The following is a 71651-nucleotide window of genomic DNA, read 5'->3' as shown; positions in this document are numbered from 1 at the left end:
TAATGCTGCAGCTGCTGAGCTGGAGGAAGCCACACTCACTGCAGATAAAGCAATCACAGCAATCACAGCAAAGACTCCCAGCATATGAGAGCATGTGTTGTAGCTTGGGTCAGCCAGTGGGGCTGACTGTAAATCCTGGCTTCATCCACTGCTTTCTGTGTATCTAAACGCAAATTGCTAGGGGTGTGTCTCTGCTAAGGGGTAGATAACAGACTTCAGGTAACCACCTGAAGTGGTTATACATGACAAACTTCATGACCCTTAACTTTTTATCTGTTTTGCTGGCTCTCACTTGGTTTCAAAGTATCTGTTGTCTGTTTAGGGTGTGCTGAGCTCAAAATATCTCCTGGATGTGCTCAGCTAATTTAGATGATGTGACTTGAAGTTCAGGTTTGCCTTAAAGGAGTGAGATCCCTTCCACCCACCTCCATTTGTAGTCATCAAGGGGAGAGGTCTGGAGCTGTGTCCCTGTAACATTTTCAGCAGTGGGATATACCTCCCTTGAGGTCTCAAGCAAAATTCAGGCTATATGATGCATTGGCTTTGCTTGGACCAGAAAAACTAGTTGCTTTCTTCCCACTGGGGGTGATGGTGGGGAAAGGAGTGGAGGCAATCTCTGTGGTTCTGCAAAAGCAAAGTACAGCAATCTGTGACCATCCTCTCTCACTCTAGGAGACATTGTAGGATGCCTTTGCAGGCTATGGGTGCTAGGGACAAAAGGACCCAGCAAGCAATGTGTGTCAAACACAAACCATCACTGCTGGGTGTCAAATGCAGAGGAAGGAGTATTGTTACTCTTAACTTCTCCCTACAAACTGTAGATGTCCATGTACAAGAAAGAAAAATTTTGTGGTACACCAGTCCTGGGAGGGTGGCGGTCAGCATGGTCATGGATCCTTTACTGGAACAGCTGGAGCAGTTGTTCCCTCAGTGCCCATCATGTCAGCAATCCTGGCACTGAGCATTCCCAAAGCTCAGTAGTTTGCACCTTTCCACCTATAAACTCTGGCATCGCTGCAAGGCACGTTTCAATTCAATCTGCAAGATCTCAGCCAAAAGGACAGCTGAGATTGTGTACCATCAGAGCATGGCATCTTCCAACCAGGTACAAAGGAGGCAGGTAAGGCCACCTAAGCCAGCCAAACATATAAAAGCAATAAAATACTAAGCCACAGGATTCCTTCAGATTCTAGCCATTTTTATGTGTATGGTTGGCACTGCTCTGTTATTCCTGCCAAGCACTCAATTAGCACTTGAGTTAATAAGATGTTTTAATGGCTGTTAAATTAATCTCTTACATTAAACAGAAATCTCTGAAATTAAACTCTGACACTGCTTTCCAGTGTTTTCCAAGGGAAAGATATTCTTTCAGCCCAATTCCTATGTTATCGTTGCCACTAATTATTTGTGTTTATTCTCTTTACTATGCTTATTTGATTTCATTTGAAATCAGATGCAGTGATAGGGGATGTAATTTGGTATTTTTCTCCAATGTGCTGAATAGATGAGGATTAGAGCTCCAGAGCTATGAGAAAATGAGTCTTCATAAGCATTTGTTCAAACAGAAATCACAGAGCCTTTTTGAGGACTGTCACAGCCCCTTTGATTTTCTCTTCATCAGTGCTTTTGCGAGTTTGTTCACAGAAAGCTTTGCCAAAGTGAAAGTATTGCTAAGAGACATGGAAGCATGTACTAGCCCAGGAATACCTGTGAAAATGTTTGGACTGGCCTGCACCATGGCTGATTTTTTTCTGGTGGTCTGACAGTGACCCAGGCAGGAAAAAAACCCAATATTTTGGGTGTTAGCTCATCAGTTATTTAAAATAGCTGATGTACTATAAATAGAAGGACAACATCAAGTAAAAGCAACAGGCAAGATGTCCCAAACCCCAGGGATTTAGAATTGTTTCATCCAGAAAAATTAATTGAACAGAAGAACATACTGACCTGTAGTCAGTTCATAGTTCTGCCTCAGCTGGGATACCGGGAATGACAGTGTCCCAACCTGGCTGGGAGTGGGGTTGGTGCAGGATTGGGTAGTCACAGGTCTCGATCTGCAGTATCTCCCTGGCTTCACTCAAACTGATGATTCTGCTGTGAGTGGAATAGCCTAGGGCTGGAGCTGTGCTGAGAGAAATGAAAAGCTTTCATAAAATTATGTCATGTGCTGAATGTGCCAGCCTGTCATGTAATAATAGCTAAAACTTTCTGTAATTAAAACAAGTAGCTAGTTATGGTGTCTGACTACGATCAAAGCTCTTTTGTCTGCTTTGGCAGTTGGCACATGTGAAAGATTTTGGCTTACATGGAAAATACTGTTGTGGTTTTTCTCTTGGTTTTAAATGGCAAGAAACATACATCTTGGATTATCCCTAAACTGAAAGAAAACAGTAACGGGAAACTGAAAACAAGAATGTCCATGATGTAAAATGTCTACGATTTCTGGCAGAGGCAGCTCCTCTAGCCAGCCATCGTGCCTTTGGAGCACTTGACCAGTTGCTGTGATGCAAATGGTTGAATCATATAATTTTATATTTTCTGCAGAGATGGGAATACAGCTCTTGAGAACATTCCCAAATATCCCACACTGCCTTTTAAAATAGGAATTGCTTTTGCATAACAAATATTTGTCTGAATAGTGACAAACCAGTTGTCTCCCATTAGAGGATTTTTTCATTACTTGGATTGTAATTGTTTTGAAAGATTTTATGGATGAAAGATACCTTTTTGTTCATGAGAGAAACCATCATTATTTTTCCATATTCAGGTCTGGTATTTGTATTATAAAATAAAGGCCTTGGTGAGTAAATATAAACTGCTTTTGCTCTCAAATTTCTGTATATCTTAAAAAAAAACCTCAACCAAACTAATCCAGAATTCCTTTTGCATCTCTGAAAACATCTACTACTGTTTAGAAAGTCTCTGGGAGGATAAATATGAAGTAGGTTTACCAAAAAACCCAGATATCAACTGATTGGTTGAGGAACAATAGCCAATAATACAATGTTTTAAACATTATATTAAGCAACAAAACATAACTGAGGGATGTGTCCATTAGAGAGTATTTCTGAGCATCTGGATTTTTCCACCTCTTCCCCTGAAGTTCTGAGGAACATTGTGTAAAGATTTGCTTCTCCCACACCATGTGTGCAATCATGTCTTTTTGTGTTTCCTGTAGTTGAAAATTCTGTTCTGTAAACGCAGGGGGCACAAGATGAATATTCCCCCAAATTCAGCTATGTTTGATGTGGGTTGTCTTCTTACTTGGTCATGGCTGGAAGAATGGGTTCTATTTTCGAGTGTCCCTCTGCATGTCAGTGTGCCTACACCCTGCTGCTTCTGACCAGAGGTTTTTCCACCTTTGCAGCTTATCAGAGATGACTGGAAGGCTTCATTCCTTCTTATTTGGATATCTGGCCAATGTACTGATCTTCAGTAATCTTGAGCCAGTTCTGCTTCAGAGGGCAGGACTTCACTGTGAAGGGTCAGAGGCCACCTCTTCAGTCTGTGCAGTCCTTGGAGCAACTCCAACTCCATGGCTGGTGTTTTTGGGCCAGATTGCAGAGCATGCAGGACCCACTGGTCCCTGGAGGTTTAGCCAACAACTATTGCCAAATCCTGCTGACCTCTGTGAGGATCTCCAGATGTTTGTATTTTGGTAATGTCCCATGTCAGACTGCACCTTCTCCGATTGTAATCTTCGTTCCATATAGTGCTGTCTACAAAATGACCCATTCTCATTTCCTCTTGGGTGTGTGACAATCGCTCTTCTGGTATATGAGGAGGAGATGCTTCCCAAGCATAGAGACAGCCATCCAGGATGCTCATGTGGGCATTTCAGTAGCACAAGATCTTTGGTCGGTACAGATGCAAACCTTCAGCTCAAACATGATGAACCACAGCACCGTGCAGGCTGCAGGCAAAGGTGTCATTAACATATCCAGGGACATTGCCTCCAGGTGACTACGGACAGTATTGCCATCATGTGCAATCACAAGCAATGTGCTGTGACATTCTCCCATCCGTGACTGGAAGCTGTTGACCTATGGAGCTTTCCTATTAGATTAATTTATCCACAGCTCACCTTCAGTGAGTGCTTTTAATAGACAACCTGGCTGATCTACCTTTCACAGAAAATGAGCACTGGCATCTTGTAGACTCGTTTCTTGAACTGAAGACGTTTGGAAAGAAACATTTACTGCAGATGCCAATGCAGAAGAGTTGAACCTGCCATCCTCAAAAAGGGCATCAAAGGTCATGGCTGGACTTGGTTTTGCTCCTGTGCTCAGTCTGATTGCCTGAATGTGGCCACCTTGTTCCTATTACTGGGATTTCAGTTGCCTGTTTCAAAGACCCCTGTGGAATGCCACCTCCCTTTGCTGCTTTTCCTGTTCAGAGCTCTTGAGCCAGGCTTATCCCTGGCTCCTCATGGCATTCACACCATCCAGCTCTCTCCGTTAGGACATGCCTATTCCTGGCCACAAAGGAGCTTTTCACCAGTAGCAGAAAGGGACAAGAACCATTTACCTGGCACGATACACTTGACTTTCAGTTGGTGATCTTGCATGCTGAAGGTGAAAGACTTCACACTCTGCTGTAGCTCAGTCAGGGTCCACATACAGCCTGAAATGGATGGAGCACTGATATTTTTACATCCCTCCTTCCTGAGATCTCATAAATTGTGATGGATATTATCCCTTTGTCTGTGGTACAGGCAAGAAGGAAGGCTCCCTCACCAAAATTCCCATCATATTGGGTTTTGTCTACTCATTGTGTGAACGTGCATGTTGACTATTCACATACCTCTAACCTTGCTTACCATAACCAGCCTCTTTTTGCATACATCAGGCTTCTGTGGAGTTCTTTTGAGTCCTCAGGGATTCATTCCACTTAACGATAAAACAAAAGATCTGCATTACTACTATTGTAGCTTGAAGTGTTTCTCAATATTGTATTGTCTCACACAGGGATATGGTTAAGTAGGATGGGAGCTGTATTTCGAGCTGGGCATGGGAAAACTAGATGGTAATTTGCATGGCTGCACAAGGTACAGGAATCCACTGTGCAGTTTAGTACTTTCTCAAGCTGAGAAACTCTAGAGGAGAAAAGTTCCCTGAAAACCAAAGGCTGAAAAAATGTTGCTATTTTACACCATTTAAATTCTAATGCATAGTTAAGGGTTACACAGTTCTAGTGGGCAGAACTAGGAAGATGGTACTGCTTTCTATATTGACACTTTTCTTGCTGGAATGCAGCATACATTTTTTTCATTTATATTTGTATATGTGTGTAAATGCAGACATAGGTAAGTACATACATATGTGTTTATATACACACACGCATGGCGTGGTGGACCTGCCTAGGTCTGCACAAGTTCTATTTGAATTCTTCTATTAACTTTAGCTTTCTGTGCTGATAAATGGCCCTTTTACAGTAGAAGCTTCAACTCAAGACATCAAGGACCATCAGCTGTCCTCAGAGCCCTTGAGTTTTCATGCAAAACTTCTACTTAAAAAAAAAAAAAGAGCAAAAATCTCCAAAACTGGAAGACATAAACAGACAAGATCCTACTGCAGAAAGGACAGACAGCACCCCAGAATCTGAAAAACTTTGTCTAGAACCAGAAGATTGTGTGGAGATGTGTGGGCCAGAGCTATGTGCTGTTTCTTGAAAGACATCAGCTCAAATCTCAAAGGACTCAAGAAGCACTAAATACTCCCAGAAAATGTAAGGTATTTATTGTTTTTCAGAGATGTTTTTATTACTTTATGGACTTCTGGAGTATAAAGCAAAGGAGACTTTAAGATGTTCTCTGTAAAACCTTCATGTACATTGATCCACCACACACAAATTCCCAGGAGGTTGAAACTGGAAGAGTCCTATCTTTCAAAGCACACTGGCTCAGGTGGAGCTGCTGGTAACATCCACAGCCTGAGAGTTAGATGGACCAGTAGTAAACGACCCAGAAAACAAAGGATTTCTAAAACAAGTTTAAGCAAAACCAGATGTGTAACATTAGAGGAATATATATTTAAATTAAAGCTTAATCTTTAAACCTCAAGAGCATATTCCCCTGGCAGTCACTGAAGTGAATGCAATATAAACCCCCCAGATAATACAATAAACATGAACAATTCCTGCAGGGAGGGATCCTGAGGTGCTTTGCAAGTGTAAATTGATACATAGAAGACTAATAATTATCAGTTTGCTGTGAACTGGGGTCTTACCCTCTGGAAATCCCTGCAGAGAGGAATGGAGTAGGTTTCCCAGATGAACACGAAGTACTGCTGGTTTGATATGCCCTTCCTCCTGGGCATTAATAGTTTGGGAATCTTCTACCAGCTTTCTCAGTAAATCCTTCCTCTACTACACATGTATTTTCATCTCTTCTGCTCCTTAGCTGAGCATGGTCCTATTTGCCTGCAAAATCACTGAGTCCTGAAGGTGGCTCAGCAGGCATTAGTTATGCTTCAAGGGTTTCTTTTTTAAAATTATTTTTCAAAATATACATACTTTGCTCAGATAAAATGGTGGGTCAGTGGTATAAGCACCTGTAGTGAACACGACAAATGCTAAGCAGGTGCTGTGGTCTGTGTTACCTCCTTATAGAAAAAGCAGAGTAAAGGGGACTGGTAATGTCCTTCCACCTCTGCCATCCACAGCCAGCTGCACTGTGGCATCTCTCCAGCTTCTGGCAAAACAACTCCCACTTGGAATATATTTCATGTGGTCGGAGAGTGCTGGAGAGACAGGCCAGAAATTCAGCCTGTTACACTAAATTCAACAAATAGGAAATTATCTGCATATGAACATAGTTTATGCTTTTCCACTTGAAAGGAAATCCCCTTATCAGTTCAGTCTCAGTTGAAAACAACCATGGACACTGTGGGCCAAGCCAAGTGGCCTTGATGAGAGGAAATCAGTGGCCTTCCCTGGCAACTGAATCCATGGCTTTACAGCCCTTTGGGGAAGGAGTTTTACCATATTGTGTAAAATAAATTGCCAGACAGAGCTGTTGAAGGGCAAAGTGGAGCATGGAAATAGCACATGGCTGCTCTGCTCAGCCTGATACTCAGAACTGATGCAAAAACAGGGAAGGAGATGTGAGGTTGGAACAGATTTTTTGGGTTAAATGCCAATTTTTTCCCTTTTAAGTAGACTGCCATCCTGCTGCCACTGAAGTCAATGAAAATGTTGCTATTGCATTTCAAGAAAGTAAGAATCATTGAAAATTTTTCCTTGTTGTCTGAATCTTCAAATCATAGTCCTTCCTCTGTTCTCCCCTTCTATGTGTTTTTGTCTCAAAATGCACTGGGTCAAACTCATGGAGTCCTATACAGCTGAAGACTATGCAGTTACAGGTGGGATAAAACATTTTATCTATTAAAAGAAACCCCAACCAAAAAAATCAAACTGAAGTTCCCAGCTGCAATAACACAAAGCTACCTTAAAAGTTAAAACAAACACACAAACAAACAACAAAACCTCCAAAACCAGTTTGAAGGAGTACAAGGTGGTATGAAGCCCTGGTCAAATACAGTGCTCATAAAGTAGCACAGCCACAAACAGAAGTAGAGAGTTCTCTGCATGTTCGTCAGGAAGCACAGCAACCTGTTTAAATTATCCAAAGTAACTGCCAGGAAAGAAACATTTTTCCATGTCATCTGATGTCCAGAAAAGTGGGGGGTGTTTTTAGCCCAGAAGTGGCTGATACAGATAATTTAGTAACACACTAAGTTAGTGGGCTCTGTGCACGTCTCATACAGGGCTTGAAATGTAACTTTTCTCTGCAGCCAGCCTGACCCAACAGACTCAATGCAGGAATAACAAGTGGGACCTTGGTCTCCTGGAGTTGTTCTGCACTGCTGAACCACCTTCTCCTTGCCAAGGCTGTGCTCTCTGAGGGCTGGACAGGTGCAGGCGAAGAGCAAGACTTGCTACTCGTACAAATTCCCACTAGCCCTCTCAGGATGGTTTTTACAAGCAGCCATGGTGAGTTCCTCTCTTTCTTTAGGGTGATTCCCATGCTTCATAGTGATCCCAAAGACTGTGCACTGGGCAGAGCAGCCCTGCACCAAGAGCAGCTGAGGAGGGAAGGAGCAGGAACTAAATGGGACTGGAAGGAAAAATGAACTGCTAGCATGGTGAAGTTTCCCTTCAGCCTATGGTGGAGTTATAAGCAGCATCAATAGAACTAAAACGTGCCTTTCCCAAGAGAGGGGAGCTGATTTCCAGCTCCCCAGGGGATTCCAGTGGGAACCACGGCCCAAAAACACCACCTGCCTCAGGCAACAACCTGCCTCCAGGTAAGAATAAGGCTTGCATGGCATTCTCAGCATCCCTGGTCCCTGTCAAATCCTCTAGGTTGGCAGAGCATTGCTCTCTCACCCCTATCCTGCCCCAACAACCAGAATTTGTTTTCCCCAGTTGCAGGGGGGAGCATCCCACCGCGTGAGCCCAAAGAATCAACTTTTATATCTGTTCTCCCCTGAAACAGCATCATTTTCCTGGTCGCACGGGGTCAGTTAAAGTTCCCGAGCTGTGTTGTGGAGGTTTTCTCCACAAAAGCGGGGGTGTTAACCATGGTGGCATGGCACAGCTCCAGCTCCGCTCGCACCACTCTGCTCTCCCGCTGCTCTGGCAGCCGGGGCAGCGCACCCCGCGCTGTTTAAACAGCTGCCTTGTTTCATCTGGGAGGTGGCTGCCCTTCAGTCCTGGGAGAAGAGCTCATCTTCTGGATAGTTTGCATAACAATTAACATTTGTCAGCTGAGATCTGCCTGGTGAAAGATCACTATTTGCAAGTAGGCGGTGAGTCTTTTCGAGGCTTCAATACATTTTGAACCAAAAAAAAAATTAAGCTGAGAGTGGGAGAGAGCCTGAAGGTGGGCTGGTTTCACACGGCAGGTTTAGGAGGAGTTTCTTTTGCGTTCGGCTCAGAGGTAGAAGTGCGGAGCTGCCGTGAAAGGGGGGATTTTTTAGGTCTTACAGATTTCATTCAGTTGTTCCAATGGAATAAATACATCCGCCTAAAACAATTGAAAGAGGTATTTACTGCCTGTGGTTTAACAACTGTACTAAGTCAAAGGGACCAGTCAACTAGAGCCTTATAATTCTTTTCCAAAGAGAGGATGAGAGAAAAGAATTGAGACGACAATGCAGTATTTATAATAAAGATGAAATGAGTGGAACTCAATGGCGCCAGCAGCCCCAGAGCTCCTGCTGCTTGGGCTAATGCATTTTACATTAGCACGTCTGGATATCTGGCACTGGAAGGTCCTGAAAATGCTTTTACAAAATAGCAGCATTCTCATAGAAGCAGCATTTCTTCCAAGCACCACCACTGACTGGTGCGCTGGGACGGGCAGCCCCTGCAGCTCGGTGAATCAGCAGGAAGGTTTCAGGTGACTGAGACCTGTTTTCCACTTGCCCTCTCACAGCCATGTTGCTTTTTTACCTGCTCATCTCTGCATGTTGACAAGTGGCAGTACCATGACACCCTGATGGGGCACCTGCTCGAGCAGGGGTGGGTATAAGGGGCAGCCATCCCTGCCTGGGAGCTGGGGGCCCACAAAGGCAGCACCCCTGACTTCTCAGGTTATGTGGGGGGCTACTGGGCAGATAGATAACATGTTGAACATACAAAATTACATCTGTAAGTAGCTCTGCTCTGCACAGGCTAAATAAATAACATCTGTGTTACAAGAACCTCTATGTGATCTGTATCCCATGCTACTCCATTACTCCATCAGCTAATCTTATATTTGCCTTGGAAGCAATACAAAATCCTCAAAGGAATTAATAGCCAGCAACTGCATATCACCAGAACAATTTATTTTTCATTCTTTCCCCCAACAGACTGGAGAGATACATGTCTCTCATTTCTTTCTGAAACCTGGATTTGAAAAGCTTTGTGCTGCTGCATCTTCCCATAACCCTGCAGAATGACAGCATTAGCAGTAATGAGCAAAGCACAGCAGCACCCCAGGACAAACTCTGGGACAAGTGGAAAGACCACCTGGGCGTAGTGTCAGCAGAAGCAGATGGCAAATGGTTCCTTCTTTTAATAACTATGGTGATAGAAAGGGAAAATTCAACACTTCAGGGTTTTCTTTAGGTTTTTGACACATACAAATGATTTCTTGTTCTAAGAAATAAGTGATACCAGAATATATTTCAATAATTCTTAAAATATGGACCTTGGCTTTTTGTTTTTCTTTCTGCCTAAGGCTCTCTTACACGAGCTTATCTCTGCACAGAAGCAGCACAGCAATCTGTGGGGAAAATGAAAATGGTGCTAGAGGCTGCCAAAAAGTGTGGGAACAAGTCAATGATGAGTGAGGCTGGGAGAAGGAAATAAATTTATGAAGCTGTTGTCCAGATTGCTGTATGCTTGAATCCAACTAAGAACAGGACTTCTCCTTTCCAAAAATACAGCCGATCTCAGCTTCTGACCCCCAAATGCCAGAGCAGCAGGGCTGGTGTAGCAGTTGTGAGCCCTGGCACTCTGATACCAGCACTGAACCTCTTGTTAATGGACAAATTACTTTTTACTTGATTTTTTCAGCAAATGCTTTTGTTCTCAGTAGGACATGTTGGTATTGCTCTCTACAATATCTGCTCTTAATATCTTGACCTCATATATGGGAAATACTTATGAGACCCATAGGATGTGGGCAGGGTTGTTCAGTTACCACAGCACAGTGCCCAGAAGCCATTCAGCAGTGGTAAGTCCAAGCCACACTGCTGTTCACTGCTAACCTGCTCACATACCAAAGGAAAATGGGCATGATGACTTCACCCAAACTGGAAGGTGAAAAGAAACTGACACTTACCTATGTTTTAAGACAACTCTGATGAGATGTGTCTTGCAATGAGTTACTTAAACCAAAGCAGGCAGAGATTTATGGAGAGAAGGACAGCACCCCAATAGAAGCCCCAGCTGTGGAGATAAATTAGAAAAAAGGCTTTTAAATACCACAGATGGGCAGTAGCTCAACACCTGGGATATAGAGCCAAAGGGTTGGTCTCCAGAACAGGTTATGACTCCTCACATTTAGGCTGTTGAGGCTGGTTGGGATATGGCTTGGATTTGGAGTTGAGGTCTGGACTGAGGTTTTGACTTGTTGCTATTTCGAACAGTTCCCTGCGGCAAATGTCTTACGCTGAGTAACCTCCGTGTCAGGTTTCCAGTGCATCTTCCAGTCTGGATTAGTGTCCTGGAGGAATGTGAAGTATTTAGCAGCACAGTTGCCTGCTTCAAGGAGGATGTGCTGCTGGCCTCGCTCCACAGGTCCCCTGGGGATGGGCTGAGCTTTAACTGAAAGCTGTTGTAAGTTTTGCAGAGTTTTAGAAGAAGACTCGACACCCTGGGGCTGCAGAACGTGCATGTTGGGGCAGAGTCCTCCACTTCTTCATACAAAAAAGCCAAAATCTTAACTCTGAAATTGATGCTAAAGAAAGCAGCTCTTGGAACCAGTTCTGCATTCTCCGGAAGCAGGAAAGCCCCTCATATTCCTGCCCTAACACATCCTCAGCACTACTTTCTAGTGGGATGCATTTCAACCTTTTTTTCAGGCATCACTGCTTTTTTACCACCTCCCCATCTCCTGCATTGCCATTTCTTTGCTTTCTTTCTAGTCTCGCTGTCTCAGAGAGTCTGAGCTGCTGCTCAGCTGGGACTGGAGAAATGGCCATGGAGACATACAATTTGTGACAGATAATTCTGATTTATGCCACTTGGTGCTATTGCACAGGGCTTTGAAAACAACATGTCTCAATGAAGCCACATGTATTTTGCTGTTTGCTGCTCTGTGAAGACTGGAACAGCTTAAGGCTTCGTATGTATCCTCCTCTGCCTGGTGCAGAGAGTATCCTGCTATTGCTAAAAGGCATTTTGACAACGTGCATTCAGTATTATCCTTCCTGTAGGGGATCTCAGCAGCAAAACTGTTGGAGTTGCTGGTCCAGGCTGAGTAGATATGGCTTCAGGCTGTGCTGAGGGAGTTGTATTTTTCCACCTTTGCTGTTCATGGTTTACTGGGTGAGTTGGGACAGCTGGTTTTCCCTTCAGGTGGTGCCTGGGGCAGAAGCAACAGATCTGGGAGTGAAAGGTCTAAGATGTCACTTGCTGTTCCCTCAGCCTGAAGAACAGTAAATCATTACTGTAGTAAAGCACCAGTCCTAAATAACCCCCTATGATTAAACTGGCCTCAAGATGGGACAGCAGAGCCAATGGTGTGATGGATCTGTCACTGTCCCCAGAAATGGCCCAAGTGGATCCCACCAGGGAATGGACATTGTGCAGGAAGGGAAATCTCTGAAATGCAGCTCCCTCAGGAGATGAAGGAATCACCCAAGGCAGTGTTTTGAAGATAGCCTGGAAGAGCAAGAATGGTGGGAACTCTGCATGGCCAAGATCTTGGGGATGGGGCAAAGGGAGGGGAAAGGAGGGGTGCAATATGATCCCATGGGGATGTGCAGTCCTGCAAAGGAGACCCAAAATGAGGCTTCTGTGTCCCCCGACTTGCTGCACGACTTGACTGTAAGCAGATGTACCCCAGGAGCAGAGGAGCACCACGCTGACTCCAGGCCCTGCTGTGCTCTTGGGGTGGTGCCCACTCCATGAAGTGGCTTTGGCAGGCCAATAGATCCTGTGTCCTGAATCTCAAGTGTGGAAGCAGGGACTCTGCCTGAGCATGCTGCACGTGATGTGATCCAACCATCAGAGGACACAGGCAGCTGTGGAGAGGTGCCAGCTGTGAGGGCAGCCCCAGCCTGATGGTTGCCTGCTTTAGGGTAGGTCACTTATATCTTTTTATGGTTTTGATGGTTTTGCACATATTTTCATTGTGCTGCGCTTTGCTTTTGCAATCACATGTAAAAAACAGTCAGGATACATAAAAACAGGAAAGCTCTTTAATCTTAAGGTCATGAGAATGACACTTGACCTAGCAAAGCTACTTGTCCAGTTGCTTTGCTTCTAATACACTTGATTTTTTTCTTCAGTACTGACAGTGCTTCAAGCCTCTGGATTTCAGCTGTGGCTCCAACTATGAAGTTTTAGACAAGTGATGAGTCAAGGTACCTCTTGAGGGGACTATGGTAAACTAACAAATGATACCATCTCAGAAGAGCTCTTGTTCTCTTTCCACCAATTTCTTCTTTTCTTGAAATATCTTCAATAGTCTCGTAAGCAAATTGGTGGGTTTTGTTCATTGCATGACCTTCTTCAGCTAGTGAATATTATTTCTCCTATTGGGTGAAATAATTAGAATAATGCAAACAGACCCAAGCAAGAGTTGCAAATTAAATGATGCTCTGATTACTTGAAAATAAACAAAGCAAGAAAAATACATTGACTTTAACACCTAAATTCATTGTATAAGCAGAATCAAGAGGCTGAAGACCAGAAGGAATGTTAAAAGTTCCAGTGACCCTAAATCTTGGGTCATGCAATTTGAGCTTTGCCATTGGAAAACTGTTGCACATATATGCTGTGTTTTAAAAACAACACTGATGACCCTGCAAGAACACTCAATGGAATCAAATTCCCAAAATCACTCAAGTCTGTGTTCAAACTATTCGACGTCAGAGCATGGCTACAAGGCACAGATATCACTTGTGGAAGTTTCCAAACCTAGACTGAACTTTGCAATGGTGCCTATCCTTTACAAATGCTTTCACTACAATTTATAGGAGGGGATCACCCTTGTACAGGGCAGCTCATCCCAGTTTGGCAGTGGACCAGGCCAGCTTGCATTTGGCATGAGCAGGGAATGGCCCTGTCCCACCAAGAGTGCCACTTGGCAGCATCAGACCACATGGAGCTTTTCTACAGCTGCATTGCAGGTGAAGAGCAGAAACCCCTTGTTTCAAACTCCTGCATTATCAGAAAACTTCTAGAGTTTCTCAGGCATTCAGCACAAACCCACAGTCTGTCTGACTGAGGGAGAATGTCTTGCAGCAGGATCGAGTTTTATCCGGCACCAGGTACACTGATAACCCTCCCTAATCAGTCGCTGATCTCTGCTTGGTGAAAGCACTCCCTGTGGTATTTTTACTGAAGCTATTTTTAAATGACAGTGTGATATTTTGTTTTCTTTTGCTCGTTTGTCAACGAAGAACTGGCTGTGCTGTGCGTCTGCTCTGACAAGAAACTTCCAGTTATTTTTCAGCCCATTCCAGCTGGGATGGAGGCAGGGCTGGAGAAAGTGCTGGCTGCAGGCAGGGTGAGCCCTCCAGAGAGCAGCAACCCTGCAGACCTCTGCCTGGCGGGGTCCCCGGCTGTGGGAAAAGCCTTCTAGGTTTCTTCTGACAGTGGTGCTCATTGTGTTTTGGGCTGGTTTCCACAATTGTGTTGTTTTATGTTTAGCTGAGCTGCTGTTTGCATGAATGTTGGAGTTTTGTTTTGTTGTGGGTTTTTTGTTTGGGTTTTTTTGTGTCACTTGAATTGCACTAGGTTTTCAAGGAATTACATTTTTAGGTTTAGGTTCGTGCTGCTCTCAAAGCGTGAACATCTAAAAATTGAAAATTAAAACCTGTTATGTCCAAATGGCATCACTGCATGGACAATTTGTGTTTCACCTTGTCAAACAGCTTTCCCAAATAGAGATGGAACAGGTTCCACCGCTTCATCCAAGCGCCTGGACATCGCTGCATGTTTCACAAAGGGCTGCATGTTTTACATGTCATTTCTCTCAAAAATTCATTACAGAGTGGCACTAGCCACTTTCTATCCCTCTATGTTTCTTCTGCATGAAGGAAATATAAAATTCTTGCTGGAATTTTGCTGATTCCCAAGCCCTCCACCCTTAAGCACTATTGGATGACAGTTGTCCCACAGTTGCATACCAAGATTTTCTGCCCCATAAAATTCAGACATGAATGGCTCACAGAAGATAAAACTCTACTGGGAAATATGGATTGTCTATGAGTGAAGGGCTATTGGACACAAAACATGTCTAACTAAATCCTGGAAAATTACATTCTCTGGTTTTAAGTCCTCTGTTGGTACACGGGCCCAAGATTCCTGTTTTATCCCAGGATTTGTTCCACCACCTTCCCTCACATATGACATGTACAATACTGCTTCCCTACAGAGCTAATCCCACAGACTTGATCAAGATTACTGCTCAGGCTGCTTGATTACCATTCCATCTAAGAAACAGTGTTGGACCCAGTCTCAGGAGAGGATCAGTCTTCGCGGTCAGTCCTAGAAGCAGAACTAGATCTTTACTAAAATTTGCTGCCCTGATCCAGCAGATCCAGCAGTTGGAACAAGAAGGAGAATTGCATCCCTTCTTAGCCTTAGCTCTGCCAATTCCCACCAGTTACTGAAGCTGGTTTTTACAGTGCAGAATCCAGCAGAACTAGATTGAAACCAACATGCTTTTTTCCCATTGAGGATCTGACTTGTATTCTAAAATATCTTCAATTTTCCAGTTCCTAACACAAAAGCCATCAGGAAGACCAGATATAGCCTGACGGGTTAGATTTTAAAGATATGTTGGACACTAATAATTTCTGCTGCCTTTGGTTAAGATCCTCAAGGCAATAATAATGGAAGCTTTAAAAATATGTCCCTTATTCATCATGGCTTTACGTCAGAAGTTTACTGCTCTAATCATTAACTAGCCTGCTGCATTATCTATGAAAATTGCTTGGTAATATTTATGAAATGTGACCTTTGTTAATTCAACGTTACAAAGTGTTGGATTCATTCTGTTTGCAAGTGGAACAGATTTCCAAATCACTCTGCAATTAGTACAGTTTGATCTAACCAGCCTATCTCTGCATGGGGTAGCCTTCTACTGAAACAGCAGGATTGCTGTCAGAAATGGAATGTATTTTCCGTATGGCTGAAAGTATGGCTGTGACACCTGCTTGCACTACATCATCTTTGGCAAAGGTAATTGCTGAATGAATATTCTCAATAAGGGAAAACAGTAACCAGACTAAGAAAGATTTTTGTTATGAGAAGTACCTCAGTTAACAAAAATAAAAATATCCGTGACCAAAAATGATTGCTATGTTTAATATCGTCAGCAGAAACCAAGAGGAAACAGGACAATGTTAGGCTGAAATGGGCACAATTAGCCATTCCACAATGGATACAGGTAAAGGAATTGCAAGTGACAACAGGAAGATTCAGGAGACCAGGGGAGTCGAGATCCTTTGGTGTGAAATTCTCCAAATCACTCCCAAGGCCACCAATAGAAGGGGATGGTAAGGTCCTTCCCCATCTAAAAAGTCCATCTTCCTGATCCACCTAATGCTACCACGGATTTCTGATTCTCACAGGACAACCTGTACAGCTTCAGCATATGTGGTGTTTTGGAGGAACCAAGTTTCACTGGAGCAACAAATGTGTTGGACAAGCATCACGCAGTGAAGCCATGTGGCACCATTCAGCAGCAGATCACTAGCAATGTGCAGGGTCTGCCGCATTATTATCATATTTTTCCATTCCCAGAGCTCTGCATGGTCAGTGTCAGCACTCCCATTTTCAATACGGGATAACCAATGCTCACTCCAACTGGGACTGCCTCATGTGACACACCACACTGGGAACAAACTGAGGATCTACCTGTCCCTGCGTTAGTCCCCTGAGTTTGTCCACTAGCAATGGACAAAATCAGAGCTTGGTTTGACAAGCCAGGTTAAGCTCTGATGAAATCTCTACGTAGACTCGTAAAAGACACCAGTCTGGCCCTGTGTTTGATTTTCCTCTAGCGTGACATCTGACTGTGCTTTCCTCTGCAGGAAACAAACAATCCTCTTGGATAAAGCAGGGACTGGAAAGCCACAGAGACATCCACTCTCATGTTCTGCTCCCGATGTGGGAACAGAGAAGGAGGCTGAGGCAGAGTTGGAATGGGATGGGCAGCAGGTCCTCATCCAGGACAAGCTGGTGCAGCTGCCCTGCAGACAGCAGAGCTCTAACAGGCCAAGGGTAGTTTGATGTGGAGGCAGCAGCACAGGCTGCAGGAAGCCCTGCCCATGCTCTGCTGCCAGTCAGTCCTCTGTGGTTCATGATTTGGTCCTAAAATTTGAAGCTGCCTGCAAGCCTGGGCAGCTGCCTGCAGTGCCTGATGAACCTCTCCTCTCCCTGTGTCCTTGACAATGTGCCGGAAAACAGAAGAGCTGCTAAGGAAACAAATGTGAGTTGTGCCTGTGAATTACCTGGGTTTCTTGGTATCTGGCTGAAAACTGTGGCACTCATTTCCAGAACTCACCACAATCAGGGAATCCTCCTTCCTCCACGTCACTCTGCTGTCTCCCAAGGGAAAGGAAAAAATACAGACGTTTGAACAAGGAAATAGCAAGTGAGAATACAGAGACATGTACAGGCTTTTATGATATGGGAACTGGGGAAAAAACAGGCTCCACAAGTACTGGTACCATGAGCTGCAGCATTACCTGCTAGTGGCAGTCGGGAGAGGGACCCTCTGACAGGCTGCATTCAGCACAGCCCACTTACCCTCCAGGTGCATTTATTTGGATACCTATCCCATTTCCCAAAATTGTTACCTAACGTGGAAAAATTTGGAAGGGGTTAAATCACGTGCTGTGAACCAACTGTCAAGAAGGAGAAGATTTGAGAGTGAACATGTGAAACCAGGGAGAAGGGGAACAAGCAGCTGCTCTGATGGGATGAACTCAGCCCCTCCAGGTGTCCCAGGAACACAAACACGTTCTCTGGCAGCCACGGTGAAGGCAATGGGACTGGCAGTGACTGCATCACTCAGAAGTGGGGCAGCAACAGCACAGGCATAGCTGCCCTCTGGCTTCTTGCTGGGGCTCCATCACATGCATTTATTGCAGTTGCATGTGCCCACACTGGTGCAGAATGGGTGAAGTCCTGAGGGGATCTGGCTGTCCCACAGTTCTGAGGCAGGCACAGATCCAGGGAAAGAGGGAGGCTGGGAGAGAAGAAATGGTCTGGCCAAAAACATGTCTAGAAATCCCCAGGGTCCTGCTGGAGAGCAGTGCTAGAGCCAGGTTCCTCCCCACTGAGCTGAGCAAGTTCCCCTCAGCAGCAATCAACGCAATGTTTTCTCTTCTCAGAATCAAGGATTGCTCCATCAGACAAAAGATTTTCCTCCTACTGGGTCCTTCCTCAAAGATGGGGCTCTATCTACCATCCACTGCTGTTCTCTTTCAGGAAACACATGTATGAGTGAGTGTGGTGTGAGAGCACCCTCACATCTTTGTAATGTCTACGACATCCCAGCATCCACAGTGTGAAATCCCCATTCGGTTTCACGTCTTCTCTTTGCCTTTTTTTCCAACCACTTCAGCATTTTTGAGCTTCTGAAAGTGTAGGAGTTTCTACTTTTTTGCATAACTAGGAAATTGAGAGCTGTGGTTTATCTACTTGTTTCCTGTGAAACAAAAAGGGCTGAGAGATTGGGGGAGTGTGTGGGGTGGGGTGGGGTGTTTAGATAAGGCTGCCTAGAGAGTACAAGGATGAGCATGCAGTATCATGAGGAGAGATTTTTCCCTGGGTCCCACTGGCATAAAGAGAAGACTGCAACCACTTTTGTCTGTGGAACTAGTGGACTGTGTGGATTTGGCTGTGGACTTGACTTCTGAGAAGTATCCCTCACTCCCAAAGGGATGTGCTGCCGCTTGCTGTCCCTGTACCTCTCAGGCTGTGGTTCAATGGCCACGGCAGCCCTCCTCTCTTGCCAAGGGGCCCTGCAGTGCTGGCCAAGCACCCTCTTCTTCACCAACGTTAGTGACATTTTCTGCTGTGAAAATCCTTTCCCACATGGCAGTGTTTGCCACAGAAAAGTTCTGTTGACTAGGAGGTGTTTTGAACAACTTGACAAGGAAGGGGCATGGAGGGTGAGGGATGGTCCATCCATGAAGATAGGGGCAGCACTGATGGAGAGCTTGGTGCTCCCCATCAGGCTGCCCTTTCCCATCCAAGCCTCAGCCCTGAGATGGGCTGGGACTGCCAGGATGGGGAAATGGCTCAGGGAAAGCAGGAGGAAGGCATGCCATGATTCAGCAGCACTCCTTTTTGCAGTCAGCATTCCAGCTGCCAGAAGAAGGCAAAGTTTCTGTTTGAAAATGTTTTCAGTTGAATATATCATAAAAAGTAATAACAGATATTTCAAGATGTAAACAGTAGCTCTTTTCCTCTAGCAAGAAAAAAAAAAGGCAATAAAGCAATTACAGCCTTTGTGTGTTGCTAGCTGTTTACTAACATGTAACATAACTCTAGGGATCAAAAGTGGGGGAAAGAAACTGGATTAAAGGAAATGTGGGCTTTTTTTAACTGAAAGTGTGCACCATAAAACCATTATGCTGAGAGGATGACTAATGTAACCAGTGTGTGTTTTGAAGCGTGTCATGAACACTTTTTATGCTTTCTGAACACACAAAGAGAAACCCCAGGAGAGAATTAATTTACAAATCTGATTAAGCATAGTGCCTAAGTGGCAAAAAGCATCATACAATAAATAGTAGACTCCACAGGTGAGCAAAGCTTTAAAAAAATAAAACAAACATACTCTACAAAGAGCCCAGATGTTTGCATTTTGGATAGTTTAATGTGTTTGATTAGATGTCAGAGGTACAGACAATGAAAACAGAGGTCACGTGGAAGTAATAATACTGACCTCTTCTTCATTAAGCCATCATACTGCCTGCTAGTGTAAAGCACATATCTGAATTTGGAAAGCAAAGGCAAGGCTGTAAACACAAGAATGAGTCCTAGGATAAGGATTTTCTGCTTGAGTCAAGGAAGACTTTAAGAGTATTGTTTGGCCAGTCATAGAGGAATAAGCAGGGGTGGACCAAGAGCCTGCCACCTCCTGGGGGTTTTTTCCCCTCACCAGAGACAACCTGTTCCCCCACCACTGACCCACAGAGTAGAGTCAATCTACCCCAGCACCAAGTCTTTCCCCTTGGGTGCAAGACCTGTGCTGCTTCACACAAGGTCATAACAAGGTCCTGCTCCAGCCACTTTTGGCACCAATCCTGGCTCCTTGAGTCTCAACAAAAGCTACCTTTTGTAGCTGGTTGTGTCAGCCTTTGTTCATTCACAGTTATTGGGTAGTTTATGATAATGTTTCAGAACTGAGCAGTACTACTGCTCAGCAATCAGGGGTTACCTCTCTTGAGGGACTTCCTGAGTTCACAGGAGTTTGGATGCTAATTACAATACCTTGTAGCCATAGATCAGGGGCGCCTTCAAACTCCAGACATGTTTATTAGAAGTCAAAGCTTTAAGTCTAACCAGTGCACTTCTGAATATTACACCTATCTTTTTATACAAAGGGAATATACTTTTACTAATCTTCTCACCCCCCTGGCATAACTGACAGCATACATAACTCTTAAACAACCTTCGTTATTTAATTCAGAAACAGAGAGGTGACAGAGTGACCTGGCATGACTTAACACTTTCCCATGTGAGTGAGTGGTGAAATGCCCTTTCCTAATACTGTCATGGCAGTTGTCTGATATAGGTCTACCTTTCACCATCCTTAGCACATCCAAATGGGAGGCAAAAGTGAAAGTCCATCCCTGTGTTACACTGGTCCCAGTGAACAGAAGAAGGACCATTTTGTAGTGAAAGCCCTGAACTGGACTTGAGGTATCCAAGTTACTACAAGTTACTACAGGTATCCCATTCCTCTAGTAAAGAGATCCAGGGATTTTTCTGGTTTTCTACTTCCCCTTTCATAGGGAAGATTTATTTGTAACTACTTTCTCCTACCTTTGTCTGTTTTCTCTGTGTTGACTGTCAGGTCTTCACATTAGAAAAAGCTCTCTCACTGTGTGTAGGTCATCTAGACTAGTCTCCTGTAGATACCAAGAGACCAGCAACAATGAAGAAGAGCTGAAGAGCTGCCAGTGTCCTGAGAAGGTGGAAAAAGGAGAATCCATTAAGTAATGCCCTGAAACTTCTTTTCTGCGGGCTGGTAAAACACACATTCACTTACACAATGCAGGCACTGTCAGTGAGGCAGGAAGTTGTGTCCTCGGTATCAGGTCTCTGTGCTGTAACTGCAGGGAGTCCAACACCTTGGACGTGGCTCAGGCAGAGAATCTGTGTCACACGAAAGAGAGGAATGGAAACAGCGTGAAGCCATCGGCAACAAAGGAAGGCGAACAAAAACAGGACAGAAGGGATCAGAGACACAGAGCCAAGTACAAGGCAAAAAAACAAACCTGTGGAAAGCTGGTAGGAAAACAAATAAAGTAAGTTTAAATTCTCCATCCTGCCTCCCAGTTTCTTCCACCTCACTAGCTCCTTGTTACTGAAATTTTCTCCCAGTGCTAAAATCAACACAAAGGACATGGCATCCCACATGACACTTGCAGGGTAAAACATCTGCTTGAGGATGAATCATAGAATCACAGAATATCCTGAGATGGAAGGCACCCACAAGGATCATCAAGTCCAACTTCTGGCCCTGCACAGGACACCCCCAAGAACCCCCATGTGCCTGAGAGTGTTGTCTAAACACTCCTTAAACTCTGTCAGGCTTGGTGCTTTAACCACTTCCCTGGGGAGCTTGTTCCAGTGCCCAACCACCCTCTGGGTGAAGAACCTTTTCCTAGTATCTAACCCATCCTGACACAATTTCAGGCCATTCCCTTGGGTCTTGTCACTGGTCACCACAGAGAAGACATTAGTGCCTGCCTCTCCTCTTCCCCTCCCAAGGAAGTTGTAACTTCAGTGAGGTCTCCCCTCAGTCTCCTTTTCTCCAGGCTGAACAGACCAAGGACCTCAGCCACACCCCATACAGCTTCTCCTCAAGGCCCTTCTCCATCTTCATTGCTCTCCTTTGGACTCTCTCTAATGGCTTAATATCTTATATTGCAGTGCCCCAGATTGCCTCAATGTTCACAGTGAGGCTGCTCCAGTGCAGAGCAGAGCAGGACAATCCCCTCCCTGGACTGGCTGGCGATGCTTTGCCTGATGCCCCCCAGGTTGGCCCTCCTGGCTGCCAGGGCACTGCTGACTCATAGAAAGGTTTGCATTTTGCATACATCGCATTTAGCAGATACAGTGCTGTGTGGGTTACGTAAGGCTGGGTCATAACCCCCACATGCTACAGCATCTTAGATTCTAGTCCCCAAACAGACAGAGCAGTTTAAGTGGTATTTTTTTGCACGCAAAATTGCTTTTGGCAAGTTGTCCCTTTTGGAGGCCATTCCTTTTTACCTCCATGATGTCAAAGAAGTGTTTTGGGGTTGTTGAGCAAAGATCTTTCCTTTGCTGGGATTTAGTGACTCAGGCAAAGCCCTGAACCCAACACTCATCTTGAAGGTTTAGCTGGGAAGAATTATAGGGAAGCTGCACATAGGATAATTGTTTGGCCAGACCTATGCATCCCACCTATGAGCCCTAAAAAAAGTAATCACTAAATCAGTCCTATCTACACAGCTATAGTAGGAGTCTGACAACAGTTAGATACTCATTAACATGATTGATTTCCCATTATCTAATTAATTACTGCAGATTTCACATTTTTATGTTACTTGCTTTGCCATTTGTCCAAGAACAGCAAATGGCTCATCACCACAAAGTGATGGCACTGAATTTGTACCTTGCATTTTTCCCCAAATTGGTGCAAAACTCCAATCAGGCACTGGCAAGAGTGGCCCAGGAGGTCCCTGGGTGCTCCATCCCCTGCCCAAGGCTGGAGCCAAGCCTCTTGCCAGCTTCTCATGCTGGAGGTGCCAAAGGTTCCCCAGGTAGCCTAGCCCAGTGCCTCGCTGTCCTCATCAACAGAACATTTTGCTGATATCTGACCTCCTTGTTGCAGCTTCTTCCTCTCTTGGATGCTGAAAGCTGATGATTTCCTGCTTGCACGAGCTTTTTTGTTGCATAAGGAAGGGAGCTTGTTACAGTCATCCCACCTGATACTTCACTGTTTCCTTATGTATACCACGAAAAGAGAGTTGGCCATTTTCCTTGCTTTAGGTGGAATAAGAGACTGCAAGACAGTGTGAAATCAAGCCCATAATTTTTTATTCTAAACCATACGTTACAGATACAGTTCCTACAGAGTGCTCATCTAACATTCAGTTTCATTTCTCCATAGGAGTAATTAGCTTGCAATGAGGAAAATCATTTAATTAGGCCCACAACTGATTAGAGCCTGGTGCATAGCCTATTGAAATAAAGGAGAAGACACAAATTGATTTCAACATGTTTTGGGTCAGACCCAATCTTCCAAAGCAAATAGAGAGATAAGACAGCATCTGCTGAGTATTCACCTGCCAAGTCTTTGTGCTGATCTCTAATTTTAGGTCCTACAGGCAATTGTCCAGGTTATTTACCACCTGGGATGTTTTGATCTTCTCTCAAACGTGTGTATTGATGTACGAGCTCTCTTATCTCTAGCACGATAACACTGGCCCAACTATACCAGCAGTATGAGGCTCAAGATCAATACTGATTCCTCCATCATTCAGCTGAACAGCATTTTATTTACCTAATTACTAATATCTATTAAGGTCCTGGACTGGAAAATCTTGACTAAGCAGTCTAAAATGTGTGAGTTGGACATGCTATAGAAATGCAGAGTATTATCATCACTGCACAATATGGGATGTAACTACAATCTTCCCATCACAGATTCACTTAGTTCCCTTACAGCTTACACAAATAAGTGACAGAATCCTATGGCTGGCAGTAGATTTTCATCAGCCACATTAGGTATTATTTTTTCCCTACTGGGAATAGAACTCAGCAATTTGCTTACATAATTACTGCAGGCCTATAAATATGTTACAGATATCTGTCCTCTGATAAAAACCTGTTCTCCCATATAGGTATGCAGACACTTGGCTCCTGGAGAATGGCTGTATGGAAAGACATCACGGGTCCACCTCTAATTTCCTTCTCATCTCAAAAGCTGATTCACCCAGATTACAACTCAGTAGATTTTGCATGTCCAAGCACCCAGGTGAGCAATTTCCATGCTTGAATTTGTAAATATAACTTATTCTTTCTTGGTTCCTCCTCCATAATAAATATTCTATAAACTAACAGCCTCTATCTATTTTATTGGTCTCCATAGGACACATGAACTCATTCTTCCATATGCAGACGGATTTTCAGACAAAAGTGCAATACAAATTCATTGGAGCTTCTTCTTATAAACTCAGCAGACATTACTGACAGATACCCAGGATGCCGGTTCCTCGGGTAGAGAAATGCTATGTTTTTTACTTTACAGAATCACAGAATCAATTAGGTTGGAAAAGACCTCTGAGACCATCGAGTTCAACCTATGACCGAACCATGTCAACCAGACCATGGCAGTAAGTGAATGCCATGTTCTAAGCATAGATGTCATTGAGACTTTGTTACTGACAGATTTTGTTCATAAAGCCCAATTGGCTCCCTCCTGAAGGGGACATTCTGTTTGCCAAAGGCAGGCTGGCTTCAGCTCCCTTTGCTAGCACATGTGCACAACCGTGCTCTGTTTCTCTCTCTGTCCTGGACTGCAGCAGGGTGCTAAGCATTAAGGCTGAATATTCTTTTACTGCTATATGATGGGCTTTTGTCAAAGTTACCTAACAAGAAGGCCACTCTAACAAAGTGTGTCTGAGCCATGATTTCTTCAAAGCCTCTTTGCATTGCACTAGTCTATATATTGTGGAAGCTTAATGCAACAGAAGTGTACACAAAGCCCCTTGTGGAAGCTTAATGCAATACAAGCATACACAAGGACCCTTTCCTACACCAAGGGAATGTAATAAGACCATGACATGCCTGAGATTCAGATCTGAAATCGTGTAACAAATCCTTACTCTGCAGTATATCTTAATGCCAAACATGCCAGACTGGGGACTGGGACACCCAGCCCTCCTCCCAGCCCTTCTCCTGCCTTTGCTGAGTGACGCTGGCCAATTCTTTCACCACTGCCTTGTTTCTTTTTTGTCTTTTAAAATGAAAGCAGTGACAACACTGCCTTCTGTGAAGTGCTTCCAGTGTGGCAGCCTCAGTGAGGATTTTTAGGATGATGCTGTTCAAAATCTCCAGGCATGGTTTAGGCAGAGCAGGATGATGGGAGTAAATCAGCGTCTCTCAAGCTTTTCAATCTATTCCTCACTTCAATCAGTTAAGAATAATTTCATGCCTGATCACAGAAATGGCTGCAGGGCCTGGCGGCAGGGTACTGCACGTCTCGCTGCTCGGGGAGTGCTGGCGGAGAGGGGCAATCGAGGTCCCTGCAGCCAAACTCTCAAGGACGCTAAGATACAAATGTTGTCTTTCATAATAACAGCAATTAACAAGAAATGAACGTTACAAGGGACTGGCATTCAGTTTGAAGTACCTTTTTTTTTTTTTTTTTAGATTTGACTTTTAAGCGTACGTGTACTACAATGTTACATAAATCCTTGCTAAATCCCAAACAAAACCAGGAAAAATTCAATTGTTTTGGGAAAGCCAGTGACTCAAACGGTGCAGCAAACAACTGGACAAGGCCAGGCAGCAAGCTGGGCTAGTGAGCATCACGTAGAGAGCCCACCAACTCAAATGTGTGGGAGTCATTCGGGTCCATAGGACCCCACAGTATCCATAGTACTTGCTGCTGTGATCCTGGACCAAGCTACTCTCCAAGCCTATGCCTGGGTACAATTCAAGGGGTGTGACAGGTCAAGGACCAACCCAGGAAGCACATGGGGTGAGATTGCACAGACATGACCCCTCCACACCACACAGTCCCTCAACACTGCAGCAGCAACTCGTTAACCCTGATACCCCACATACCTTCATGTCACGTAACCTCAGCTTTAAGGTCTGAAAGCAGCTCCCTAATGGGCTGCCACACATCTTCAGGCACTTTGAACTTAAAAAACTTACCCCAAACTAAAAGCAAACCACACATAAAATAGAGTGATGACTAAAAGCCACATGTGCACCAGTAGCAGTCCAGAGGAGACAGAGGGCCAAGCCCTGCCCTCTGAGATCAGGGATGGAGAACGGTCTTTGATCTCGCTTTACTTGGCAGAGTAAATAGAATCAGTGTTTCCAATTGGGCTTGGGCACTGACAAAACTGTTACTTCTGAAACTTCTTTCTATTCAGCTTTCAGGTGTTTTGGCTTCTGCACCTAGGAAACAGAGTTCATGATCTCAATCACAGGTAAAATGAGAAATTAAATGGGATTTGAGATGCTGAGTCAGGGAGCTGAAATTTGTCAGTGGCAGCCCTGAGTGCAGATCCCCTCCTGTGTGGGAAGTCAACTAACTCTTTGCTGATTACTTAAACCTTGCAACACTCAAGGAAACAGGGGGATGGACTCCAAGGCACAGTGTAGGGGGTTATCTTTGAACACAGGGATAAGATGCAGTAGGGAATTTAAAAAGATAGAAGAAAGATACATTCAATAGCTGCAATGAGCCAAATGTGAAAAGCAGCATAGGCCTAATTATTCCTTTAAGGTCATAGGTGGGGAATAGTGAATGAAGTTGCTCGAATTATTGATTGTCAGCTTCAGACCTCTGCCCTCACCACAGCTCACGGCAGTGAGCTGTTCTGATGTCACTGATCTCACATGCTATGTCATGCCACAGGACGGATTTTGGAAAAGAAAGGCACTGTAACATTTAAAATTGTAAATACTGCCACTCCAAGCACCAAGTGCAGGCTGCAAAGAAACCGCAAACAGTTCAGGTTTTGGGGTGTGGCTGCTGATGGCTGTCCCTTCTGCTTCTAAATATAAAGTTTTTCAAACTTCACCATGAAGTGACAGCTACCCCTTATCACTGAAGGCCAGCTGTTTCTCTAGCACTCAGCTGTTCCTGCTGCTTGCTCATAGAAATGGAAAAAAGCTATTTAGAGACGCAAATCTGCAAAGCCTTTGAGCACATGTATCTTAGAGCCCATCCTTCAGATCTTAGAGTAATTCGGTTGATCTTTCACACCCATTTTACACCTCTGCACCCACACTGAGACCACCAAGGCTAGTCCTGGTTCCCTGGCACCAATAAAACCACATCCAGAACTATTCCTTCTAGGTATTTTAAAAGTTTTTATAGTGCCTCCTGAGATGGACTCAGTTGAGTTCACTCCCTGGGAGATGCACCTACAGGTCAATGTGTGTCACTGCTTGTTTGGAATAAGCCGGCCCATGCATTGTCCTTCCCAAATGCGTGTGGGTTTACTCTGGATTTCATCAGCAGGGGCTCTGTGTGTGTGTGTGGGGGGGGTTTACACAGATTCTTACAGTTCAAGCAGACTAAAACAGTTTATGACTCCTGGGGCCAAGAGCCACCATGAACAAAGATCAACTGGCTTTTGTGATTGCACTGGTCCACATTTTGCAGTCCTCAGCACCACTGCATGACACTTACTCATGCATAGTTCAGCTGGCTCCAGTGGCTCCTCTCTTCCCAAAGCAGCCTTTCTATGCAGGGAAGGCTAGAAGGACAGGGCCCTGGAAAGTAACAATATCAATGTGAAATTGTGCTCAATGACCTTAAAGCAACTATCTTCAAAATACTTCTGCCCACATTGAACAGCAGAGAGAGCAATCACACTGAGTCTGATGTTTTTTACCCCAGGAGCGGCTAGAAGTTCTGGGTTTGGGTCCCAGGGAGTGCAGTGGAGGCTGAGGCAGCTTCAGTCCAGCAGTCAGAGCTCTGAGGAGTGTTTGGTCATTGCTCATTGTCACCAATGGCCAGTGGGGTGCTCAGCACAGGCCATGCACCCTCCTGAAGCACTGCCCTGTGCAATGCTGTGCTTCTTTGGACTCCTGTGTGTTTCCAGAGGCAAACAGTGTGTGCTCATAGCGTGGTGGAGAGAAGCTTCAGACCTTCAGAGCCTCAGTAAATCCACACCTGAATCCTGGGCTTTCATACAAGCATATACCACTTTCACCAAGGTGCATTTATATACCCAGAACATTCATCTTCCTTTCTGGACATATGACTGATTCCACAGCGCATGTACAAAACAGTTTAAGATACATTTAGACACGTATACAAAGAAATATAGGTGTTCTGAAGATCTGAGGTCCTGCTGGATTGCTGTGGCTGCAGAAGAGAACAACAGTGCCTTATCTATACCTCTTTGCATCTTTTTCACTAAGCGCCCTATGCATGTGGTCAGGTAAAGGGAACTTTCTTTCCTGTGTGGACAACGCAGACCTATGCATATATGGTTTCATGCTGTTTCCTAACAGAAAGCAATGTCAAATAGTGTCTAAACCTACTTCCAGTTAACAGCAAAACTGCCATAAGTTTCAATGTGTTTACAGTGAAAACTGCACTGTCTCACCCATATGCAGCAGAATTTCAACAGTTCAAGCAGCGAGTGGAAAACGCTGCAGCAATTTCTTTTTTACCTTCGTAATCTATGCACCAAATTCCCTTCCACCTTGTAATTCACGGAGTCAGACTTTTTCCAAACAGATATAAAATTCTCTTAAATTACAATCACAATGCTGCTTTCTTCACTGTCTTGTATTTTCTCTTATCCCTTGTGCCTGGACTAAATGGCAGTAAAATGTGATCTGTGTTTCAGCAATGTTCAAGAGCCGCATTACAGTTGTGCATCTGAGGCAACAAGATACAGATTTAATACAAAATCAGGTGTAATGTATATGTGGCTTTACCTCAATGCTGCAAAAACAGTAAAGCATAATCCTTCTTTTGATCTGAATTGCTATTATCCTCTTAAAGGGAAACTGGCTGACATCTTTTGCCAAGGAAAAAACACACAGGACAAATATTCTGCATCTCTCCTATATGCTGAATAACTCTTACCCAAACAGCTCTATAAGAACCAACGGGACCACTTGTGTGCCTAAGTGCTATCCTGCAGGAGGGCTGATTACAGGCTTCGGCAGTTCTGGCCTGAAGATGTACCAACGTGTGATCACAGCACAGCTTAAAATATGCCTATTTTAAAACTACTTGCTCGTGTTAAAACCAGCCAGTTTCAGGCAGCAGCTGTGCAGGAGCCATCCGAGATAAGGATGCAGAGCTAGCAGCGCAAATAGGGTGGTGTGGACAGGAAAGGTGCCGGGCTCCTTCCTGCTTAGCCTGCGCGCCAGGAGCCGGGCTATTCTGGTAGATGGATTCTGTGTACCCAGATCACGACAGGCAGCTCCATGTGCTGGCAAGGGCTGGAAAGCCGGCAGCAACTCTGCCCGCATTTCTGAGAGCTTCCCATTCCTCCTTTTATTCCAGCAGGCCGGACTATTGCGTAGAGTTCAGCAATTCCTTTAAAACCTCCGTGCGCGTTTTTGCAGCACCGCTTGTCTTCCTCTCCCGCCCGCGCACTGTGAGGGGGGTCACGGGGTGCTCGTGCCGGACGCCTTTTTACAGCATCTCTGCGCATCCCATTTGTATCGCCTTTTCCGTTCCGACTTATTTCTTGCCGTACTCCCCACCACGGAGTACCCCACCCCCGTCCCGGTCCCTCTTTCCCCCTTCCCTCCCGTTTCCCGATCCGTGCCCGCCCTGCCGCGTCCCCTCACGGCTCCGCGCGAGGGGAGGAGCGGAACCTCATCCGGGCCCCGCCCCTCCGCCTGCCTCTTCCTCACGGCAACGCCACGCCCCCGCCCGCCCATTGGCTGCCCCCGCCCCGCTCCCCGCCCCCCCCGCCGCGCGGCACGCGCCTCCCGCCCCATTGGCCCCTTCCCCGCCCTTCATTTGCATGACGGCGCAGCCACCAATGGGCGGCCGCTGCCTGCTTAACATGCAAGGAGGCGACCAATCAGCGGGCGCGGGGGCCGGGCCACCACGTGCTGTTGCTAAGCTTCGGCTTCTAAATTGTTACTACACGGGCGGCCAATGGGCGCGGGCGGCGGGGATCTGTCAACATCCCCGGCCCCGCCGGGGGGGGCGCTCTGCCCGCCGATTGGCCCGGCCGCCGCCCCGCGTCCCGCCCCCGCGCCCGTCCGCGGTCCCCGATTGGCCAGGCTGGCTGCCCGTCGGCCGTGTGTCAAATGTAGGTTGAGCGAGGTGCCTTAAAACCGGGGGCTCGGGAGTCCCCGCGCGTGAACTCGGCGCGGGGGGCTCGGGACGGGCAGCCATGGAATTGAACTCCCTGTTAATCCTCCTGGAAGCGGCCGAGTACCTGGAGCGGAGAGACCGAGGTACAGGGCGCAGGCGGGCAGTCGGTCAGGCACCCGCAGGCGCTCCCCGCCGCTCTCGGCCTTTGTTGTGCGGCGGCCGGGCCGGGGCAGCGGCCCCGCGCCCGCACCTGCCCGGGGGGGACCCGGGCTGCGCCGGCGGCACCGCGCTGGGGGAGCACCGCTGCTCGGAGCCTGGCTTGTTTTTTATATATAGAGAGATATAATTCTCCAAACAAACCAGAGGCGGGTGTTCTGTGCCGCCCTGGATGGGGACGGTGCGTGTGCAGCGCTCAGGATCCCTCTCGCTGCTCCGTGTGTGGCAGTCGGTGATTGTATGGCAGCTCCCCTCCCCCAGCGCAGCGTGACAAGGGTTTGCATGATCCGCCTCGTTTTTAGTGTGCACTCCAATAATCCTCCTAATTTCGGCACTTCGGTGGTGGTTTTTTGGTTTGGTTTGGGTTTTTTTCCCCCTTTTGGTTTACTGAGTTATGGGGTTTTTTTGTGTGTGTCTCGCTTCTTTAAGAGATGCCAGAATAAAATGCAAACAAATCAACCGGAAAAAATTCTGTTCTTTACCCTAGCGTTCCTGCAAAGGAGGAAAAAATTGCATGGAAAAAATATATTGCCACTAATGCTGACTTTGTCCCTAGAAGCAGAACATGGCTATGCATCAGTGTTACCCTTCGATAGTGACTATTCCAGAAAGAAAACAAAGGCAGGCACCATGGCCAGAAAATCCCAGAATAACAGGTAATAGACGCACCGCTTTTTCAGAATGAATCGGCAGCTTTTCCAACGTGTCTATCTTATGTGCAGTGCATACATTTATGAAAAATAATAACTAATCCAGTGTCTCAGTTTTCCCCATCCCGGTAGTCGCCATTTTTCCCCTGGATGGGCTTGGCTCTGTTTTGATCTCTCATATAAACACTGCCACGCGTACACCATCTCCTTAGTACTCACTGCACTTCTGAGCCATCCGCCCTCATCGCTCCTTCTGCTCCGCGCTCACCGACAGCGGCTTTCGCTGCAGACCCAAACACCATCATCGCCACCCAGATTTCTCTTTGCATGGCACTAATTTCCCCCCCCCCCCCCCGCCCCCCGGCATTTATTTATAAACCACAGGCAGCGATCCGGCCGCCTCCCCCCCCTCGCAGCCCGAGCAGATGCAGCCTCCGGTTGCGGCGGCGCTGGGCTGCGGGCGGGGGAGCGGCGTGTGCGGGGCGGGGGGGCACCCACCGCAAACTCCAACTTATCCCGCCGGCCCGAGGTGAGGAGATGCCGGCGCGAACCTGACCTCGCCGTGCGTTCTGCCGCGCCGCCGGGTCGCCAGCCCCTCCTGCCCGCCCGCCGCATGCGGATCTGCCACAGCGCACGGCTCGGTCGCTCCTGGTGCCGGCGATGGCCCGCCCGCCGCTCCGCCGCGCTGGCGGCGGGTCTGTTGTTCCCCCGCAGCCGCCGCTACCTGCGCTGCGATGGCAGGGGCCGAGCGCTGCTGTGCGCAGGCTCTGCAGCTTTGTTTGCTGCTTGGGCAGCGGCTGTGTACGTGCAGGAGACTTCCCTGTCTTGCAGGGACACTGCCGGCCCCTGCCTAGAGCGAACCCAGCCCCGTGCTCTGCCTGCTCTGCTTTGCTCTTCCAGGGCTGCCCCGGAGAGGACCGAGGACCGTGCCCAGCTTGGGCCTGCTTCGTCCCGGAGCAGCGATGCTCTGCCCCAGCGCAGGCTCCGCTCTGCATGGTCATGCTGAATGGTGGCTCCTGTAGAATAGCCTAAAATGAACTTGGCTTGCACGTGACTTGTTTTCCAAAGGAGCAGAGAGTCTCGGCAGGCCCGCTCGGCTCTTGCTGCTCCGGTGGGCATCCTGCACAGCGACGGGGCAGCCGGGCCGAGTGGTGCTGGGGAGGTGCTGGGCAGATGGCCAGGAGCTGCTCGTGGGGCACCGGAGGTGCAAACCGAAATCAAAAGCTGACTAGCTCCCTCCTCGAGAAAAACACGAGCTGGTGAGCGCCCTGTTCGTGCCTGCCGTGGCCGAGCAGTGTGTCTTGAGGATGAACTGAGGGGGAGCAAATTGTTCCCCCACGCCCCTGCTCTGAGAAAGGCCACCATTTTGGGGGATATTGATTGCAGTACTCCTACTTTTTTCAGTTTTAGTTGAATTCTTTGTCTCATCTTGGAGCACAGAGAAGACGTCAGTGCATTTTGAAAAAGAAAGTCATCAGGAGTGGGAGGCGTGTCTTGTGTCCTGAGACACTTCGCTCCTGGAGATTTTTAATTATTTTCTTATAAAGTATGCTCGCTGCCTTTAAAAAAAATTCAAAACAGGTTTCATAGGATTTCTAGCTGTAAACTGCTCCTCGATTTGTACAGATTTCTTGTCAGTTTCTTGCATTCAGGAATTCTGTGTTACTTACAGAGCTATTATTCCATCATTTTCCGTTCTTAGGGCTCTTGTCATCCACTGTAAAATAGTTATTTGTCTGAACTGTAAGCTGCTTTCAGGAGTTTTTAGGAGAGGATTTGTAATCTATCAAATACAGCAGAATTAAAAGATTTTTGGTTACAGATTTGCTGGTGTTATTAAAGCTGAGGCAGACACATCTACTTGCAGTTACCCTCCTGCTTTTTTTTCCACCTGCAGACTTATGTTTATTTACCTGTTCAGAGTTTTGCTCTGATTCTCACTCCGTAGCAGTGGCAACCTTCAGAAATGCCATCCTGCAGTGTGCAGCAGGATGTTTACTTACACTTTCTTCTAGCTGCAGTGGTCAGATGAGGAATGGGTCGTCTGTGTAACAGGACAAGAGGATGCTCGTTGAGGAATTGTTTCCAGTGTTGTCACCGCTGGGACAGTGGTTGCCCTGGTTCAGCACGGGCACTGGCATGGGAAGCAGGGGCACATTGCTGTAATGCAGCTCACTGTTCCTTCAGGGACAGGGCGGCAGCAGCAGGGCGCTGTGGGCACCTCTCCATTGTCCTTATGGGCTCTGTGCCTGTGTCCAGCAGTCGCTGCTCACATTTGCCTGAGTGCTTAGATTTATGGGGGAGAAATTACCCTTACATTTGAACATGCAGTTGAAAATCCATGAGGTGCACCAGCATCACTGTTTTATTTTTACTTGGAGCTTAGAGGCTATAGGCACCAAGCCCCAGACTAGAGTCTGAATTTTTTATAAGACAGTTAATTCTTCCTAAGCAATTCAAAGACTAACAGAGAGAGACAACTGCCCAAAGTTCCTAGGATCTGGAGTGGTCGTGGATGATGTGAACCACTGGGCAAAGCGTTTGTCCGTATTGTTCCACCTTAACCATTTTGCAGAGGTGCTGGGTTCGGAGCATCAGAGGCAGGCAGGTATGACTGCATACATGCCTGAAATACATGCCTTATTATTGCATTATTTTTCTGGATATAAAAATATATACTTAAGGTCGGAGGAGTAGGAAAGGAGCAGATAACCACACATTCCAAATCTGCAGGGGCATTGTTGTTTTCATCATCTGTTTTTGTATCCTGCTGCTTGCAGCATCTGATCAGATTAAAAAGTGAGATACACATATATATGTGTATATATTTTTTTCATGCTTTATGAGCTTTACATATATAAAAGCATGAAAAACATCTTCCTTATTCTTGGAAAATGAGAAAAGAGGGAAAGAGGAGGAGAACTGTCAGATGTGAGGAAGCTTGGTGTGCTGTACCCTTCTTCTTTGTTCTGTATTTTCTTTATATTTCAAAACATGTTGCCTGCCTGTGGGGAGAAAAATGTACCCCATGTAGCACAGGTGTGCTGGGCAGCCCCCGTGGGCAGGGGGACATGGATGGATTCCAGCTGCCCTGTTGTTCAGCAGGGGCACTGATCGACACTTCCTTCCTCCGCTGAGGAGGGGGTGATGTTCATGTAAGAAATCACATCCTGAGAGCTCCGTCCCCTGTCGATGGCTGGCAAGGCCCAGACCCACAGGAGAAGGGGGAGAAAGGCTCCCTGTCCTTTGAACGGGATGCTTGGCTCTGGGCTAAAAGCTTGCTGGCCTCTTGACTGCGACTAAGTGAGAAGTAATTTTGACAGGTCCGGATTCATGCAGGGGAAAACACCTGCAGAATTACATTTAATTAACCAAAATCTGTAAGCCTTCTGTTCACTGTAGGAATTTAACATTTTTGCTTTGTCCACCGCTAGCTTTAAATGAAAATTGAAAGCAGGTGTTAGCAGTTTGTTGATAAACAATATTCTCAGGGGTTATTGGTAGCAATCAGACACAATTTTTAGCCATTTCTTTTTCATTTGTACATTAAAATAGTTGATGTTACGTGTTTTCTTCTCAGCTTCCTGCGATGTGCCCTTTCCCATGTCACACAAACCAAACTGCTTTGTTTTCTCTCTGGCTTGCCATTCGTACTGTGTCCTCAGCTGAGATTCAGACTTGTTTCCCCCCAGTAATTTTGACCAAAATCCTCTGGCAAATGAAACTGGATTCTTATGTTGTGAAGAGGACAGGAGATTAGAGAAAGCCACAATATTATTTTTTGCAGGGAGGTAAACCTAGGTCACATCTTCTTGTTACAATAATACTTACCAGGTACTTGACTACTGTATAATAAACGTCTCCTCTTCACAGAGCAGTAGCTGTATGTGGCTCCTAAAGCAGTGCCATGCAGTTTAATAATTCTTCTTAAGGTGTCGTTGGAATTGAAAAGAGGCATAAAACAAACAGCTGGATTTAGTGAATAACAAATATCCTAAAGTCAAACTTGCTGTTTGTTCCAAGGAAACGGATAGGTTACACGTGTGCGATGTGCCGAGGAGGAATGCGACACAAATGTGAAATTTGGTGACGTTTGCTCACAAGGCAGGGCAGTCTGACAGAGAAACACGCAAGCCTGCAGAAAATTGGGCTGCTTCTGCCCTGGCTGTAATGACACTCACTAGGTGTGGGGTACCTTGAGCTGCATGTGGGTGTGAGGTGCATATGTGCCCACGCACAGGGGAGCTCGGGCAGCTGCTTTGCCATGAAAGGGTCAGAAATAAGGTAAAATGAAAACTAAAATCTTAGTGTTAGATGCCAGTCTACTGAGGTCACGGTTAAATTTACTTGCAGAGAAAGGAACTGGATGTCGGTGGTGCAGTGTGTTTGGCCTGTTAATTTAGGAGCTGGTTTACTGAGGGAGAGGGAGCAAAATAAATGCCGGCTAATAAATATATCTTCTTTATCAATTAATATTTTTGTTCATATGTTATATAAATAGACTTGTACTTTGTGTTGTGTTTTGGCGAAGGGTTATGTGTAGAAAAAGATGAAAGCTGCATTTGGTGTTTCAAATAAAAACACAGCTTCATGTCCGAATTCCTCTGTTGCTGTTGGCTCATGGCGAGGGTGAACCTGTGGCCCACGAAACAAGCCCCTTGCTCTCTGCAGATGTTATTATGTGCCCATACAGAGCAGCTTAGGGATTGCAGCCTGATTTTTATTTTATTTTTGCTTATTTTTTTTCTTTTTTTTTTTTTGTGGGAGGCCAGGAATAAAACACTGCAAAGCAGACTGTGCAGGCACAGCTCCTCTGATTTTTTTTGCCTGGATTTCTGAATTCGATAGATCCTTCTGGGTTTGCTTTCCTAAAGCTGGCAGCACAGGGACAGCAACTGATGTCACCGCGCATGGTTTTAAAACTGAGGCATTTTAGTCCCAATGAAACATCTCGCCAACAGGCCTCTTGCCCCTGAGGAACTGCAGTAGGTCTGCAATGTTTGGGAGCTGCACCGCTCCTGCAATTGAGGAAAACAAATCGCCACCGTATTAGAAGCACATTCGGACCTGGCCACTGCAAACATGTGGCAGCACAAACTTGAATGCGATCCTGGAGACAGAACTCTGCATCGAGGCTGTGCCGGTATGCCTGGTTCCCAGATCCCAGCTGAATCTGCAGAACCGGTTAAATTTTGCTATGAGGAGAATGCAAAATTAATTTTTAGTGGATTCATTCCGTACAGGCTCGGTCTTTGACAGGCTGTGAGCAACGTGTCCAGTTTGAAACAAATGGAAAAAACCCAACAACCAAGGAGCAGTGAATACTAGGCAGGTCACGTGCTTATGTTCAGGTTTATCTGGTGCTTTTCAGGTGCATCCCACAGCAGGTCCTAGGTATAGACAGGGAATTTCCTGGAAGTGCATCTGGATCCTTCCAATGAAAAGCTGCATAGCAGTCGCATTCACAGAGGACTGCAGGTGTAAACCTCGTGCTTTTACACACCTGCTCTTTTGGGAGTGGGAACTGGATGTAGACACTTAATGTGTAGCACCTTGTAAAACTTCTTGCTCTGTTTGTTCTTACTTTTTTGGCCTGGACAAAAGGTGAAGTGCAGGCAGGGTAGTTTGCACATGGCTGTGTGACCTTAGGTGGAGTTATATCCTCTGCACATGGGTTGTATAACACCCTGGCAGCCCTGCCTGTACTAGAAAGCCCTGGCACGGGTGAAGTGCTTGCCACTGTTTTAAGCACTTCGTTAACTAGCCTGCTTTGCTCCCTATAGTGCTTTAAAATGTGTTGGCAACTGGTAGTGTATTGGTGACTCACGGTCTAGACCTTAATACTGGGCAATAAACTTCAGCAGTTCTCTGCTTTTGTCAGGAGCTGTGCTGGTTTCCCACTGACAAGATGCCCTATCTCGTGGGGTAAATAGATGGAGAAGTAGGGAAGGTGTGTTAATACTGAAAACTTAAATAAACTTAAGGCTGCACATCGTGCATAGAGTGAAATCTTAACCTATTATGCATGTGAGCAGTTCCTGCTGGCTCACCTATAAACTAGCAGAAAGTGGACTTGGAGGGGGCCATCACCTTTTCTGTTTTAGTCTCACCATCTGAATTAGCACCTATCTGAATTACTTAGGGTGAGTCTGCTGAATCAACGGAATTCTCAAATGCAGTACCTTGAATTGTTGTTTGGGGAAAGGATGGTGGAGGGGGATGGCTCTGAGGATGTGCTGTTGGAAGTGGCAAAGCATCGTGCAGGCCAACATCTGCATTTACTTGGCTCCTCTTTGTTGTTTCAAATCTTCTTTTGACAGTTTCTTCACAAAGAAAATTTAACTGCTATTTCGTAGCCAGTGAACTGCTCAGCATTTGCTAAAGGAATATTAGAGCTGTCTCAGGTCAATGGTGTAGTTTAGGCAGCAGCGTTCCTGATCTGTGATTTTGCTGATGATTTTTTTTATTGGCTTTTTCCCTTTTTTTATCTGAATTTTTTATTGTCACCTTTTCATCACTTCTACTCCCAACTCTGCCAAGTGAACCTAAGCTAAACAGCAGAAATCTTTCTTCTCTTGCAGCCTTTTTTTTAAGGGCTCCACAGACCATTTGTGTGAAAAACACAGTTATACATCTGTCTCTTTTATGTAAATACACATATAGATATATCTTCTTAGTTGTGGCCTACATCTTATCTTTTACTGAAGCAATAAAAGACTCCATTTTGAAACAGGGTACGGTGGTTACTGGGATGTGTGCAGAACAGTTATGTTTTTTTCCCCTCACTTCAGGTTGCATGAACAGCAGAAGGAGCTGGATATTCTTGCAATATACGGTACTGTAGACAGTGAAGGAGATAAAAAACAATATTTAGAGAGAAGTTCACCTCTTCTGTAAATAAACCCAACAACAAAAAAAACCCCATCATGCTTGTGATAGGGCATTTAACTTGTGTAGGTGGAGCAACTCTCAGGTAAATGTCAGGACTCTCAGTTTTGGTTCCTGCATAGGGCCTGATGGTTGAGGCATTAGTCAGCCCCCCCCACCTCCTGAAGTGTGTGGCTGGTGCCACGTTTGCACACTGCAGGCTTTTATGTCCCAAAGAGCTCTGCAAAGAGGCACACACCCACCACTGCTCTGTTTGGTAGCTGGGACAACCACAGTCGTGCCCCTCCAGAGCTGGTCTGGCAGGACAGACCCCAGGAGAACACAGGGTTCAATCATCCTTTGTCGACCAGAGGTGCCCTGTGGGTGTGCTGCATGCAGGATTTCCAGCTGCTCACTGCATCCTCTCTTAACCCAGCAAAACACCCAGTGTAAGCTAAATTTCTTGGCCGGTGGTTCTTGTGCTGTCCCTGTGCGTGCTCACCGGAGCTGCCGCGAGCTCTGCTGCAGCAGACAGCTCGGAATGGGCCAGTTCCAGTGATTGTGTTCATCTTCTGTCTAATTGCCAGAAATGTCAAGGATTTCATGCTATAGGGATGAATCCAGACCTCTCTTCCAGAGTTCCCTGCAAACAGTGTCTTTATGCCTTTGACAGGCCCACTGGGCGTGTTTGGGGACAAGGGTACCCTCCTGAACTTCTGTTTCCCATGTATGTTCATAAACATTGGTGGATTTGGCAGTAGTGTTTGCAAATTTTTGTAAACATCGGGGTGGAGGAAAAGTTTGATCTCTTTCTCTGTAGACATGTAGTAGAAAATAAAAACCAATTTCCCCTTATTGTAGTCAAATGGCAAAGGCAGTAAAACCCGTCAAACCAAGCCCACCCTGCCCTGTTTATGTAGCACTGAATATGTGTAAAACACTTTCAGTGTTGCTGCATTGGTTAACAGCACTTGGGAATACACACATTACGTGATTGTGGCTCACTTGATGCAACAAGTTTAAAAAACACGTAGAGAATTCCTAGGCTTTTCAGAAAAAGACAGCAGGTAGTGAGTGACGTAATTGATGTCTTGGTACCAACACTGAGATGCTTTTTTGTGAGACGGGATTAGCATCAGTGCTGAGCCTTGTAAGCATTTCAGTTTTACCTGCAGAGGGGCAGTTCACTGAAGTGCTTGCAGGATCAGGAGCTGCACTGGTTTGCGGGTTTGTTCACTGGGTGTTTGTTTTCCTGAGCTTCGCTTTCTTTTTCCCCCCTCTATGGATGGAGTGATGCTTTGTCATCAGTGACACCCAGGTAGAGCCGCAGCATCCAGCTGCACGTGTGTGTGCAGGGAGAGGCAGGACAGCTCTCCACCAGGCAGCGTTTCTGCGGGAAGGCTTTCTCCCCTTGGGATGTCGTTGCTTGCTGGAGGGACTGTGCACCTACCCCTCCAAAAAAGCCAAGAAACTGTGCACTCACCCTTCCTTGAAGCCCCCTCGGTCAGCTGCAGGCTGGGGCTGCAGCACGCTGGAGCAGAGCTGCTCTGACATCATCTGCCTGCCCTAAAAGCTGCCTCCGCCTCTGGATCTTTTGATCCTTACGTGCTGGGCATGCATTCGGTGGGACAAAACTGAAAAGTCTGGAAAATTGCTTGTTTTGAAATGGTGACAGTAACTTCATTTTAGGGATGTTTTTAATCTGAGCTGTATAAATAAATAAAATTAATATTTTCAGCTGAATCAGTAAAAAAAAAAAATCCTTCAAGAATTTAGGGCTGCCTTCTAATGGCAAAAAACCTGAGGCATTGGTTGGGGAAAAAAAATCTCCAATCCTAGCAGATTGGAAGAGGATGGTATACTGCTGTGGTCAGTAGAGACAGTGATATTTTTGGTTTCTTTTTCTGTTTGTAGACTCAGAAGAATTAAGAGGATTCCTCTTTTTTTGTCATTAAGATGTCAACAACAACAACAGCAGTGATTAGCTGCTGATTTTTCTTTCTGCTGCTCTGTGGGCTTGAAAGCTGGCTTTTTGGGTGCTTTTTGCTCTTACCTGCTACCATTTAGATCTTCTAACTCTTTCTGCCCCCTCATAATTTTTCTTTACAGATAAAAATCTTGTGGGCTGTTTTTATTGCTAACTTGCTCATTTTTTTATGTTCCTTTCTGTCTCTGAGTGTATTGAACACTAAAAAATGCAAATTTATTGTAATTCCTCCCCAAACCCACGGTTTACTCATGGAAATTAAGTTGATACCTTGAAGTATCTAAGGGATGTAAAAGTGAACCAATTTAATAGCAAAGCTCTTTCATAATCCATATAAATGCATGTTTTAGAGAACTCTTTTGTGACTTATGCAGATGTAGGCTTTTAAATATTCTAAAACTTGGTTTATTTATCCTTTTCTCTAATACTTCTTTTCTCTTTTTAATAGGTCATCACACAACGAACTAGAAAAACATAGGTAAGTCTTGGAAAAAAAACTAATTAAAAGATGTATGGTTGCCATTCAGGTTACCATGTTTTTTGAAGGATATTTTGCTGAAATTGTTTTGATTCAGCACTGAGTAGGTTATTAAGTTGTTTTGGATTCTTTTATCAACTAAAATCTGATAGGTATAGTATTATTTGGCTTTTTTTTTCCTGTTTGGTGTGCTCTTCTTGAAACATCCCTGATAATTAGCTTTGGACTGATTAATGCTGTAACTGGATAACCGAATTGTTACTAACAAAGAATCTGATTGCAGCAACTGTTTGCTAGAGGTGTTAAATGCTCTAAGTACAAAGTATTTTGTGACTAAGGTGAATGATTTTCGGGAACAATGTGTCACACAGGGTTATTCTATGTTTGTTTTTTTTTTAAAGTATGCCTAAAGTGCAGTTAATTTTCATCTTGCATGTAAGTACCTACAGATATGTTTTTCCCCTCCGTCTGCTTCCTTGCTGGTGCGTGTCCTGTCCGGAGAGCTGTGTGTGATAGAAATGGGCACCTCCTGAGCTGCAGCCCTGGTCTGGTGTATCCAGCGCTGGGAAAATCTGGACTTACCCAGGACAGACATTAGACCCTGCAGACCTGAGATGTATGGAACTCAGGTTTTGGAGGCAGTGTTCCCTGTCCATTGTATCATGTCAGAGTTTGTTTGCAGATGGGCCTTTGAGCTGTTTGAAGTCTCTGGGGTGCACACAGAGAGCTCTGAGAGCAAACAGTGCCTGTCTTGGCTCTGCCTTTTGGTTCCCTCACTGCAGGATTGCTGCCTTTCACTTACCGTTCAGGCAGCAGGATAAACTCTCCTTCGGGTAGTTTTCTGTTCATTTTGTGTAGCTTGTGGTCTTTCGGGTTTCATGCATCCAGAGAAAGCAAGGGTGGTGTGTGTGAATATGATTTAAACTATTTGCATGCATCTAAATACGTGAAACGTGGTTGATGGCACAACAAGATTGGACTCGTGGGGGTTTTTTTGTGTCTTGTTCTGTGGCTGCAGTTATGTAGCAGCTAGACCATCACTTCCCTTGCATGCTTACATGCTTTCCTGTAGTTTAATTGTAATATGAGTAAACTGTAGCTCTGCCTAATAGCCACGTGGTCATCCTAGAGATGAGAGGAACCGGAGAAGGCTCAAGCTCACAAACACAGGCCTCAGCTGTAGAATGCAGTGCATTGGCTAAGGCAGTGACATCAGCTGGCAGAAGTTCTGCTGATAGAGTCTTCAGGAAAATAGCTGCATGTAAAATTCTGTCCTTTGGTCTCACTTCTTTAAAATAATAAAAAAAACCTCATCGGCCCCAACTGTGATTCTTTCTCACTCTCATTTTTTTCCATCCTCATTTTAGATACTCTGTTCCATTTCTTCCTTCCCCCCTGCTCCATCATTACTGACTTGTTATCTAAACTCCATATTCTCTCTTTTTTTCCTTCAGTCATTTTTATAACGCAAGCATGGAGTTGCCTCTTCTTCCCTCTGCTCTGCCTTAATGTGTTTAAGCAGCACAGTAAATAAGGCACAGCAGCATTAGCAACAGATGCAGGGCCAGAAGGAGAATCTATTAATTGTTCAATCGCTGTTCTCACTTTCAGTTCTGTGTTGTATCTTTGTAGTAGTTGGACCATATAGTATTTTCCTTGCTACCTTTTCTCTCTGCCATCTCAAGGTCAAAATAGGTAAACTGCACAGTATGTCGTGTGATTATACAACTGATGTTTGTAACTGCTGCTGCTTGCTGTGCCTCCTGCAGTTAGACTATACTTGAAGCCAGATTTTTATTATTCCTGGTGAGAACCTGCAAATTAGTGCGAGATCCTTGTTTGTGCAAATGGGTGTTCGCAAAAGCAAATGAGATGTGTACAGTTCTAGTTGCCTGATGTATTGGCGTGAAGGACTCCTGCAATTTTTATTTCTCTTTTTTTTTTAACAACCCCCTCCTCCAGCGCTGTGGGTGTATGAGCAGATAATAACCGATCATAGTGTTTTTCACGGTGTTTCACTAAAATTACATTAAAATCTATCAAGTGTCTTGCAAAGTTTAATGAAAGATTCCCAGCCGTAGTGTGTCCCTGTAGCAGCTGGTCCTTTCGGCGGAGCCTGTCCTCCTTCCCCAGCACAGCCCTGCCCTGTCAGCTGGGAAGCACTGGATGTTGATTTTGGAGGTGTATCCTTTCCAGGACCAGTGCCTTTGACTCACCACTGCCGTGATGCTTCTCTGGCGAGACACACTGGGTTATCTCACAGGAGCCTGTCGAGGAGGAGCGGAGAAGATGGCCGTGCTCATCCTCCTCCTTACCCAGTCCCTCCGTGGTGTCTGTGGGCTGGACTCGGTGCTGGAGGGCAGGGAAATGGCTTCCTCATTTACAGGGCCGTTGTGTCCTGCATGAGGGTGGCCAGAGCTGCCACTGACTGGAAAGCCATGGTAGCCTTGTACTGTGTGTGGTGCTGTTGCAGGTTCTGCACTGGCGTTGCACATCAGAGGTTTTACCGGTGGATTTGACGTTGGTGGGAATGGCAGTGGTTGTTGATCTCTGCGTGTGCCGGCTTGGCCGTTTTCTGTGTGTTTTTGAAGAGACGCTCAGAGGAATACAAATGGAAGCAGAGACATAATTCCAAGAAAAAAATCTTGTTATATGTTAGAATTCAGATTACAATTATGGTAAAGTGTTTGTCAGCAATACATCCTTTTTTTCTGCTTTAAGTCTCCCTAAAATACCCTGCTCAGAAATTCAGTGTGTGCTCCTTATAGTGAAACACTGTAAGGACTTACCCTCTAATGGCAGTCTTATTTTGGTCCTGTGTGATCAACATTTACATCTTGGAGCCATGAAACAGGAATCCCCTTAAATAAAAAGTAGAAAGGCAGGAAATCTTCTATCCTAAGGACAGATGAGGTCTTAGAAGATATTTTAATAATTACAGACAGGTTACAGTGGCACTTGGATGTAACTAGTTCCTAATGACAAATATATACATGTATATTCATTTATATATTTTCTGTTGTTTCCAGCCAGGCCATTATGTCTGTAGGCTTTCACAGAGCAATGTAAACTGTAAGTAAATTAGTAGTCATACTTATTGCAAGGAAATTTTTAAATTGACCTGACCTGACAATTGTATAAAGGAATTCAGCTTTCGTAGTGTAAAAAACCCGCAAGAATTCGTGAAAGCCATAAGCTTCTTAAAAAGACACAGCATAATCTCATTTATTTGCATCACTTTATACTAGTTCTACATTAGAAGGTAAAAGCCAAGGTGTATCCCCCTGAAGACTGTGCTGAGATCTCCACAATGCTCTGTGAAGGCAGAGAGTCACCTGCCCTCAGCTGTTCACATCTGGACTTGTCCCCCCCCAGCTCATGCAAGGCCGTGGGAGGGAGAAGGAGCAGCACTTCCCCGTCGTGGTCCATCCTTTTTTGTTGGAAGCAGATGGAGCCCTGACAAAGGATGCTGGGATCAACCCATCAGAGTTATTCAATCCTGCCTGGTCATGAGGAGCTCTGCTGCAGGAGGAATGCAAGAATTCTTGCCCTTTCCCTGGCAAAGTCTTTGAAAACAGCTTGTGAAACTTGATGATTTTAAAGAACAGCTTTTAAGAATTAGTGAGGAAATGAATAAAAACGTGCCTTGAAATTGGCAAGCCACGTGCTACTGTCCCCAAACTGGCACCAGGTGGGCTGAACAAGTGCTGTCTGACCCTGGGATGGCTGGATCTAGGGCCCAGGTCCCCAGGCTTAGGTTTGACAAAAGCTGACAATCTGAGCCCTATGGAGGCAAAAGCCAGGCATTGCTGTTGGCAGAGGTGTACTCTAGAGGCATTTCCCTGCTTTCCTGTGGAAGGTGCTCCAAGAAGTGGAAGTGCATAAGTGTTTAGCTCCATCACTGGGTATCAGGTGGGACAGGGAGCAGTTCCCTCTTGTTCAGGGCTCACTAGTTTATAGTGCAGAAAGCTGAGACTGCTGTGGAGGTGGCCTGCATCAGTTGAGGGAAACAGCCCTGAATTTTTAGAAGTGCAAGACTAGGATGGGGAATACATGAAACAATGTGATTTGCAAAACCTTACAGAAAAAAGGAAAAAGGCTTGCTTTCTTCCCAAAGGAGCCTAATGTATGCATTGATTAGAGTGCTGATCAGGGGGAGACTGAAAATGTTGCCATGTGCAGAGAAGGTAATGCCGACCTGAGGTTTGGGTAGTGCTATGTGTAGTCCTAAAACGTAGTATCTTGCCAGAAAAAGCTTTTTCTATTACATCATCATGTGTATGAAACGGATATCTGTATATAAATGTAGGTTTTGATGAGCAGTATATATTTTGATGAGAGCTTTACAATGTGCAACATTAGCTGATACAGTAAATAGAACAGGTGCCTCTGAAGTTAAGTTCTAATAGGTAGTTTTCTCATGAAGGAAGTGCAAGTGCAGGAGCACAGTTACATTCAATTTCGCCCACCAGAGTTACTTTGAGTTTAAAGTTTACATAAGCTGAGAGTATGTCTTGAAATTCTCTCTGTGGTGTTTCATGCTAGTAAACTGCAGAGTTAATGAAAAACATGTAATTGGCAGTTGCTGATAAACCTGGAAGTTTGGAAACAGAACTGAAAGGTCATTGAAATAATAGCATACCAAAACAATACTTAATGTTTATTTTTGTTATGGGCTGCCTTTTCAAAATCATAAATTACCATTGTGGTCAGCACGGTTATGCAGCATAAAGATGTAATTGCATTGATCCATCACTCTGAATGGCTGTGGTGCCACCACTAACTGAGGAGACCCCCAAACTGGTGGTGGAGGTAAAGTCCTTCCAGGGAAGGGTCACCCAGTATGTGTCTCACTGCTGTGCTTCCATCATGAGTTTAACCCTGGTCACACACTGGTGCTGCTGGGCCCTGCTTCCTGCCGGCACAGCAGGAGGGGAGAAGCTTCCTGACCCAGCTCACTGTCAGAGGCACACCCTGATGCCAGCACAGGGAGAGGGTGGGATGGCTTCTTTGAGTGACAGTGTTAATTTACAGTGTTAATTTACAGTACAGAGCAGTTACAGTTCACTTCTCTGTCAGTTTAATGTTTCTCCTAAGCATCCAGTTCTGGCTGCTGTTGCCTGGAGTGCTGTGCTGGATGGGTCTTACTGACCTGGGACAGATCTCATTGTTATAATGGGTCTATAAAAACTGCCATTTCTAGGATGTGTCCACATTATATCTAAACCATCCAGATAATGTGGCTGCTACATTATTGGTGGGAACCATGTCGTCTTACTGGCTGAAGTTAACCTCCCTACTAGATCTGTTCTGGTTTTCTCATTGAGTAAGATGAGAACTTTTTTACACCATCTCATTGGTGTGAAATGGTTTATTACAATTCCATTGAATTGCAATAAACATACCTTTGCACTGCTTTATCAAGGTAGTGTCTTAGGAGCATGACTTGCCTTTTGTGATCTGAAGGCCACCATGGTTTGGGCACCAGCTCCTCCTGCCCAGCTATGGCTGCTTCTCTGAGGGTGCCAGCTGTAGTGGGCAGGTGAATGGTGTTGACTCAGCCAGTGCAAGCCTGAATCTCAGCTTAAACCCCCTTTTACCTGTAATTTAATCTGAGGCATTTGTGTCTTAAATTTCTGTTGTGGTTTTTATTTTTTTTTGAAGAGCTTGTTTAGCGAAGTCTATAAAAAACTGGACTCGCAGAACTGAAGATTTAATTCTGTGCTTTTGCTGAAATGTCCCATGTTTCTGGGTCTGACTGATCTATGGAATTAAAGAAATTGAAAGGTTTAAAACTTTGCATTGAAATGCTGTTCTTTCCTCACCATTTCCCCCTTTCTAGAGAATCAGCAAGTGTCTGGACCTGTGGCTTTTCCTGCACTACCTGCTGCAATAACTACTATAAATACTTCTGCACTGAACTGCTGTCTTTCCAGTGCACATAGCAACTCACCTGATTATGCACTCCCAACAATAGTATCTTCCCACCTAGACTGCTGGTTTGGAAAGGAGGGGTATATTAAGCAGATGAAGCTTGGAAGTTAATCTGCTCAGGAAGTTATATTCCAGGTGTCAGAGATGTGCACATCCTCATGCTTTGGATAAAGCTTCTATTTGGCAGTGCAAAATGGGACAAAAATACAGCCTTGACTCAATTGTAATGTCCTTTTTCCTGCTAAAGTTAGCTTTGAACTGTGGAGCCCAAGTGCAGTCCTGGGTCTGGGCTCCAGAAAGCTGTGTGCTTCCTGGCCAGCCCAGCAGCCAGCAGAGAGCAGATGGGCGAGGAACCAAGTGCATGCGTTTTTTTCCACTTGAATTTGTTCATGCCTCTCTCCAAACATAAGTCCACAGTGTGTCAGCCTCTAATGGACTATGTGAAAGGTGGTTTATGTTTTCAGCATCTGCTAATTGACCTGGCCAGTTCTTACCCAGCATGGTAGAGAGAGTGGGCTGGTCTCATATGAAGAGGAGATGGGTGGGCCGGAATTCCAGCTGCTTTCAGGATTCCACAGACAACAGCGAGGTGCTGATTCCCTGCAAATAAGGGAAGAGAAGCCTGATGGTGACTGCTGTCTTGATTGGAGGAGAAAAAAAAATTGTTGAATTAGGTATTAAAAAAAATTTTTTTTTTTAAGCTTGCTCAGCTACATTTGGGCAAGTGAGCTGGAACTTGATTTTTTTTGTAAAGGTATTTAGGCAGCTAATGGGCTTTAAGAAGTTGGCCTCTCAAATGAGTCTTACGTAATGCCATGGGAATCTTTGGCTGCATCCCAACCAGTCAAGTCTGTGGAAGCCCACAGACCAAAACTGGGTATACGGAAGTGGTACCTGCTGTGGTTTGAAGAAGTGGCAAATGCACCTGCAAGCCAGCAGTGCAGCTCCAGCTCTTTAAGGCAAGGTTGGCTCTGCACTCAGGATTTACACCAAATCTGCAAGAGGCTGGATTACTTTATTCCAAGTATGTCATGAGCAGTGATGTCACTGTCCCTGGCTGGAGCAGACAAAAAGGGATCAACCTAAGCTGGAGGAAGTGGTTGTATTCTGTGGGTTGGTTGTCCTGTCTCTTCCTCTCCCTGCCTCCATGCTGCATTGGCATCTCTAGCTCTATTTTTAGCACTCCTTTCCCTGGAGGGCCTATGCTGTTTGAGTATTGGATATGCCATGGCCTGGTCCCAAATTCAAAATGTCTCTTTCTGGATGGAACAGTGTGTACTTCCCTGTTGCAGCTCATGCCCCTTTCCTCTCGTGGTCTCTGTCAGCAGACACTTGTGCTTAGATTTACCGCGCAGAATTCCTTTGCAGGTCAAGTAGTTTTTAATCTGTGTTTTTTCCCCTTGGTACACATGATGGTTTAACATGTGGCAGGCTGTGGGCCTGACTCTGCCTCACACCCAGGGGATTTCAGTAGGAGCTGTGCCTGCAGCCTGAACCCTACATCACATCCGGGCAGCTGCAGAGGATGCAGTCAAGGTTCCAGAAAGTTACCGAGCATGAACATTTAGCCAGCAGATCATAAATGTGAAAAAGCATAATGCTGTTCCTTCACAGAAGCTTAATTTGAGCCTTTTTTGGAAAAACAAAATAAACCCAACCCCCCTGCCACCTCCATGCACGGGATCCAGTTAAAACTGACTGTTCTTGTCCTAAAGAACTGTGCAAACTACAAGAATGGATAAGATACTCCTTCTATCTGCCCCTCCCTATTTTTGGAAGGAGAGAGTTGCTTTGGGACTTCATAGAGTGCTGTGTTTTGAGATGGAAATGCATATGCTGAGGTATGTACACACCCTGCTAAACTAGAGCAGGGTGACAGGACTTGTCAAAGGATGTCAAGTGGCTAAAATTATTGTTTAATTCTAGTTTATGTTGTGCAATTTTTTTTCTATACAGATTAGTGTAACTAATTGTGTAGTGTGTGGAGATTGACACAGCTGACACGGAAGAGATGTGGGCTTGGATGTAGGTACATGAGGTCACATCGCAATGCTTCTGACTTGAACAACTAACAACTCTAGTTACAGGCTACATGCCCTACATTAAGCAAGCCTATATTAGATTCTACCTTACAGTGAGGAAGCAGAAGATTTGGGTAACAGTCAAAGACTACATCTGACCATGGTAAAATGTTTCTAAAAAGCTGGAGGACTAGTGGTGAGTCCTCTCTTCCCAAATGCCACCTTGGGATTAATGCCTGACAAATTTATCTGCTTTTCTTTCCTTGATGGTTCAATTTAGGCAAGTAAGTGAAGATACAAGGTGCTAAGTAAGGGACCTGCCTGGCACGTAATTGCTGCCAGGACTCAGCAGCTCCTATTGAAGTGAGGAATACCATCACTGTTTGCAAATACCGGCTGCACAGACACTCTGTGTCTTACATAGCACATTAGCTGGTATTTACAAAACATAAAGGTAGCAAACCCTGTAATTCCCCCAAGAAAGCTGACTTAATCCCGATTGGTAGGTGCTGTTGTGTTGACTGCTGCAATGAACAGCATGGGTGGAGCAAGTAATTTCTGCTAGGGAAATTTGGGAGCTTGTTGTGTGTGTTTGGCTAGAAGCAGTTATTGGGTGTAGGTGCTAAGAGGTGTTTAAAATAGACTGCTGGGTGCCTTGGTTCCCACTGCCTGACTTTACATACTCACATGGCGAGTGGGTCCAAACTTCTGGCTCTTCCTTCCATTGCCAGATAATCTCAGGACACTGCACTTAAGAAATCTGGGCTGAGTTTTGTGGGAAAGAAGAAGGAGGAAAAGGAGAAGAATTTTGAAAAGCTGTTTCATACCTTAGCATCCCCAAATGGATCATTTTCAGATTCTAATCGACTGCACCCTGTCTGACGGGGGACCACCAGCTTTGTACTGTTCAATGGAAAGGGAAATAGGACGGAAATTAAATTATAAACAAGGCACTGTCTGTGCTGTGGCAAGCTATATCTAAACTTTGGGGCAGGACTGTCAGATATCTTCAAGTGTCCACTGTGCCATGATGCTGTATTTTGTTGCTCTTTGGCAGGGGGAAATAAATGTTGCTCATTTTTCAATTCATCTGAAAGTAAGAATACCCACTGCAGTTTTGGAAGAGACCATCTTTAATTACAGTCAGTGCATTTAATCCTTCCCCTAAATTTGTTTATATATACACCTCACTGTCTTCTATTCACCTCTAATTACAAGGTTTAGATGAGGGAGTTGGAGACATACAGCAAGACATTTGGGGACATGTATTATTAATTACTTCAGTGTGATTGCTTTTCTTCTCTTCATTTGGCATTCTCACTTGGGGTCTGAACCAGCCTTCAGCTGGCTGGAACAGTCACCCTGCTGTTGTCTCAGGGCACCTCAACTGTTTTGCTGGAGCACATCTCAAGTATCTACATTTGTAAAATACAGCAACGCCCAACCATCTCCTTCCTCCCCAAAAGCCAGTAAACTTCACTTGTGCGTGCTCAAGCTGCCATCATTAGCTGCTCTCTCTAAGATGGCCACAAAGCTTTGGTGGGCACATGCGCTGAGGAAGTAATAGCAAAAGCAAAAATGGAAGTAACACATAGCGCTGAATATCTCTTTTTGATAGTTTCCTGCTCAGAGCTTAAAACTTCCTACCTCTGAGAATGAGAAAGTGATTGTTTAGGTGCTGAACTGGAGAGAGTTGCCTTAACTCTGATTAGGTTTTAAAACAGTGGTGTAAATTGCTGTTGTTTCTTTTGGTGCCTCGTGCACATGGAAATGTGGAGTCCCTACAGCATTTGTCAGGCTAGTTAAATTGGATGCTTGTATTTACTTGGTATTTGGATATGGGGGTACAATAGACAATAAAACCACAGTCACAGGTATCCAGTGTTGCAGATATTAGTGCTTCACACTCATTTAAATTGATGCAGGAAAAGGTTACTTAGTTCTGGCTATCTGCAATCCCAAGGCCTTGTGCTCAGTGTGTGACAGCAATGCATGTTTTTAATTTAGCTAAAATAATTCAACTTGACTTGCCTCTCCTTTAATCTGGCATCATACAGTGGTGGTGTAAGAAAAAAAATCTTGAACACATTTCTCCCCTCATTTGACATACGTATAAAATAACCAGGTCTATAGGGAGGTTTAAAATTAGGCAGAAAAAAGCTCACTAGGCCCAGTACTGTGCTCTCTTGACTTAGTGCTGTGCTGCAGCTCAACTTCTCTAGGCTTATTTAAGCATTGTAGTCTCTCTCCCCCCTCCTTTTTTTTTTTAAGATCCTTCCTGTTGGCAGCTGTCCTGAGACACGATGTTCTTGCTTAGCATTTTGATGTGGGGAAACAGTTCTGATAATTAAAGCCGGTTTCAAGCCATGAGCTGATTTGTAAGCAGTGACTTGCTCTGGGGTGTTGTCAGTCGATAAAATGTGTAGCTTGTGTGTATAGAGCCAGTCTACACCTTGTGCCTTAAACTCTGAGTGAGAGGGACAGACACGCTCTCAGGAGCCGCTTCTGGGTGAGACAGACTGCATCCTCTTCAACCACCTGTTGGTGAATGGTTAATTCGTGGAAAATTATCATTATCATCCTTTTCCCCTCTGTGTGTTAACCTGGTGCAAACCTGTTGTTGTTACGCAGCTTTTCCTTGTTTAAATAAATGCAGTTCTCTTTGACCCACTCTGCAGTCCTCAACAAATTCCTTGCAAGAGTACTGTGAAAGGTGGCAAATGCAAACACACCTGTAGCAGAACTGCAGACCCACGGTGTGGGTTTGGATGTGCTGTGGAAATTTGCTTTGTGGTGTTCCACTGCCAGCAAGGGCCAAAGCATTACTGCTCTCATGTAGATGGCTGCAAGTCCTAATCCACTCTTGGGGTTTCTGTGGGCAGCGGGTGTAAGTACGTGTGTGCCTCCATGTAACTTCAAGTGGGAATTAGAACTGCTTGATCCTGTAGTGGCATGATCTTGTGATGGCACTTTCCTTATCTAATTGGGTCTGACACTATTCTGAGGTAGCAGACAAACTTGAGTCTCCCTGCAGTGTAATCTAAGAAACTTGAGTGCCAGTAAGACAGATGGGTTTGAGAGGTCTAATTTAGGAGGACTACTAAATTGCAGTGTGTGCATTTCAATGTGCGAAACAAATGGGCTGGCTGAATGAAGTATTAAATAAGTTTATTAAAAGCATGGCTGATTAGTTTTTTGTGGACTCTGTTTTCAGTGTGTACAAAGGTATTTCCATCACTTGTGTATTTCCCCACAAGGCACTGTTGTTCATCTGCCTGGATTAGGTAGGTACTGTGTGACACTGAGCTCGTGGTACTAGGTGACACCTCCCTCACTGTTGCTTAAAAGCCTTTGAGAGGTAAATGTTAAAGGCAATCATTAGGTAACGGGGCCAAAAATAGAAGACACCTGAAAAAGAAATTCCTTTTCTGTAGCTCTAAGAATTGTTCATATTTGCCTGACATTGACTTTGAAGGTTTAAAATACAGAAAATTGTTCTTTATGGATGAGCACAACCTAAAGGCTGAAATGCTAAAATATAGGTTGGAATCTCCTTTTTTTTTTCTTTGCAGAAGAGAAATTCACACAAGGGCAAAAACATACTGCAGTGGGGTTTAGCTGTTTCCATAATGTTGGATTTCTGTTGCCTCAGATTCTTGCAAGGTCAGATATTTTATTGCCTGTGGTTGAAGGATGTAGAATCTCATACATGTAAATTTGTGATGGTCACCATCCAGGAAAGACAAATTATATCCAGCTGCCGTAAGTTTTGCTTATGATGCTTTTGGGAATCTCTGTATAGCTTGTAAATTCCTGTTGACATTTCCCATGAAGCACATCTCAAATTTCTTCATGTTGCTTTTAGTTATCACCGAGACCCAGGACAAGGAAGGGCTTTTAAACCTTTCATGGCTGCTCTTCAAATAAGAGCAGCTTAAGACAGTAGGATGGCTGAAGCCTGGGGCAAGCTGTGAGGACAAGCCTGGCTGCAGGGAGGAGTCTGTTGAAAAACAAGGAGAGAAGATTAGAGTGGTCAGATGTTGGTCCTGCAGCTCTTAATACTGCAGAGCCTGAGGCTATGGTTTCCCAGTGGGTAAACCAGATACCAGTCAGAGCTGCTGGTGCTCCACCTGCCCCAGAGTCCTTGCTGACATGGGCCTGCCTGTGCCCTGCCTTGTCCAAGTGCTCCTCTGAGTGTCTCCTGTGTTGCTGGGTTGGTCTGTGGGCAGTTTAGCTCCATGGGTGAGCGTGCACTGTGCTGTGACACATCTCTGTCACACCTCACACACCTCTGACAGCTCGTGCTCGCTCTGCCACAGCAGGAGAGCTCAAGTAGGAGAAGGCTGAGGAACAATACAGCAACAGGCACTAACTGTGCCACAGGGCTTTTATTCCTTCTGCTGGCCTAAGTCAGATGTGACTCTGGGACCCTCATCAGTCTGTCTGCTTCTGCTGTCAGTGCACTCCTGAAGGGACAGCACTGGGCAGTCTGACCAGCACCAGCTGCTGAGGCTCTGGTCAGGTCTCTCATGCTAGTGTTGTCTGTGTTGCTTTACAGGGTCATTCCAGCCCAGAGCAAGCCTCAGGAGCTGCTGTCATTTCCTCATCTTTGCTGCTGTCCCTGCCTTACGGCAGTACACAGGCCACCACAGCTCACCTTCCGGTGGGAACCGGAGCATAAAGTGCATCAAAGTCTGCTTTGGGCATTTTGAGAGGTGAAGAAACATTGATGTAGTCCAGTGCTTGTAATTTAGGACAGGCAGCTGTCACTGCATTCAGCAACGTGCTACTGGAGGGATGGGGAAAGGAGGGAGAGAGGAAGAGGGCAACATGGACAGCAAGGTCTGTGAGGCATTCCCTCTCTTAGGAGTCAGCAGCTTCCCTCTCAGAGACCAGCCACTCTTCATCTGTCCCCAGCTTGCATCCCAGGTAGCTTTCTGTGCACTGCTGCCAAGAGGCTTAGCTGGCCAAAAATGCATACATTTAAGGCACTGCAGATGCCTCCCTTAACTTATGTTTACTGAAAGATATAGGAATAAGTTCTGATACCGTGCATATGTTCCAGAACAAGTGGCATCTTTTGGAAGGTAAAAAGGCAAAAGTCAAGTGTGGAGTCTAGGCTCAGCAAGTAGGCTGAAGTGGCACTAAGTTAAAGTAAATAAAATGCACGGTGAGTGCTGCACTGTGCATTTATATATACTGTTAAAGAGAACTAAAATATTTCTCAGAGTGATAAAAATGCGCAAAACATGGAAATCATTAGCTGTATAACAGGCAGCAGAGGTTTTTTTTCTGTCTTCCTTAGCATTAGGAACAGCACCAGACGTTTCTGAGCAGTATTCCCACGAAAACTTGCAGATAAGTCCATGGCAGCACTGACTCTCTCAAAGCTTGTGATGGGGAGAGATGCAGCAATTGCCTTCGTAGGTGGTTGATGTCCTGTGTTTGGATAGTCCGAGGAACCCCAAGACCAAGGCTGTTAAAGTGATCTGGCTGATTTCAGTTTAGCAAAACAGATGCAAACAAGTGTTCAACACACTGAAAAAGCATATAGAGGATGAAACTCATGGTTACCACAGTAAATAAAGCGGGCGGTTGCACTGATTGTAGGGCTGTTGCATTTAATTCACTAACAATCACTGCAATTAGGCACTCGCAGCTCCTTCTGCTTGTTAGTTTCCACGGTGCCTTCCAGGGCTTTGCTGCTGAATTTAGTTGCAGAGGCCTCTGTGAGGTCTTCGACACAGGCAAAAAATGCCACATGGAACAAACCTTTGATGAATCTTCACCAGCACCGCAAACTTCAGGATTTTGTTCTTAATATGAAAAAAAACCCCTACATCTATTGCAGAACACTGGTGTTTGGTTTATCTTTCCTTGGATAATAAAAGGCAAGAGGTTTGCTGTTAAGAGAGCGACTGAATTCTCTGGGTTTGACTCTTAAGGCCGTGAGTGAGCTTTTCACACATCTCGTAGCAATCGGCACACTGGGTGCCTTGCTATGGTACAGTGCTTTAATACTGAGAGGTTTTCTTTCCTTTTCACTACAGCAGATTTGTTGTGCAGTTGAAATAGATTGTGCAGCTCAAGTGTGAGCTGGAGCATCCTTTGGAAAAAAAAGAAGTATTTGAGGTACCCTTTGTAGAGGAGAAAGTATTGGAAGTGTTTCTGACTGAAATAAATCTAGAAGAGACAGGATTTTATATTGCAGTGAGTGTTGTTATCTTCCATTGTATTTAATATTTTTCTGGAGATATGGTAAATGCTGTCTGGACTATTAATAAATAGGTTTCTTTAGAACCATTTTTATCTGATTGAATGTCTGTGATTTCTTAAGATGGAAGCTTATATATAATCTCTTTAAATGGGTTTGTAAACAAATGTGTTTTAATTAGTACAGAATCATCTTTGGTAGCTTATAAAAAGTCTTGTAGAGCTGTAAATATGTAATTCCTGACACTTCAGTAAATGTGTTAGCTTAAAGAGGAGCAAGGCAAGTATGCTTCAGTACCAGCTTCTACTAAACAGAGTTGGGTATATAATTACATAATTACCTACATTACATGTGTGGCCATGATATCCAGGACTATACAAAATAATACAAACACATTGAATTTTCAGTATCATTAAAACAGTTTGCAGGAAAATTCCGTCATTGCTGTAGAGTGTGACTGTGCACAGAATAAAAAGAGCTGCAGCCCTGAAGAGATGCTGCTTTGTTGTGTCAAGCTCCAGTAAGAAAGGGTTGAAGCTGGAGTCAGAAGGCAGACAGGGTTCCTCACCCTGATTTTACCTTGGTGGCAGGTGAACCTGAAGTCACAATGTGGAAATTTCTACTGCTGCATTTCTGCATTTCTTAAGAACTTTGAGATAATGATAACTTTATGGGTAATGATTTTGTCTGTGTTCATCCTGACCAGTGCATGTTACAAAGGATCCTGAGCTTCTCTTTGCTGATTCTGTCTAAAACTTGAGTGCTCCCTGCATGCAGGTATTTGCATTTCATAAATAAATCTGTGAAGAGTCTTCCTGTAAAAACATGAGTGTCTTACAATTAGTTCACTTCTGTATTTTATGCTGGATTTCGTGTCTGGTTTTCTCATTTCTTTAAGGAGAAAACACAACCATTAATTCACTGCCAGTGTCTCTGACCCAGAGTTGTGGGCTCAGGCCAGACTACTTTGGTTCACAATGTACCTGGAGAACATTTGATTCCAGAAGTGAATTTTTGGTGCAGAGATTCTTCTCTGACTTTATCCTGTGTACGCTATTAAGCCAGATTACATAGTCATTATGCAACAATGAAAAATTTAGTAACTGCTCTATATTTAAACCTTTGTGTATTAACTTCATTGCACAGCACCAGGATGGGTTTGAATGTGGAAAAAAAATGTGAAACATGAGAAAAGGAATCAGAAATGCTTCAGTAACTCTTGTCTAGCTTGTAGTGCCTTCTTCTAGATCAATTCCAAATATGTTTCTATTCTTTGAAGTGGGGGTTTTGTTTGTATTAAATTTGTCCTAAATTTGCCTTGTGATAGGGTCTGATTCTGTCTGGTTTCTGGACCGAAACGGTTAACGTACAGAAATGACGAATTTTTAATTTTTGCATCTATTTCAAAAGTGCCTCTTGTTCTCACTAGCATGGCTTGTAGCGATTGCATTTTCAGTGTCATTTGAGTGTTTGATCTGTAAGTGTCCTTTTCTTTTCAGAACATCACCAAACAAGTATATTTAGCAGTTGATTCGAGAGTATGTCAACCTCCCATACACAGAGCTAGTTTAGTAGACTAAATTTGGGACATCTGAAACACAGACACATGTTCAGCCACACAAGTGTTTTTAGCATTAAGGCACCCTGCAGAAAGCACAGGTGTAGGGCCTTCTTGTGAGGCCAGAATTATTCCATGCCCATACGTGCTCAGGTGGTGCACTGCGGCGAGAGGTACCTTGGGCTGTGGATGTTGAAGCAACAACACCATGTCTAATGCAACCAGCTTCTGCTGGAGCCAGCAGGAAGGGAAATTCAGAGCAGGCAGTGTGGGAATACAGACATTGAGTGACTTTTTGTCCATTTCCTAGCATTCCAGATCCTTGCTGCCCATCAGCTGGAGATGCTGCAGGTCTAAGATGCCTCCCAGTATGGCCAGGACAGCTCCATGTCTTGACTGGGCAATCTGCTAGTAGGAGGGAGGGGGTGTGGACCAAAGGGAACTGTTCTGGTACTTCTCACGGGATGACAAACTGCTAATAGAGCTGCTTTTTCCTTTCTACAACCAGCTTTGGGTCAGCACAGAATGGGTACACGTGAGAGAGTCATTCTTCTAATTTCAGGAGGCTGTGGAGTGAGACCTGGAGGATGTGCAAGGTGAACACTTGTCATGAATTTTACTTTAGTGAGTTTTATACTCTTGCCCACAAATGTTCAGAAACAGATGAGCATAGCCCTTCTGACACTTTCAGCAAGTGACCTCTGGCAGTCAGGAGCATGATGCCAACAGTGGGAACTGTTGTTTATGTCTTTAGATGCAGCTTTAAGGAAGTGCCCACCCTATGCTACCTATCATAAACATGTCAGCTGTCAGAAGCTTGTCTGCATGGGGTGCCCAGCTGTGGTGGCAGGATGGACAGACACACATTTCACATCAACTTGACTCTGTCACCCTGTATCATGAGTGTCTGTGACCGTTTAATGTCCCCACAGCCTGGCTGAGCCATGCCATGCTGAGGACTGAGGAGCTTGCTTGGGCTGTGCACTTTGCCTTTCCAGCTGGCTTTGTGCAGCTCAGTGGCTTACAAATAAAGTCTGCAGATTTATACTTGAATGGTTTAGGAAATGCACCTTTGCTGCTGTCAGAAAACTGTGCAACTGCTGCTTGAACAACTGTCTGCTGTCTGACTGGCTGCAGGCCATTTCTGTTTGCAGTGCTGGGCCTGAAAAAGCCTTGGAGAGTCCCTGTGGAAAGGCTACAGTGGATCAGGTCACTTCACAAACATGCCAGCACTGTATCAATCAGAGTGGCGCAGGTTCAAGTTGCACAGTTGTGTGTGTTTTGCTGTTACACAAATGGGAATCTTGTGAGTCAAATGCTGCAGCATTACAGGCAATCTGATTTACATGTTCATAGACATGAATGTATGTCTGTGAATGTTTATGGCTCCGTCTGGGTAAATCTTTAAAAACCTCCAGGGACTGCCTTCTACAGCCTTTCAGGGCAACATATTCTAGTTGTGCACTGCTGCCCTAATAAAAAAATTTGTTTCCCAATATCCATCCTGAACCTCACAATTCACAGCCATTGCCTCTTGTATTATTTGGCCCTACAGTATTTTGTTCCCATTGCAACTGCCTGTCAAGTAGTTGTAGGAATTTCTTGGAGTTGTTGCAGTTTCCTTGGAATGAAGATTATCCAGGGTGAACAATAGACTTTTTTGTTTCTTTTTTTTTTCTCTGTATCTTGGTATTCCATTTCTTGGTGCATTAAAATGGATTTGCATCTGGGATTTCATACATGTGGCAAAGCTTCTTGACCATTATTTAATAGACTCCTTTAACACAATTTTGGAATTGGTTGGGGGCAGCCTTTTTTTGAGAAGTGGTGAACGTGCCTTTCCACAGCTGAACGCTGGAGCAAAGTGGAGTCTCCAAGGACTAGAGTCAGTGAGTGGTCTTCAAATTCACTTCCAGTGGATGTCCTCCTTCTACAGGGAAATTCTTAACAACACTGTTTTGGTGCTTTGTCCCTCCAGTGGGACAATCTGTGGGCTTATTAAGCATTAGAGGAGCTGTAATGCAGACTGATAGGACCATGTTGTGAGCTTTCCTGTGGAGAAACGCTGAAGTGTTGAACATCTGAAACCCCTTTATCAGCTGGCACAAAGGACAGTGTGGTAAATCAGAGATAGGGCACCTGTGCACCTCTCCATATGTGGAGAGGTGCTATATCCAAAATGGAGAGCTGCAGGCTTGAGGATTCGGATTTTGGATGGCATTTTTTTAGATCCCTACCTTCCCTGATGGATTCAGTACCAGTGACGAGGGGGATATTTTTGTGCATCCGCATGAGGTGAGAACAGTGCCCACTTCTGCAGGCACTGCTGTCCTGGCCTGACACCACACTTGGTGTGGGCGAAGGTGTAGCAGTTGGGGTCCGAAGCTGTAGCACAGTGTAATTACCCACCTTCAACTACACTTCATACACAGAGACTGTTACCCCGTTGCTCTTGAGATCAGGCTGCTTTTTCTGCTTATTTTTTTTTTGGTGGAATTTAAGGTGTGAGCTGCAAAACACAAAGCAGCTCTGGCTGTGATTACCTCTGTGAGTGCCTTTCCCTCCTCCGGTGGTCACAGGCAGCCGAGGAAAAGCAAAAGCTGTCAGGTCCCTGCAGAAAAAGAGAGAAATTAGTGCTGGCAGAGTCTGTACGAGACAACTTATCTGCTGTGAAGTTTGAGTCCCTTGTTCCTGCTGGTGTGATCTGTTAACATAACATGCCTGAAATGTTTTCTTACATTCTTATTACAGTTTTTTCTAAGATGTGCAAAATGAAAGACGTGGGGATATTTACTCCAGCACCACAGGAATTGTGGTGGGCTGGTTTTCTTTTTGTACGTTCACAATCTATGCCATCGATTCTAATACATGAGTTAGTCACATAAGCATGCCTGCATTTATGTAAAGATCTGCGTAAAGCTTATGCTTTAAAATCTTTAACAGATTTATAGATGCTGAGTAATTAGATGAAAGGAAAAGTCCCTTAAAAAAGAAAAAAAGGTGAAGTTAGAGCAGATCTTTTAGCAAGTATGTTTATTACATTTACTGCTATCAGTTGTTAGTGCTGAGAATGCCTAAAGCATTTTTGTTAATATTTAGTTCTTTTTAACTCTTCTCATTGGTCAGTTAAAATAGTCTTCTTAACTTAGTGTTTTTCATGGCCCTTCTGTGAAGTCCTGCTTTACTGGGTTGGCAGATAACCTAAAAGAATTAGTGATTTAAAAAGGCATACAGCCATGCCCCTGAATCCTGGCAATATTTCTGTTGACTCCCCAGTCGATGGTAAGGATGTGCACTAAAGCCTTACTTTCTCCCTGTGGAAAGCAGACTTTCCTCAAATAGCAATAGTGGCAGATAAGTTGAGTACGTAGTCTGGTTTCATTAACGTTTTCCAGGATTAATACGAAGTAGATCTTAGATCAACAATTCTGTATATTCCTTATCAGACTTTTAATTACTCCAAGTATATAGATCATTCCATTTCAATGCATTTAACTCTTTATTTACCACCTCGATACTATTCTTGTTCTGTTCCTTTCCATATCCTCCTTTATCTTCAGTCCTCACTTTCTTGTCAGCTGTCTAAATACAGTTGCATCCAAGTTTTGCTGAGTGACGCAGACGATTGCGTGTGTGTTTAGAGGCCACTTACAATACAAAAAGATTATTCAAATTTAGTCCCTGAAACAAGTTTTTGTATTTAAAATGCAAACCCGGCCAGGCAGCTGTTAGAGATTACAGGCACAGAAGTAAAAATTTACCTGATTAGGATTTTCTGTATAAATTCCAGATATAATTCGGGTATTTCGCTGTTTTAAAGATCAATATCCCAGTTTAAGGTAGCAGCCTCAGGGATCTGATGGGGCTGTTTTTATGAATACTTAGCCCAGCCTTTGTTGATGTTGTTTAAATGAAAGGATTTAGATGGGTAAGTTTAGAGCCTTGTATTTAAAAACAAACCCCAGGCCTAAACAAAAAGTCTGTCATTAGTTTTCTCCTGTGAATCACATTTTCAGCAATATTCCTTTTTCCCTAAGTGGCTTGAAGAAAGAATTGACAGTTTTATAGAAATGCTGTTTTCTTTCTTGCCTAATACATTGCGGATTTTTAGGCAGCTAGAACTAGATGTGTGAGTGTGTAGTCATCGCTGTTCTGTATTTAAATTTGATTTTATTTTGCTTTGGGTTTTTTCCCCATTAATTTTCAGGTTGTTTTCACATTGCAGTAATCATTCCAATTACACATGTGTAATTTGTCATTTGGTGCATATTAAATCCTCTTCAGCTGCATTTCAAACACTGATGCTGGGTTGTGATTCTGAACTGACTGTTCAAAAGTTCATTCTCGACCAGAAGCATTGAGTTCCCTGCAATGTTTGTTTCCTTCATGCAGCATTGAGCAGATTTGAAAAAGATGATTATTCATCTCACCCTTGAGATCTGCTTCAGTTATTCTTATGGCTGTGTGGGGGATGTCGGCTCCGGGTCATCGCTTTGTTCAGCCTGTAACAGGCTGGGAGAAAGGAAAATAGTAGCCATGTTGCTCATGGAAGTGCTTCAGCATCCATTTATGTCTCATTGAACCATATGGATTCCTGTTCAAGAATCGTGAATTAAGACCAGGAGAGACCTTCTTTAGGATTTAGCTGTAGAAACACACTCACACGTGGTTCTTTGGTTCGCCACTGCCTTGTTTTGGATAGTTGAAGCAACTGCTTCGTGGACTATTGTATTGCCAGCTTCTGTTTCTCAAAGAGAGATGGTTTGGAAAAGAGATATTTTTAGAAATACTACTTTGTTCATCCTCTTTTTATTGATAGATTAATGTCATTAGTACAGGAGAGATTGTTGAGGGCAGCAGTAGTGACACTTGCAAAGCAGTAACAGAGGAAGCAGGACCCAGTTGTTGAGGAATATGGCTGGAACTGTTTTCTCTTGTGTATTTATAATAAATACTGTACAGTGAGAGGAAGAACGTGTCCTTCTTGGGGGGACTGTGGGTCAGTAGAAGGGAAGAGAAGGGGCATCAGGACCTTCCTGTTACAATATTGAAAAACTACGTCTGGGAACAGCTCTGAGTTGTGCAGAGCTGCATGGGTGCCCTTGCCTTACACAGCAGGAGTGTGTCCTATGGCAGCAGGCAGGGATAGGAATGGGGAGAGGGGAACCAGGGTCTGCAGCTGCCCACAGCTCTGTCTCTGCCTGCAGAAATCACTGTGTTAAAGCAAAATCCCAGATTTAATTCCTTACCCAGCCATGGGTTGAGTGTGCAGTCTTGCCTGGAATTCTCAGATCTCTGCTCATACTCCCCCTTGGTTGAGATGGGACTGACCAGGCTGAGCAGACTGCTTTGAAACACAGGTATGAGACTCCAGTCTGAGTGTGCCAGCAGCATTATTGCATTTCAAGTGACCTTTCAGTCTGAAACTTTGCCAAAGGGAGGGGAAAGGAAGCCACTCGAGTTCTGCACAGAGATCCTGCAAACAGATGGTGTTTGCATATAGGATATGCTGTTCGGGTGCAACTCTACTACAACGCTCTCCGTTTTTAATGATTGCAGGCGGGCTAAACTCCGGCTATATTTGGAACAGCTAAAACAGCTTGTGCCTCTCGGGCCGGACAGCACCAGACACACCACTCTAAGTCTGTTGAAAAGAGCTAAGATGCATATCAAGGTAAAAACATTCACGCATGTTTTTGTTTCTTTTGAAGGAGAATCTTCCAGAATGTGTATCCATAGAGAGGAAACTAATTTTCACACAAAATCCGTATCCATATGTCCAATGTTCTGGATATATTGGCCTTTATTAGTTGCAAGGATTTCAGTCACAGTATCAAGGTTTTGCAATTTACCCGGCAGTCTCAGATATATAAAAGAGTCATTTCTGCTTAGTTACAAACTAATGTAATTATTTACACTGTAGTTTAAAAAAATAATATATATGTATCAAAGCTGCTGTTTAATATGTTTGGTTTTTAAGGACTGAGCAAGGTAACATTGTATTGCGTTGCTTTCAATGTAAAAAGCCAGATCCACTCATGATAAAAAAATAACAGAGTCAAAAGAGTTATAGCTACTAGTGAGCCTTATCCACATCCCACATCTTGCTGACCAGGTTCTGAAGCATTTTTTAAACATTTAAATGAACCCCAAAATTAAGTACAATCTCCCACTAGTTGCTGGCTCCCCTTGTTACAAGTTTAAAACAAAAAAACAGCCCAAAATCTCACCTGTGATCCAGCAGCAGTGCAGGCTCTACACTGGCAAAGGTAATACAAAGTGAATCACTCCTTAGGCCTCCTCAGGCCTCCTCTCTTCAAAGACACCTTTCACTCCCATTTTCACTGTCGTCATTTTCAGGGAACCTGGTTACGTGCAGAAATAAGACAAAGAGGTATTCAAACGTAAAAGTTAAAGAACAGGTTTCTGCTGCTGTGTCCAGGACTATAATTACTCATCTGGCATTTTTTTCAGTGTTACAGGGAAACAGGTCAAGAAAAGTGTCAGGAAGGTTGAACACTGCCAGTAATCTTAGCATATTTTCGAGAACAGCCTGCTGATGTACATCATTAAGATGCACTGCAGTTACAGAAATGTAATTCATATGAAGATTTAAAGATTAATTTAAGCAAAAGTATTTGTGTGAACAGATTTGGAGAGCTACTTCTTCAGCTCTTCTAAGCACATTTACTCCAGCTGGGAAACCCCTATTTTTACCATTTGAGATTTTGGCCTCTTGTTTATAATTCAGGCTAACATGCGTGAAAGGCACTGCATGTGGTTTTTGTCTTGGGCTGCCCCCCTATCATGGGCTTATGCATACAAATTGAAAAACTGTTTTTACAAGTGGCGAGTGTGAGAGATTAGCCCTGTAGTTACCATTTCAGCTGCTGATAAAAAAAGCTAGGAACAGCTTCTTTCCAAATCGACTGCACGCAGTACCAAGTACTCATTTTCTGAAAACTCAGACTGAAGTTTAACTTTCTTTTTAACATTTTAACTGAACCTGCCCTAACTGGGTTGGCACTTAATTGCTCCTCTTTGTCAGGTCAGCTCCCTCCCCGCTGCACTGCCAGAGCATGGCTGTGCCCAGCTCCCATTTCTAACACAGTCATTAGTTTTGAACTTTTCACACACACCCCCATGTATTGAAACTTACTCTGAGAGATTGGACAGTTTTGAGTCTCCTGGATATGAATCACTGAGTTCATTCCTAAAATAGCTCTTAAGAGTTTGGGATTGCAGCCAGGAAAATAAAGGAAGAGGAAATCTGATCAATTGGGCACATTTGGTTTGTTGTGTACATGGATGTACCAACCCCTTTTCTTATTTTAACATTGTGTATCCACCTCTGATGCATTTCTACGGAGTGTATTGCCTGGGAGGGGGCTTAACACCCGGCTGAAGAGCGTAGATCTCATTCAGCCAGGAAACTGCCCAGTTTAAGAGTGTCAGTTATTTTTTCAGAGAGAAATGCTTTTATTTCAGGCTTGCACTGGAACAGCAAAATCTCAGGGGTTTTGCTTGTGGTTTGCTGTGCACTGTCCCAGCCTGCTCTCCTCAGAAAAGCAAGCCCAGGTTCATTCAGATGGCGGGGAGACACTGTCAGCAGCTGTATTCACTCCCTGCACATCTCCTAAATCTCAGCAGTCGTGTAAACACAGCTCACAGAGAAGTCTGCTCTTTCTTATAAGTGTTTTTACTGCTATAACCTGTAATTTACTGCATCAGTTAGATAATTTTTTTAGTAATAAAAGGTGTTTTGATTTGTGTGTCCTTCATGCTTTTAATCCCATCTTACTCATTACACTTTTTGCCCTAATTATACCGTCAAAACCAGCTATCAGTGATTTGGAAGAGGGTTCAGTTGAAATATTAAAAGATGCTACTTCTGTTACTGCATTTCGACCAACTGTGCAGCATGTATTCTTTTTATTTGCAAAATTAATACCTGCTGTTATTCTATCAGAGGGGAGATTTTAGGTAGATATGTGGAAAAATCCTTTCACAGGCTGTTTGCTGAGGAATTTTGGATTAATACCACTGATTTTGTAGGAGATATCATATATGCTCTGCAGAGGTTCAAGGAAAAAAATCCAAGAATAAAGAGAATTGTTAGTAAATTCCTCCTACTATATATAATTAATGCTGCTTATTGTTAATTAAGCTTTTGAAATACTAAAATTTTCCATGGCCTGTGGTAGGAGGGAGAGCATTCAAAAGCTCAGGATGGTTCCTTTATGGTGATAGATAAGTCTCTTATTTCACCTAAAGTGGTGTTATGTTCTCACTGAAACCTGAGCTGCACTTGAGTTATCAAAGATGATGCCAGTTTTATGTGATAAAATTATTTAAATATTCCCCACAACCAACGCAACAATAATTTGGCCTTAGCCAAGGAATGTCTGCCAGTGGCAGAAGAGTCTCTGAGGGATTTTTTTCTTTTATTCTTTTTTCTCCTGCATCCATATATCTTATTGTGAGACAAATTCAGCTGTGACCTAGCCTGCCAAAACTGTACTGACCTCTGCAGAATGCTAACTAAGAAATTAAATTCTTAAATTTCATTTTAACTTAATTAAAGTGTTTATATTGCTTTTAAATTACTGTTTATGAGAAGACCTTAAGTTACTTCTGCTTTAACGTGGGTAAAAGCAGTCAGCTTACTGTGTTCCTCTCCCTTTAAGAAATTGGAAGAACAGGACCGAAAAGCTCTAAATATTAAAGAACAATTACAGCGGGAACACCGCTACCTCAAGCGCAGATTGGAGCAGCTATCCGTGCAGGGCATGGAGCGTATCCGCACTGACAGCATGGGATCAACAATATCCACTGACTCTGAACAAGGTAATTGAACCAGGGCTTCCCAAGGGGAGTCACAGGAGCAGGAAGGAAAAGGGAAGTAGGGGAACGAGGAACTGTCATTTAGAACTAAAACTGAGCTTTCAGCAAAACCCAGACAAAATTGTTCCATAATGCTATTTGAGGAATAAAAAACTACTGCGACTTTTTTACATTCTTTGGAAAATGTTCTTTTTTCTAATCAGTTTTGAAGCTATTAATACTGTGTATATTTTTAAAGCTATTTATCCTGTGTGTGTTTTTGCCAGTTTTTTAAACAATTACCATTTAATGTTTTGAATTTTTAGTGTAATTACTGGTAAGGCTGGCATAATATTTTCTCTTGGAAAAAGAAGTCTTATTGGGCTTAATTCGTGTGAATAAATTAATTCCACATCATTTATTGTGAAATTTTAAAGCATCTTCTGTGTAACGATCACCAAGGGTTCTCTGCATTTGGTTCTCATTTAAGACAGAGCTCTTGGAGCTGCCCGTCGCCATTTCTTATTTTCCCATTTGGAAGTTTTTCCATGCTGAGCACTCGCCCAGGCTGTTTCAGGGCCTTTGGGAGCTGAGTGGTCGGTCTTGGGGCAGTTACTGGGGACAGATGGTCACGCCACAGTCCTCGCCAGCCAACACCTGTATGGGTTGGAATTACCAGGAGTGGGGCTTGTGCTATTACAGCCTTTGAGGGTCGGGTTCTTGCTAGATCAGTGTCATGTGCAGGTTGGAACAGTTCTGGGACAGCATTTGGTACTGATGTCATGCAGTGTATTTATGTGGTTGAGGACAGAAGGGATTTTAATTCTCAGGTGGACAAGATGATCATTTCCTCAGGAGTTACTGTGCCAGTTCTTTTTGTTTTGATTACTGAAAATGAAGCATGATTCAGGTTCCACCTGAACGCTGATTGACACTGGCCCATAATTACTTGCTACAGCTGCTGCCTTTCTGAAAATGTGCCTTCTTATGTTTTCTTTAGAAGTAGACATTGAAGGAATGGAGTTTACTCCAGGTGAAATGGACAGTATTGGAAGTGCCAGTGATGCTGAAGACCACTACAGTTTGCAAAGCGGTTCGAGTGACGGAGGTTACACACATTCCCGCAGACTGAATGCCAGGCTCTCATAGTGCCTGAGTTACCTGTTCAACTCAGGACCATCTGACTGAAGCACTTATATATGAATATTCCAGAGGTGTCAACTGCCACTCTTCCGGGAAACCCCAACCACAGTACTCTGACATGGAGGTTTCTTACCCACGGTTCCCTGCACTGTAACCACAATATTAGATATTGTAAATCATGGGTTTGCTGCAGAGAACTGTGGTTAGGTACAGTTGTGACTTAAAGCTAGCTTGATGTAGCCATACTGCAAATTAAAGGAAATAAATTATGTCATTCCATTCAAGAAGAATTAAATTCAAACTGTTGGAAGCATGGCGTAAGGGAGTTTGACAGTTATTTTGATTTTGCAGAAACCATTTTTCGAACATGGAAGAATAAATGGAATCTACAATGTGTTAGTGATTCAGAGATACAAAAAAACCTACTTTTTGTGGTATTTTTTCATGAAAAAAAAAAACAAAACCCCAAAATATTTTGAATGCTGCATAGTGGGCTTCATAGAGCAAATTCTTTCAGCAGTTGTTGTTTGGGTAAAGCAGGCAGATAAATCTTCAAATCTCAGATGATCTTTAGAAAAGGTTGTATTTACAAGTCACTACTGTACTTCAAAACGGGGGAAAAGCCAGCTCTAATAATGACTTCATGTGGGATGATCTCAACTTTCTTTTGCTTTTTGTATTCAATATCCAACCAGCAGCAAATCATTCTATCCATGTTAATGGGAGCAGTAGAAAGCAACATGGCAGTTTTAACCTGTTATCGTGGAATGGATGACATCTGAAGCATTTCAGTGGTTTTATGGGTTGTTGTTTTCATTTCTTTCTCTGAAGAATACAGAACTCAAGTGATCCAGTTTGTGATAGTTAATCTTTCCTTGCAAGGAAATGAAATCTGTTTGCTTGTATTTTTTTCTTTTCTTCTATTTACACATGTCAATACATTTTTATGGAAGGCATGGCTTAAGATTACAGTATTCAGCTAGAAGATAATTATTTTTTTTCTTTTGCACACTATAATTGCATTTTCTATTCTTAAAAAAAAGTGCAAAAAAATTAAAATGTATGCTGTAAAACAGCAAAGTTTATTTAGTACTCATCAAGCTGTTCAGAACATATTTACCCAACTTGTAGCAATACTATGAAGATGTATTTTAATACAACTTCTGCTTAGTGAAGTCATTAGAGCTTGGCTTGCCGGGTAAGAAAAAAATGGACCAGTCTTTGCATTACCTGTTTAAAGAAGGTCTTTTAAAAAAAAATAAAGGAAGGAAAAAAAAAGGAAAAAAATTAAAAATAAAAAAAAAAAGAAAAAAGCTATAAACACTTTTAGGGAAGTGATTTTAGCAAGTGTAGTCTATATTTCCTGTAAGAGATTTTGTATTATATTTTCCTAAATGTTCTCATTTACTTGTATAGGGAGGGGAATGGTACAGACCCAGACCAGAGTCTCAGGGACTCTTCACCTTTGTCATATTGTGCCTTGGTGACCATTTATGTATGCCTCTCCTTTTCATTGTTTAAAGGACAACTAAGCTTTGTTTCAAGACCCTCTGTTCAAATGGTCAGTTGTCCACCTTCTTGCGGACGAAGCAGAGGTGTGTATTTATATCTTCACCCTCTCACAACTGATCCAGTGTGGCTTTAAGTAAAATCATAACATTAGGTTTTGGTGCGAGGGTTAATTGTCTTTGTATGAGCCCTCCCTTGGATTCTTCAGCACCCAAATCTATATTTTGTTAGCTTATAAAGTCAGGGTCTCTGTGAGACCAGCGCTCAGTGGCTGAGGAAACACAAACGTACTGTGTAAGGCTATGGGATGTCCAAGTGTGGTGCCATTTTTAGCATTTGGATACAAGACCTCATGACAGACTGACCATAATGATCAAAAACAAAGGTTCAGTTGTTCTTTCAACATCTGACATACGTGTCCTCCCTTTGGCTCTTACAACACGGGGTAGAAATATGAAATCATTTTGTGGCAGCTTACAGATCCTTGTTTGCACTCTCGCTTACTGCTTGGAACTTGCCAACAAGGAAAACATACATTTAATTTACATAACCTAATGGATGGCCACCCCTACTTTGGCTCTGGGGAGGGGCCTAAGGTTATCAACTCTGGCAGCTGAATTAAAAAACAATTAACAATTTTCTGTGATGCAGGTTTTGGTATTACGTTCTATACACCTTGCATATTACTAAAATCCTCATTGTTGGGGAAAGCACACAGCAATATACTCATTGTGTGTAGCTGACAAGCAGCAGAAATTACTAGCTCCTTTGGTGCATATGTAACTAATTTCCAAATCATGGAAAAAAAAAAAAAAGAGTTTACTTTAACACACGACTGTTAACAGGAAAAAAAAAGGCTAGTATATTGTTGCTGTTCATTTATTATATAATGAACACATTCATGGATTGTAAAGTGTTTCCTTTCATGACAAGCAGCTCTTGCACAGAACCTCCGAATGAAAAAAGATTTGAAACTTACAGAAGGAAAAACGAGACTTTAAATTGAACATTATTGTACCTTAGGTCAACCTGAAATTTTCCTTTTAAAGATGAATGTGCTAACTTAATGAGTTCTTCCACGCTGGGTATCCATGGCTTTGTAGATCTTATATTTTCAATAAAAATTACTCGAATAATCTTGAGTGGAAATAAAAAGGGTTTATTTGTTTTTACTTTTTCAGTTATTACAGCTGGGAGCTATTATGCTGGTAAAGAAAAATGACACCATACTGCCTGTGTCATTCTCCCTCAAGCGCAGCCCAGTTTAAGGTGGAATTTTCAGGCACAGCTTCCCCAGACAGCAGCAGCCCAGTTAGAGGCAATGGCACAACAGTTCCAAGTGTCGGGCTTTGTGGCTGATCTGACCCCCCCCAGCAGAGCTGCAGTCCCACAGGCTTAGTTGAGACTCTGACATTCCTTCAGGGACACAATTCTCCTGCTACTGAGCAGCCAGTGCAGCGCTACCTGTGGCCGTAACCCGGTGGGATGCAGAGTGTGTTATTGTTATTCATTTTTTTAAGCTGGACATTTGTGCGTGCATCTGTGTGCACACAACTGTACCTGTAACCATGACACGACTGCAAAAAGCAAACTGTTGGCTGCAAGATTAAATCCTGCCACCACCTCGGCAGCTCTGCCGTGTTGTGTCCTGACGGTGCTTTTAGCAGGCGAGGAGGTACCAAGTGCTCAGCTCATCTTAATTCCCCTGCAATTAGCACATTGGAAAAGAAGGAGTAGAGGCAAGATTACAGGGCTGCTAGGTCTTTTCCTCTGTGGAAAGGGCTCTGGAGAGATGAAGTCATCGAGAAGTTCTTTTTATGGAGACATGGAGGTTTGGCCTGTTTCCTGAGGGGAGAAGAAAGGAAGGGCTTTCCCTTGCAGCAGGCAGGTGTCGGGAGGATAGGCACCTCCTCACTGCTCCTGGATTAGCGCTTCCTCCAGCTCCAGGAGTGCACTCTGTCATCACCGCAGAGAGGCATAAAAAACCAGCCTAAAATTGTTAGTTTTTTCTGCACAATTCTCCACTGTAATTCAGGGGATGAATCCTCCTTCACATCCAGTCTCTCTGCCCAACTTGTACCCTGCCAGGCCCATTGCAGCTGATTTATTTATCTTCTGAAAAGAGCAGGTTTGGCAGTAGAAACTCTTCAACACATTGTTAACCAGAGACTGGATCCTGTATTGTCTTGTGCAAAGGACAAACTCGGTTCAGAGAGTTTTACTGGATTAAATCAGAAATAATAAGCCCCCTAAAAATCCATGAGAAGGACAGTTTTTCATCTGGTGTTTGTAGATTAGTTTCTATCCTAATTTATTAGTGTAAGCTTTGGGATGAAAAAAAACGACTTAAAATCTAACACAACTTGCATCTAACTTATAGAATTAAGACTGTGTGTTACTTTTTTTGACATGGATGAGTATGGATTCAGCTATACCACACGCAGCCCACCAACATTTAGTATTAAAAGTAAAAAAAAAAAATAAAAAAAATTCTGAGCATCCAACTGTACCCATTTCAGCACATGAACTTAAATGCCAAAAGAGGAGAACTGAGAAACGGAAAGAGGTGGTGACTGTGGCCTCTGCCTGCAGACCTACTTCTGCTTTTCCTGGAGGTACTTACAGCAGTCTCTGCTCCCGGAACAGGTGATTATTTCACCATTTTACCAACTTTTTGGCAGACTGGTAATTAGCGGTGAAATTTTTGATCCTCGCAGAGCAGCCCTGTGGAGAAGAAATATTTTTGAAAACAGCCACATCATCACAGTTTTTAATTAAGTAATATTAATTTTATACACTTCATTTTATGATGGCACTGATAAAGGAATGTTTGCAAAACAAATTACTCTTTCAGAAACCTGTTGTGTTTTTTTTTTTTTTAACTGGTAGAAGCCACTGTCTTGTGTGGTATGAGCCAGTAACAGTGCACTAACTTGCACTTTCCAAAATTGGTGGAAGGATAATTGAATCTCTTTAGATACCCTTTAAGGAAGAGCTGTACTCCCTACAAATACTAATGGGGCAAACACACCAGAAATTAATTTCACAAGCAATGAAATGAGCCAATTTGCTTAAGTGACTGCCTAAAAGCACTGTTCTTAATTGGTAGCTGCAAAGAAAACATTCAAGTGTGTTCCGTAACCACCCAGAATTAAAATCCAGGGGATATATGAAACAGAAAAGTCCAGAAACCATTTGGTCATCTTGGCTGTTCTCTCTGCCTGAAGTATTGTAAATAATCCCAGGAAAGGATTCCTAGGAAGGCATGGCCAGCCAGAGGCTGGCCCACTGGCAAAGCAGAGGGAAGGCACCCCAATTTCAGAATTTCTTTCTTCCATTTTGCACGAGAGGCATAAACTGTGGTTACACGGGATTTATGGCATTGGAAGGGTCTGTGCAATACCGATGTTTAAGTGATGAAACTTTGGTGCAGGTGAAGCACTGACTGAGAGCCTTCTGCTGCTTACTGGTGAAATTGTTACCTAAAGGTGTTACGAGTGGGTTCTGTGCCAGAGCCTCTGGGTCCCAGAGCCAAAGGAGTGGTTCATAGTTTGTGAGATGCATTTTACTGTATTATACAGATTCATTTGTACGCACGTACATGGCGCTTGCTACGTTCTGTAGCACACGGAGTACTGTGTTGTATCATTATCTCGTCATAATATAAATACAAATTTTTATACCTTTTTGTTGTGGTATCCAGTTTTTTTTAAAAAAAATGTCATCGTTTGTTTTTTTTGTGCATAGTGTTTCTTCTCTTTGAAAGTCTTTACATGCTGCAAATCTTTACATATTGGTTTAATGACTATTTCATAAGGAGCTCACTGAGTTTTAGCAATTCAAATGAACAGCATGGAATGGAGGCTGAAGTGCTGTTAAAAGTTCTTTTACACACACTGGCCTGATGAAACCCCAATAGTTATTATTTGTCTCTAACCATGGGTGCTATATAAATTTCCACTATTACCTTTCTGAAGACAAACCAACCTGTAAAACAAAGTGCCAGCTGAAATGCATTAGTGTCTGTTCTAAGTAATTATACTTGAAATCATTCCAGCTCTGTACAAGGCAGAAAAAAATGCATTGAGAGGCAGTCTGCAAGTTCTGCATGTGTATTTTTTTGAATATGAAAGTCACATCATAAGTGACATGCAGCCAGACAAAAATGAGTATTTTAATTTGTTACTAGGAGAGACGAGAGGAGGGACAGAGCTGAAATGCTTTTGTGAATTACATTGATTACTCTCAGCTGCAGTGTGTGACATCCACTGGTTTGTGTGTGTTTTTCACACATGTTGGACTTAAAT

The 71651-nt window shown here is 44.0% G+C and overlaps 1 protein-coding gene across 4 annotated transcripts; it reads left to right on the top strand.

Moving 5' to 3' along the window:
- The first annotated feature begins 29796 nt into the window (after positions 1 to 29796).
- Positions 29797 to 68499, top strand: MXD4 (MAX dimerization protein 4). 4 transcript variants are annotated; one of them, XM_017820750.1, is made up of 6 exons: positions 29797 to 30087; positions 30717 to 30816; positions 40113 to 40142; positions 61429 to 61543; positions 64557 to 64716; positions 65693 to 68499. In XM_017820750.1, exons 1-6 carry the CDS (start codon positions 30024 to 30026, stop codon positions 65839 to 65841), a joined length of 618 nt encoding a protein of 205 aa, XP_017676239.1. In that variant the 5' UTR covers positions 29797 to 30023; the 3' UTR covers positions 65842 to 68499. The 4 variants fall into 4 exon arrangements, with proteins under 4 accessions (XP_017676239.1, XP_017676241.1, XP_017676238.1 ...); XM_017820752.1 differs by having other exon boundaries at positions 29946 to 30087; positions 30720 to 30816; XM_017820749.1 differs by having other exon boundaries at positions 29946 to 30087; positions 30648 to 30816.
- Positions 68500 to 71651: the final 3152 nt, after the last annotated feature.

Source organism: Lepidothrix coronata, unplaced genomic scaffold (assembly GCF_001604755.1).
Source record: "Lepidothrix coronata isolate B3197 unplaced genomic scaffold, Lepidothrix_coronata-1.0 Scaffold85, whole genome shotgun sequence".
In the NCBI taxonomy this organism is placed as follows: Eukaryota; Metazoa; Chordata; class Aves; order Passeriformes; family Pipridae; genus Lepidothrix; species Lepidothrix coronata.
The sequence above is the reverse complement of the archived record's forward strand: the minus strand, read 5'-3'. Positions and strand labels throughout refer to the sequence as shown.

What these genes read in the sequence shown, in the direction of transcription:
- MXD4 (XM_017820749.1), top strand. Translation starts at nt 30,024, where the DNA reads ATGGAATTGAACTCCCTGTTAATCCTCCTGGAAGCGGCCGAGTACCTG. An exon ending in AGAAAATCCCAGAATAACAG is followed by an intron (nt 30,817 to 40,112) that starts GTAATAGACGCA and finishes TCTTTTTAATAG; the next exon opens with GTCATCACACAACGAACTAG. An exon ending in GAGCTAAGATGCATATCAAG is followed by an intron (nt 61,544 to 64,556) that starts GTAAAAACATTC and finishes TCTCCCTTTAAG; the next exon opens with AAATTGGAAGAACAGGACCG.